Consider the following 72,089-nt stretch of genomic DNA (forward strand, 5'->3'; position numbering starts at 1 on the left):
GCCAACTTGGAGAAAAATTCTGACGAGAGCTCCTCCTTTGTACCATATGTAGGTCCATGATTGCCAGTTGAAATGGTACATGCTCTTCACTACAGAAGGCTATAATCTTTGTCATATCAAAGCCCACCTCCCTAATTGTCCAAGGAATAGACTCTTGTTGAGATACAATACCCATAGATGCTCTATATAGGTGATTGAGTAAAGTTACTACACTTTTTGAAAGTGAAGGATTTTTTTTTGAACGATTGAGAGAGTCCCTAACAAAGGACTGGCTGTAGCTCCTCAATTGATTATACTCATACTCCCCTAGCTTATATGTCTCACACACCTATTCCCAAGTCATCTTTTTCCTTGTCAGATCAAAATAGAAGGCGGTTATTGCATCTTTGAGCACTCGATCTGTTTTTAGCTTCCAAGCCATCTCCTCCATATCCATTCTTTGATGGGTTTGCTTTCCCTTCTTAAGAAATATTCTATTGTCAAGAAGTGTTGTTTGAATGTCCAAAACTTCACTCTTTTGAAGGCCTAAAATGCACCTAAACAATGTTGGGCCTAGCGTGACTGTTCCCTAGTGCCTGCTGAATTTGCCACTCTTCAAAGTTGGAAGTTTGGGATTTTGATCAAGACCTTTAGTTTGAGTTTCGCCCTTTGTCTTTGGTAGCAAGCCTTTTGCATATAGCCTCATGATCTTAACCCAATTCTGCCATACATCATCATCACATAGAAGCAAGTGTAAATTATTTTTGATAAAATTCTTATGTAGTGTGTGCTCTGTGGTCTCCACAAAGGCCTGCAAAGTTGCAAAGTAAGAAGTTAGCCCCCTTACTATAGATATCACAAAATATTAGAAGGAATCATGCATCTATGGGTTTTCAATCATTTGGAGCTTATGCTCAAACTTGAGTTTGAGCCTCACTTGCCAGTGCTAAACTAGTATATATAATGGTGATGCTCGATCTTAGGTTTGAGCGTCACCTCCGTACGCAAATCTAGCACTTGCAAAAGTGAGGCTCCAACTTAAGTTCGAGCCACAATTAGATATGCAAGTGCTACACCATCACAGAGAGGTGAGGCTTGAAGTTCAATTTCAAACCAAACTATTAAGTTTATGCAGTTTGAGAAGAAGCCTCACATGCATCTTTCTTATGCTACTGCTACACTTGAAACTATAGATCCGTAAAAGATATTATGAAAAGTAAAGAAGAAGTAATGTATGTCTATGATTTACCAAGATATAGCAAAGAATCAAAAGAGTACCTTCCATCTTGGATTGATTGACACCAGGCAAAGGTTTACTAGGACGACCGTTTGCATGCCATTGTGCTTGAGTAGAAGTTGATCAAGGAATGGCTCCTTTTGCATTGACTTTGCAACAGATAAATTTGCATCCTTGGAAATGTCACGAGAAATCTCAGGCAGGCAATTTACAATTATCTTTGATCTCCTGAACCTAAATTGCTGATGCAGTTGAGGGGTCACTTTAGCCATATTAAGAGCCTGCAAGCTTTTTGCAGCACTAATGGAGTGTTGACCAGAGATAATCCAATATTCAAGTTTATGAATATCTTCTTTTGCGAGTTTATCAAGGGGTTGTTTCGTAGCACGATTTACAGGGCATCAAAATTGCAAGTATCTCCTCTTGCTTTGGGTCCTCAATAAAGTCTTGGGTCAAAATACGAACCCAATCCTTATTTAACCTTCTATACACATAGTTTGAAGGAGCAGGATAACATTTCATCACATCAATGCTGAAGACCTCATTTAGACCAAAGGGATAATATCCCTTCTTTATTTCTAATGAGATCATTGCTTTGTTGCCCTTGTTTGGAGTCTCAACCTCCATTAGCTCATCATCGGACGCATCTATCTCCTTTGAACCACTTGTTTTGCTGGTTTTGTCCTTTGCCTCTTTGAAGAGATTTCTTGAACCTTTGTAGAGTGCTTTGCCTTTCTCTTCTTTGCAAGTGCTTGCTTCTCTTCTTGCACCTGAGAGCCTGCCATGTCTTCAGCTGCTATTGTGCTTACATCAAGGACTTTTGTTTTGTCGCCCTCCTTTTTATGTTTTGAATAAGTTGCACCAGCATTTCTAGATGCTTCAAGTGCACTCTTCACTATGGCCCTGCCTTTTTTTTCCACAATTTTCCTAACTTGAGTGATTGTTGTCTCCTTTTCAAGTATGGACTTTTTTCGTGAATCCAAAGCCTTCTTTGCATGCCTCGCCGCTTTCACCAGATCCTCCACATTATCCACCCCTGAGTCTTCTTGATTGGAAAAGTCAATGATCTTCGATCCTAGCTTTACAATAGAATTGTCCTTTCCTAGTTTACTGCCAGTCATGTCTGCTGGATGAAAAGTGTCCAATGAAAAGTGTCCAATGATAAGCAAAACTTATTTGCTTTTGTAGTTTCTCCTTCTGGCAATACATTGCATGTGAAGCATGGGTTTGCTCTTGCATCCACATCATCCTTAGCACCTACCACAATCCCCATATCTCCATATGATGTATCACCTTAAGACAATGGGACGAGGTACAAACCTAATTGTGGATGAGATCCAAGCATTGGAGGCTGATGGATTTGTGTTGTAAAAGGGACTAAGTCACGAAGCAAATGATGTAGGCCATCGATCAACAAGGTACAAAGGTGTCATATCGGATATGGCAGCCAAGAGGATAGATTTGGCAAAGTTCATGTGGTTTTGTAACAACAACGTGGATCATACTTGGAGAGTATGTAACACAATGGGAGGAGGTACAAACCTAATTGTGGATGAGATCCGAGCATTGGAGGCTGATGGATTTGTGTTGTAAAAGGGACTATGTCACGAAGCAAATGATGTAGGCCATCTATCAACAAGGTACAAAGGTGTCATATCAGATATGGTAGCCAAGAGGATAGATTTGTGTTGTAAAAGGGACTATGTCACGAAGAAAATGATGTAGGCCATCGATCAACAAGGTACAAAGGTGTCATATCGGATATGGCAGCCAAGAGGATAGATTTGGCAATTTCAAGCACAGCTACGATCTTTGAGCATTTGGTAATTAAGGTCGGGCATACGGAAGTGTTTGTAATTGAGACTGAGGAATCACAAGTACGCAATGAAAAGCATTGAGTGACTATGGGAAAGAATCCATCATGCACATATCTAGATTTTCAAATCAAGGTAGGTGTTGGACAACCATACTGTGCATGCAAGCACCTTTATTTTGTATATTTGTGTATCTTTGGGTTAGGTGTGCGAACCATAATATGTTTATACATCAACCTACTCTAAAAAAGGAGTACCTAATGAGAATGTTCAGCAGAGCAGGAGAACAATGTGTGGATGGGAAGCTAGGGCCGCCACACTCCTCCGACCGCTCCGACAACCATCACCGCCGGTGTGCTCCCACCACTGTCGGTGCCCTCCGATGGCTTTGACCGCCTTCACCACCAGTGCCCTCCGATGGCTTCGACCACCTTCACCGCCTGTTCCTCCGAGCTTCACCTCCACCATCTTCTCCACCACTCCCCGGATTGGGCTCTTTCCTAGTCTCCCTCAAACGCCAAATTTTGTCTTTGCTGTGGATGACTCCGCCGGTCCTCGCTAGGAAACTCAAAGACTACCGACACAAACACTAGGGTTGGGGGCAGAAGGGAGCGTGGATCCTCTCAAGGAAGTATATCCGCCAAGGATGATTCGACCTCATTGGCTAGACATGCAAGACCTATGCTTTACACTATCTACCGTGCTCTCCGACCACCACCTAGCACCACGGTACCCCTACAGGCCTCTCACTCACACCACACACATCACTGACCCCTCACTCATCTTGCTCACACAAAGAGATAGACAAAACACCGACAGAGCGCAACACTGTATACCAAATGTAGGCCCGAATGCTACTAGAGAGACTCTGCTCCCATATAGAATGTGCTACAATAAATGGGATACCAGAGAGAGTGTGCTCATCTAAGAGAGTGTGTCTGCGACTGTCTGTGTGTCTTCTTTCGAGAGAGTGCTCCCCTTATCTCCTCCTTGGGTGGTGCTCAAAGAGGATCTCGAAGAGGATCCCTCCCTGCCTTGGGAAAGGGAGAGGGGAAAGGAAGATGGTGCTCATGAGAATCTTGAAGAGGATCTCTCCCTGCCTTGGGAAAGGGAGAGGGGTGTTGCCTCCATGAGTGCCATCCAAGTTGGCCATGCACGTCTGAGATGTCGGAGAGAACTGGCGATCGGGGGGGTCAGAGAGCACCAAGGGTCAAAGGGCACTGGCAGTGATGGCGGTCGGAGCGATCGAAGGGCACCGGTGGCGATGGCGGTCGGAGTGGTCGAAGGGCACCGGTGGTGACGACGGTTGGAGCGGTCGAAGGGCATCGGCAGTGAGACGGCGGTTGGATCCATTAGAGGGCACCAACGGCCGGAGCGATCAGAGGGGGCACCGGCAGTCGGAGTAGTCGAAGGGCACCGGCGATGAAGGCGGTCAAAGCCATCGAAGGGCACCGGTGGTGAAGGTGGTCGAAGCCATCGGAGGGCACCGACGGTGATGACAGGGCGGTCGGGGCAATCGGGGGCACTGGTAGTCGGAGGGGTGTGGCAGACCTGGCTTCCCGTCCACACAATGTGCAAAAGAACTCATTTTGTAATGATGACATTGTACTATAGTTTTGAAAATATCCTTCATGTTGCAATAATAAAATGTCCTTTGTCTCAATTCTCTAGCAAGGACTATTTACTTTTCATTTTTCTAATGTTCTAGCAGGACAATCAATATGGTTGTATGTCAATGGCTTGAATATGTTCATTACTTTCATCTACTTTTCTAAATTAAGTGGATAGCCATGCATCTATTTTTCTAAATTTAGGAAAAAGCTATGTATCTATTTTTCTAAATTTAGTGGATAGCCATGCAAAGTACCTTTTTGCTTTTAGCTTTGTGTATCTATAAATATGACCCCTACCTCTTACTCTAATTTTCACTTCCAAATCTTATTGCCTCCCTCTCTGTCTCATTGTATTTCTCTCCCTCACCATCGTTCTCTTCCTTATACAACCCTCACCATCATGATGTGGCATGAGGTCAGAAGGTGATCCTTGGAGCTGAATCGGGCGATCACACCAGTCCGGTTTGCCGATTTGAGAAGTAAGAGATTCAAGAAGTTAGGTCTTGTGGCAATTTGAAGGGTAGGATTGTCGATCTATGTGATGACAAATCTAGACTTCGGGTGATCTTAGAAGCAAGAAGGATAAAAGCTAGTGATCCCATGAAGTAGGATCACTTCAGAGTTACCATCCAAGAATTTACCTTTGGGATTTTCTAAGTGTTGGTGCCTGGGTCTCAACAAGTTTTTGTGCCTAATGCTACACCATGTACTGTTAGTGCCCTAGTCATGCTCTATGTAGTTTTGTCATGCTGTGTAAGACACTCAGTGAGGGTCAATCGGCTTTTGATGTTGAGGTTTTGTAGCATGTTTAGTGTGTGTATGATGTAGCATCTTTCAAGTGCTTGGGAGATCAAAGGGTAGAAAAGTGCCTTGCCTTTGGTTTTAAGGGATGTGTTTAGGGTTGATTGGATAAGGCCTTGAGTTTATGGATGTTACACTTACCAACTCGATGGGACCTGCTTGTAGTAATGTTAATAATTTTTGGATCTCGGTAGAGATCTGTCCTAGCTCTCCTTCCATGAAGAACACTCATCGTCCATTGTGATAGCTTGATTGTGGCTATCCTCATGGTCTAATCTATGCTATAGTCATCCCCTTCTATTGTGATAGCTTGATTGTGGCTATTCTCATGGTCTAATCTATGCTATAGTCATCCCCTTCCAAGGATGATCTCTTTTGGCATGGTACCTATAGTCATACCATAAAAACTACCTTTCACGAGGTAAGAATTGATGTGGAACTTAAGCTTTAACATCCCTTTGCATTCATTATAAAGGCTTGAGAATATTTGTGCCAGATCTTGGGTCGAATCAAGGGTAGGTTTTCCTAATGAGACCCAAGTCTCATATAACATTAAGTTTCTTCTTGCTCCTATATCCAATAAAGCAAGTTTGTCTATTTATACCAAAGCTTGGGTTGAATCAAGGGTAGGTTTTCCTAATAAGACCCAAGTCTCATATAACGTTAAGTTTATTCCTAGTCCTATATCCAATAAAGCAAGTTTGGCTATTTGTACCAAAGCTTGGGTCGGATCAAGGATAGGTTTTCCTAATGAGACCCAAGTCTCATATAACAAGTTTGGTTATCGTTTGTGTTTTCATAGGAAAAGCCTTGTGGGTTTGACCTCTTCCTCCTCATGATGATTGTTATGCATTTCAGCCATGTTGATAGGTATAATACCTCTTGTTTGCTTTTCTTTTTTTGCCCAAGCTTTAGCTTCCCAGTGGGCTCATCTCTTCATCTCGGTCTCCTATTTTCTCCTTTCTTTAGCCTTGTGAATGGCTTGAAGTTGTTCATAGGATAGTGGCCCATATTTCTAAGTTTACCTTCATTGAGGAATCCTTCTATCTTGACTCCATCAAGGGTTTGTAAGCACGCTGCCCCTCTAGTCTCATGAGTTCATAGATCTTGAAAAAGGACCCATCCCTCTCAACTTCAATTTCTTTTTATTTTTCTTGAGGTTATAAAGTAGGACTAGGTCCCCTTTCTTGAACCTCTTGGTTTTAATATTGGCATCGAACCATCTTTTTCTCAGCATATACAATGATTCTAACCTTGCTTCATCAAGTTTCTTAAGCTCTATGAGTTATTCAGATAACTTGTTTCCCATCCATTCCATTTGCCTTTCTACCCTCATGAATTCAATTGGGAGTATAGCGTCAAGTATGGAGACTAGGTTATAAAACTGGGAGCATAGCGTCAAGCTTGGAGACTAGGTTATACAACATAGTCCCCATTGAGGTTTTGTAGGTGGTTCTATAAGCCCATAAAGTGGATGACAACTTCTACTCCCACTGCCGTCCTCTTTGATGCTTTGAATGTATTTGTAAACATAGTGTATAGGACCTTGTTCGTGCTTTTAGCCTAGTCATTCATTTGTGGATAGTATGGGAAAAACTTTTAGTGTACTACCATCAGTTCTTCTAAGAGAAACTCCACCACATCACTTAAGAAATTGGTCCCTTGTCACTTAATAGCTCCAAAGGACATTCAAATCTAGTGATGATGATGTTCTCATAAATGAATTTGGTGATGGCTCCCACATCCGCTTCTATTGTGGCCTTAGCCTCCCTTAGCCACGACGATGTTTCATGCCTGTGTGATTTTAGCAGGCTGGGCTAGTGGGTCCTATGAAGGTTATACCCCATTGGCAAAAGGTCCTACAGACATGATTAGCTGTAATGGCATCCTATCCTGTTGTTGTGGAATGGTAAAGCACTGGCACTCAATCGCAAACAACCTTTGACATATTACATTGTATCACTAAAGAGTGTCAGCCACCATAGTCCTACATATAGGACTTTTCTTGCTGTGATCTCTCCTTGAAAGTTCCCTATGACTCCTACATGATCTTGTTCTAGCATATCAACGTACTCGTCTTTGCATATATAGAGTCTTAAGTCATCATCTTTCCCTCTCCTATAGAGTTGTGTCTTGAAATAAGGGTGTATGGGGTTGCCTTCACTAACTAGTGTTTTTTTCCTAGGGATATGGTCTTATCTAAGGGAAGTCCATTGCTTAAGTAATTAGCAATCTTGTAACTCCACCTTGGCACTAAGCTTATTTTAAATAGAGACACATCTGAAAGATCATCCTCAACCCCGTTGGTCCCTCCCCATTGGCACTAATCTTATTTAAAATAGAGATGCATCTGGAAGATTATCCCCGACCCCGTTGTTTCCTCCCCATTGGAAATTCTCAATAGGTGTGATCAGCTATTATGACATGAGATGTTTCTTTACGAATTGACACCACGTGAAATCAAATTCCAAAAGAAGTAATAACCAGCACGTAGTTTGCCGTGTGCCTCATGGTTTGTTAAAACAAGATAAAGCAAAGCTTGTTGATGGTGTTCACGTCAACTGCATAGGCCCACCACTAGCACGGTGGCACAATAGATCCTGGGAAATGAATGGGGTTTAGACTGTGCCTATAGATTTGGTCAAAGTAGGAAAGGACATACCACTCGAAAGGGGGTGGTAGGGAAGCGGGTGCTTTCCAAATAAAACCAAAATTTGTTTGAAAACTAAGGAAAAAATGAATAAACTGAGAATTTTGACTCATATGCAATTGAGGTGTAGGGATTTTATGGAAGATGCGAGATGCATGATGTTAGTTAGCTAGACACTCGTATGACGCTCCCAGGACATCTAATTCTTTTGGACATCTGATTTTGGTTCATTAGCCTTTTTAGGGGCTATTGCAACCTTTGGGGCTTGCACCTTTGGCTCTTTGGTTGCTTGATTTGAAGTTGAAGCATGGGCTATCTTTTTATTGGCAGCCTTGGATGTTCCTTTGGCCACCACCCTCATCTTAGCTTGGAGCCTTGTTTGTGATGGCTTGAATGTGGAATGTATGAAAAAGTCATCCTTCTCACTTAACAAGTTATGGCTTGTTGTTGAAGTGGTCGCATATGCCTTTGCCAAGGGGAAAATTGTCACTTTGTTGGCATGGTAATTCCACACTTATAGCATGTGCCTTCATAAGGAATTGCATTGGGGTTTAGCATGGGATTCAGAGTGTTCAGAGCACTCGAGGGATTTGGTGCATGGTCTTTGTTAGGGTTTTGTGCAATACTGTGTGGGCCTTTGCGTCAAAAGCATTGTATCAATGACCTCCATATCATATTGTTGAGGTCTCTCACTATTGTTACACCATGGCTTCGAATAGAGAGGTGTAGTATGAGTGAAGCCTATTCAAGATACCCATAAGGATTATAATATTGCTTCTCATATGGGTTTTGTTGGTTATAAAACTCACAGCTCTCTTTTCCCTAGTTTTCTATCTTTGCCGACTAAGTATTGTTGTACAAACGAGGTTCTTGGATGAATTGGTTGAGGTGGTAGTACTAGAGGTGGATATGGAAATTGGGGCAGTTTATATATACCTCGCAGGAAAGGGTTTTGATAGGTAGGCACTGGAGCTGGGGCCTATTGAGAAGTGACTGGTGTGGGGTTGGCAAGGCCAATGGTCTCATTCGTGCATTGTGCCAGAGTCCACCCTAGTGGGTTTCCTTGGTACTAACAATGAGTTGTGTCATGGTTCTTGTGGTGCTAGCAATGAGGACAAAATTGTTGCTATCTAGGCCTCAACGTTGGACACTCTGTACTTGTATGATTTTGATGGTAAATTGCACACCAAACTCTCTCTCTTCATGGGAATAGATTTGGGTGTCCGTCTTGAGGTGCTGGCTGGGGCTAGCCTTGAGGTTGCCCTTGGGGTTGACCCTCCCACCATTACTGGCCTTGAGGCTGCCCTGGGGCTAGCCTTGAGATTTTCCTTGAAGTTGGCCCTACCATTGCTGGCCTAAACAGTGTAGCAGACTCTTTGCCAACTCGTCCATGCTCATGTCCTTGGCTAGGACTCTAGTTGGTGATGTTTGGGTACCCTTGGCCGATGAGGCTTTGGATGATGCATCCCTTATCTCTTGTTTAGGTGGATGACTTTTACACTCTTATCTTGCAAATTATCCACTAGGTCTATATCTTCACAACACAGCACTCATCGAAGGTGTAGTGCCTAGACCTATACGAGAGATGGTCGTGAGCCTGTTGCTCTTCAGAATGACCAACGATAAATCATCCAATCTTTCGTAGGTGTTGCATTTTATGTGAATATACTTGGTTTTAGCAATGTAATCATGCATTGTTTCTCCCTCCTCATGCTTGAGGTTATAAATATGCGTAATGGAGCTCCATCTAGCTCCACTGGGTGAGAATCCCACAATGAAGGTGTGTCTCAAGACCTCGTAGCTTGCTTTTTCCAATTAGTTTAGTGACCTAAACCACTGGCCTACTTTACCTTCAAGGCAAAGTTCGAATGAGCACATCTTGGTGGGTCCATCAATCCTTCCCATGGCCTCACAAATTTGATCAAACTTCTCTAGGCTAAATGGGATCTCCAGTTCCACAAAATTTGGTCATCATCCTTAAAATGTGGATTGGCTTGGTTTGTCCAACTCTCAGCCTCTAGGTGCTATACTAGTTGCAAACCCCCTTCCCATTTTAAACGTCATCCTAAGCATATCTTCTACGTATTTACGTGGTGAGGAAATGTAACAGGTAAGGAGGTGGTTGCACAAAACCTAATTGTTTCAGGGTGCAAGATCTCTTGCCCTATGGGACTGGGTATAGTTTTCAATGGCACTTGTTCTCTGCTAGCATGGCCTTGAGTCTACAAGCATGATGCAGATGAGGACACATTTTGTGAATTCTCATGTGGATCCCTTTGTGATAAGGTAGACCCAATTAGTTCTTTATCCTTCCCTGTATACCTTGTTCCTCGTCTAAACGAAGAAGAACTAGAACTTGGTTTCGTGGTAAAGAACTTCTATAGTGGGCTCTTGTGGAGAACAAGACTCCCACTTGCGTTGTGTGCGCTTGTTGTTGGATGCATTGTGGAATACTTGTCCTTGATGGTACAACAAAAGAGACATGTCTTGTTTGTCGTAAACCGTGGCAATTGGACTACCTGCTTCTGCTGTCGGTCATGGTCAACTTGGGATAAACCCAGCTCATGATCGATACCAAATGTTTGAAACATTGTGGCGTTGACCATGGTTTGACCTCTTTTTTATGAAAGTTAACTTTGAGGTTCCTAGTCCTACTCCCATTCCCGCTCCTTCACTGGTTTGAAAAATTGTGGCGTTGACCATGGTTTGACCTCTTTCCTATGAAAGTGAACTTTCAAGTTCCTAGTCCTACTCCTGCTCCTTCACTAGCGGGAGATATGTCCGAAAATAGAGCGATTGAATACCCTCTTCATAAATTTTAAGGCAATGTTAATACAGCTAATTGGTAAGCTCGGAGCTTAGAGGACCGATGACTTCTCTTTCTAGGGGTTTCACCCGCTCACATCTATGTTTCATTGGCCCATTTCTTCCCAAAGCTCCTCACTAGAGGTGGATCCAAAGGAGTCTAACCTTCTTAACAGGGGAGCACTCTATTGAGTGTTAGTTGTTTGCTGGGATCAAAGGCTTGGTGGGTTTGAGGAAGTGCGGTTTGATGTGCTACAGTTGATTGTATTATAGTTTCCAACAATTAATCCTCGAGATTGAGTTCGCATCAAAGGTCCTCAGTGTTTCTTCTGGTGGAGGTTTGAAAATAGTTTCAGACAGTTTTTTTTTTTTGGTTTTGCTAAGCTCACGTCTGCAGATTCACGTGTCCAACCTTACATATGTAAGTTCACATGTCCAAGTTCGCGCCTCTAAATTTATATATCCATGCCCACGTCAACAAGCTCACATATGCAGGTTCACATATACGTATCCAGACTCGCACCTTTACACTCACATGTCCAGGTTCACATCTCTAGACTCACATCTGCAAATAGTGTAATAACAAAGAGCACCTTTTTTTTTTAAAGTACACAACAAAAATCCTTTACTATCGTGCGTTCACTTATTATTTATCATTTTGAGCCATCCTACCATACCACGTAGCCATGCCCTGTAGGTCTTGAACCTTGTTCCCATTTCTCTTTATTACAGTTTCTCTTTCCCAAGTGTGCAACATTCCGCAATTTTGGAAGTCCTAGCGGTTTCCATCCCTAATGATCTACCTAAAATATAATAATACCTAAAAGATAACAAGACTCAATCAAATATTGCAATATAATAATCATTGCATATTGAGTCTCCTCTATGTTGTGCATTTTTTAAATAAACCCCTGTAGCTTGGTAATGAGACTTCTCCATTCCTAGAGTGCTCGATATATATAGAGAACCATAATTCTCTAGGAAATCATATTCATTAATAATTAGTCTCTATCCTTCCAATTTAGTCTCTATCCTTCCAATTTAAAGTGGAGATTGTTAAACTTAATAAAATTCAAATGCACAAAGAAACTTACCACGTAAAACGATTTATGTTTTTCTTACCCCACCCATCAATCACAAGTTGTACCAACTCCTTGGCATCTGATTGGAAAATACTCCTCTTGTAGTTTATATCATGATTGTCACCAACTTATCAAAGTAACTATACTTTTTGCATACTTGCTGTGTGAGGAGTTGGGTATTGCTCCAAATCACGGGCATTTACAATTCTTTCCATAGCTCCCACCTCAATTTGGAGCTCTTGTCCTTTCCCAAGGTTTTAAAATTCCACACCTTAGCCCAATCGGTTGGTAGAGCTGGTTGATCCTTGCGGTCCAATTCTTTCCATAGCTCCGACCTCAATTTGGAGCTCTTGTCCTTTCCCAAGGTTTCAAAATCCCAATCCTAAGCCCAATGTGAACATGAATGGTTGGTTGATCCTTGCAACTAAACATCTCATGGATACCAACCAAGCCATCACCAAGATGAGTCGAAGAACCTTCTGTCTAGCACCCTGGCATCGAAGAATACTCATCTTAACAATGATCTTCAAGCTCTCAAGAAACTCTGGTTCGCCTTGGTTGAATAAATGATAACCACCCACCAAGGTTTCAGCCCCGTATCAGTGAGACCTAGCTTAAGCTTAGTAACCAAAACTCCACCTTCTTCCACGAGGCCTTCAAAAACTGTGAAGGTTCCAAGCCCATGCTTAAGCTAGTCAAACGAACTGGCTCTAAGTTCCATATTCGTATTAACAGCCTCGTCTCTCCTCCCCTTTGTTCTCTACTCCTCCACAAGAGGCCTTATCCCCCATGCTGAGGTCAAGCAGACCATCCTCCAATGTACCCTGCATATACTCTCACATCAGGGTATTACACTTTTAAACTAAGGGCTCTCCCTAGATGACCTCTCCTTTGCTCTGCATGAGATCTATGGGCTTACCAATGATTTCTCCCATCCAACTTGGGTTACTGTGCAAGGACCTTTTTTGCTGCGTCTTGTGAGACATGGTGTAGAGGGTTCTTGACAACTGGACTTAATACCCAGCTCATCTCTATTGTCACCCAAGAAGGGGACATTCAGGATATGAACAAGAGTAACGTTGCTTGCATCATGAAACCCATTGCCCTAATCTCAAAGGAAGTGCCACTGTTAATCTAGACCCAATCACTCAACGAGTTAACACCCTTACACATCTGCACAACAAAGACCATGAGATTTAAGTTCAGCACTCGTGTGACTACTGATCATAAAAAAACACCACCACCTACATATAAGTCAACAAATGAGGCACATGATCTTCCTCCCGATTCTCAGTAAAGGGCAAATAAAATCTTGAAAGTTCTTCCTCATTGAGACACAAGCAGTGAGCATGGCACTCACAATCTATGCAAGCATAGTGTATGTGTAAGGCATTGCACTCCAAGAAGACGAATCCAAGCTCCTCTCTATTCTAGAGTAGAGGCAACCTGCAAGAACTGTCAAATACAGATCACCACAGAGCAATCACTACCCAGCACTGCAATAACTACCAAACAACAACACTTTTCACTATAAAGTGCCCTATACACACATCCCTTCTAGGTTTGAAAAAATATAAGCTCCAATAACATGGAGGGCAGACAAAAAAACCAGACAGACAGTAGACAAAGAAAAAGACATGTAGCTCTCCCTAACTATGCAAATGCATAATTACTCATAATCTGGGAAACATACAAAGAACATTGGACCAAAAAAAAACTCAAGACTTGCACACATGCACGCAAGCAAGATCAGAAAATAGGTAAATAAAACTAAGCATAATTGATTCCCGTCAATGCAGAATTGAAACTCAAGTCTGCAGAAAACTCACTCTAGCACAACCTCATATTTGTAAAGCTGGAAAATCTTAGAAAAGCCAATCAAAGTACAAAACACATTGAGCTTCATAGGTACAAGTAGCCCCGCACACTTTACCATCCCAAACTGGGCTTTAGATAAGGTCTGCAACATTTGAGGGCAGCTCTTCGATGACGACATTGTAAAACCTCTGAATGTCCTGCAGCATCCTTTCATCTTCCTTCGTGATAAAGTTGATAGCCACTCCCTTTCTACCAAATCTTCCACCCCGCCCAATACGATGCAGATAGTTCTCAGGTTGAGTGGGTAGATCATAATTGATAACAAGAGACACTTGCTGCACATCAATTCCACGTGCCAAAAGATCTGTCGTAATAAGGACTCGGGAGGATCCAGATCTGAACTCCCGCATGATGACATCTCGGGTGTTTTGATCCATGTCTCCATGTGTTGCAGAGACCGTGTGATCTCTAGCCCGCATTTTGTCAGTGAGCCAGTCCACTTTCCTTCGCGTGTTCACAAAAATGACACTCTGTGTGATTGCAAGGGTTTCATACAGATCACAAAGAGTATCAAGCTTCCAATCCTCCTTGTTCACATCCACATAAAACTGCTTGATGCCTTCCAATGTCAATTCATCCCGCTTGACAAGAATTCTCACAGGCTTATTCATAAACTTCCTTGTAATCTCGAGAGCCTCAGGGGGCATCGTTGCTGAGAACACTCCCACCTGCAAATTCTGGGGGAGTAGTTGAAATATATCATAGATCTGCATCAAAGTCCCAGTATCAATCAGATCAGGTCAAAGTACATGGGCTTACCAATAGTTAAAACTAGTGTTAGCTTGGAAATCCCTTTCACCTGATCCTTGAAACCACGAGACAGCATCTCGTCAGCTTCATCAAGAACAAACATTTTGATGTAATCTGGACGAAGTGAACCCCGACGTAGCATATCATAGACTCGGCCAGGGGTTCCAACAACCACGTGCACTCCACTCTGAAGGATCCGAATATCCTCTCTCACACTTGTACCACCAACACAGGCGTGCACCTTCACCTGCAAATAGTCACCGAGAGCTCGCATCACCTTTTCTATCTGCTGGGCCAGTTCTCGTGTGGGTGCCAAGACAAGCGCTTGGCAATCAAACAAACTGTAATCTAGCTGCTGCAAGATTCCTGAGCAAAAGGTAGCAGTCTTCCCTGTGCCAGACTGAGCCTGCTGAATGACATCCAGCCCTTTGGCAAAAGGGACTATTCCCCTCTGCTGAATGGCAGATGGCTTCTCAAAACCTAGACAAGCAAGAAATTCATGATCAACTCAATACAGTCTGTCTTGACGCTAAATATGTACATGGTCTTACCGTAAGCATAAATGCCTCTTAGAAGGTTCTCATGAAGACCCATCTCGTCAAAGGTCTCGCAAACCTCATTCCAAGTAGAGCTTATCTCATCACCATCTCCTGTAAGACTGGCGAAGAAGAATAAAGAGAGACACATCTTCAATCCATAATAACTTTCTTGAAAAAATATAAATCAGAACCCCCAAAAAAAACACCAAGGCACTAAAATTTAACTCCATCTCCCCAATCAATGACTGAAGCTGACAAAAAGATAAAAAATTCACTCCTTGCAAATGTCCAACTAACCACTACTGCAATGCCATGTAACTTTACTGCCTTGCTTTCCTGAAAGAAGCTTTCCCTCTTCTTATGAAAGCCTAGCTTCCAACCTCCTAGGCCAATGTTCCAGACAGAAGACCATGGCACACGTCCCCTACATGAACATACCAGCACCAGGGCGTTCCAATAAATCGCCAACACCATCATGCTGGCATTAAAACGCCAGGCTTGCATCGCGATGTGTATGGCTGAGTTGAATCTGTACAGTATGTATAAGCGTGTGCGCGCGCGCACACACACACACACACACCCGTTTTTGCATCTGAGGTAGAGGCAGCTGCCCCCACCATGGGGGGCCAGTGTTCTCAATTGCATTCTTGAGGAGCACTACGAGGGACCACAGCCATCCAAGAAGAAATTGCTCATCGCATAACTACAAAAACAATTCAGCCTTGAAAGGGACTTCTCGGCTCCCTTCACCCCAATCATTGGATGGTAATAAGAGATCAGGTTATATAAACACATATTACACATAGCAAGAGCCATATCAACTGAGTCCCTACCCAACCCTAGTTATCTAAAACGAGCAGGGAAAGATCAGAATACTTCACTTTCAAGATCGGAAGCCAAAACACCATGATTTGCTCTCTCTCTCTCTCTCTCTCTCTCTCTCTCTCACACACACACACACACACACAAAACCAGAAGAGAGAGAAACAAATGAAGGACTGAAGAAACTCACGCTTGTTCCATCTTGGCATCATAGGCGCGCGCATCGTATCCTTCAGAGCCTGCCATTTCTTTGGCCCCGCTAACTAGTAAGAGGAGTGAGAGAGAGAGAATGAACGCAGGGGAAGCAGATCGACTCCTTCACACTCGTTTAGTATGAAATGAAAATGATAAAAAAGAAAAGAAGGGTATCGCTTTAAGAACTGCTTTCGACTGGAGCCACGTGCCCCCATATCGTGTCATCATCCCTAATTATGTGTTTATCCCGTCCAAAAGTAAAAAGGGGGAAAGGATCTTGGGCACTTTCGTGACAATTGTGCCTTTGCCCCTTCACTCTACGCCAAAGTTTTGGAGGATGCACCAAGAGCCCAATTAATAATTGTGAATGTGATGGTATGTGTATGTGTACGTGAATATGGGAGCAAAATATTTTTTTCTATTAATTAGTTGGGAAACCTGGGGAAGCGATCAAAGGTTTGAAAGAAATGTTCAAAGGTTTTAACATAATCAAAACGCTAGCGCCGTTGCAATTTTTTTTTCTCTGGACTGTTCAAGATCTAAAAGGTTCATGGAGGCTATAAAAAGCCGTGGTAATCACAACTTTAAGATTGGGTGGTGGCCTACGAGTGAGAAGGCACGGGCGCTAGCAGAAACATTTTTTTTATGTGGTCGTTCTTGCACGAGATAGATAGCCAGCGTATGACAGACGTTGGGGCTATGCAAAGGGAAATGAGGAGAGAGAGAGAGGGGGGGGATCGACTTGCACGAGAGAAACGAGGAGAGAGAGAGAGAGGGGATCGGCTTGCACGAGAGAAACGATTGGAGAAGGCAAAGCTGGGCCTGCATAGAGAGCGAAAGAGCCTGTGTGTGAGAATACGTATAGATGCGAGGAGTTATGATTTTGACCTTAGTTTCATCCTTAGGACATTCATTTATTAGTGCCCGCTTGAATATGGTATATAGATTAATGTGATGGTATGTGTATGTGTACGTAAATGTGAAAATATTCAACAACCAAACTTCAAAGGTGTAAACATTTCCAACACAAATACTAAAGGCCCTTTTTTGTGATGTGGGTCTTTTTTTTTTGGGAAGTAGATTAACAGTGAAAGATCATTACAAAATAGTTCAAAGAGGCCATGGGACTAAGCCTAGTCTAGATCCTTTACATTGCAATTCAGCAGATTACATAACAGATTCCATCTATCCTCCTCCTAGACAAAAGAGGACTGGCTCCCAGATACATTTATTGTACCCCAACTGCATACAAGCTATCATCATTGCTTCAGTGGTGCAACCTTTTGGGGACAGTTTCTCCCCATAGGGTTTTCTATGAAGGCCACAAAAGTACAAGAGGGGTGTTTTCCCTTAAGGTACCATCTTCTAGGCTTTGGCCCAAATTTGGGGGGCCTTGGGAGCCTTGTTTCACATCATACCCTAGATACCCCTGCATAACACCAGGAATTAGGAAACCCAGTATGTTCAAGGATCTATTGGCCAACAGATCAACTGATCCCAGTTTGCAGAGAACAAATAGCCTGAAAAATGTTAGCATTATTTAACTTGTTAACATAATATACAGACTAACACAAATGGATACATTTATACATCACCTCAATCACATCTATCCCAGTCTTCCCCCCCTTCTAAAACACAATTCTATTCCTGGATACCCAAATTTCCCACAAACAACCAAATCTAATAATATTAAATAGCAAATTAACAGCATCTTCAGAATCAACCCCCCTTCCAAGAACCCAATCCCCCCATAATCCCAGAGCTTGGCTACCCATTTGGGGCAGCTTGAAGTGAAATTTCTTTGAAGAAGTTTGAATCCAAGGGGAAGAGCCAGCAGGCAGCAGACTCTCCATAAGAAGACCTCAAATCTCAATGGAATGTTAGCCTCCCATATAAGTTTCCATCTCTTCCTCCAGTTTTCCAGTCGACTTTCCAGACTTTATTACAACATTCAATGTTCACTTCACTTTTCCTTAGTTCCAAGTAAAGAGCCTTAGCTGTTCCTTTATCTAGCTTCATGCCATTGAACCACATCCAATCTTTCCTCTAGCAAGAGTCATCAAAATTAGTAGACGCCCAGACTTTCTAAATTTCAACCCATTATCTGTCCAACCAGCTGCTTTTCCCTTAGGAGAAGATCAAAGTCTATTGCCAGTTGATCCAGTTCTTTCTATCCAGCTAGAGAGACCGGTCCTAGTAGCCTGCTAATTTCCTCAAGCCTTTGTTTTCAGTCTTTTTGTAAGGGCAATATCACGAAGAGCTAAAGGAGGGTTAAAATTAAGGGACCACCAGATCCCCAGGCTGAAGAAGGAGTTTCCTAAACTCTGGGGCACCCATCCCAGTAGATCAGTTCCAACACATCCTTCCATTTCCCACATAAGAAGTTGCATAAGGGGGAGTTGGCAATCTTGAAAGGGGCAAAAGAGAGAAGCTTATTTCTCCAATTCAAGCCCAACCATATGCCTCTCTAAAGAACATATGAGTCTTACACCACCTCCTTAAGCATTATAGACTAGATTTCTCCTTGAAGAAGACACTTGGGTAGAAGGAGGGTAGTTCTAGCTAGATTATGGGTAGGAAGATGAAGTATACCCCGGCCTCCTTCCAGCTTAGGCATACTTACCTTATCCCAGGCTAACCAAGCTGCCACTCTTCTGTTGCTGCTTCTATTCGTCCATAAAAAGTCCCTTGCAATATCTATAATTCTATTCCACTGAGCTTTACTAAAATTGATCACAGGGCAAAGAAACATGATATAAGCATTCAACACAGGAGTGTGAGCACAAAGCGGGTTTCTCTGAGCAGGCTTTGGAGTGGATTTTTTTTCACAAGCAATCTCTCTCTATACCCTTGTCTTCTCTCTCTTCTCCCCTCCTCCACTCCCACCTCAGCCCTTGTCTCTCTCTCTTCTCCCCCCCTCCTCCCACTACAACCAACTCGATCTCCTTCTCTCTCTTTCCATGTGTGTCTCAATCCCTCTCTCTCTCTCTCATTGCCACCATATGATCTCCCTCCCTGCCCTCCCTCTCTCTCTCTCTCTCTCTCTCGCTCTCTCGCTCCATGCCCTCCCTCCCTCTTCCCTCTCTCTCTTTCTCCCTCTCTCCACCTGTCTTATGCTCAAGCAATCTCTCTCTATACCCTTGTCTTCTCTCTCTTCTCCCCTCCTCCACTCCCACCTCAGCCCTTGTCTCTCTCTCTTCTCCCCCCCTCCTCCCACTACAACCAACTCGATCTCCTTCTCTCTCTTTCCATGTGTGTCTCAATCCCTCTCTCTCTCTCTCATTGCCACCATATGATCTCCCTCCCTGCCCTCCCTCTCTCTCTCTCTCTCTCTCTCTCGCTCCATGCCCTCCCTCCCTCTTCCCTCTCTCTCTTTCTCCCTCTCTCCACCTGTCTTATGCTCATTTCCCGCTTTCTCACCACCTCCTCCCCCCACTGCAACCAACTCCTTCTACCTCTCCCTCTCCCTCTCTATCTATACCCCTCTCTCTCCCTTACCCTCTCCCTCTCCCTTTACACTCTCTCTATCTCCCCCTCCCTCTACACACACACACTCTCTCTCTCTACCTCTTTCAATCCACACCCTCATGCATGCTCTCTCCACCTGTGTTTATCCTTCTCCCTCTCGCTTTCTCCACCTCTCTCCACCTGTCTTATGCTCATTTCTCTGTTATCCTACTCTCATGTCTCTTCTCCTCTACAACGCCTCTCTCACCTACTCTCATGTCTCTATCTTCCCTCTCTCTCTCTCTCTCTCTCTCTCTCTCTCTCTCTATATATATATATATATATATATATATACTCTCTCTCTCTCTACCTCCTTGTACATGCACTCTCGTGCATGCTCTCTCCACCTCTCTCTATCCTTATCCCTCTCTTTCCCAAGGTGCGTAGGTCGCTCTTTCTTATAGGCAGTGGACCTAAAACCACCCATAAAGTGCGTAGACCCTCTGTTACTCCTTGACTCATCTAAAGCCCAAAACAATGTTGCAGAGTGAAGAGGAAGTGTGTTTGGAGCGGCTTGATAATCAGGCTAAATCTCTTCAGTAATTTACATACCTTTTGGTAGCATAGTTTCATTAACTGTAGCTCAGTTTGAAGCGTTGGCATTAGGGGTAGAAGCCACTAAGCAGCCCTTCTTATGGGTGGGACGTGCAGATGTTGAAAATACAAGTGTGCTTCCCCAGGCCTTTCCTTAAAGAATAAGAGAGCAAGGCATCAGCAATGGCCACGCCCACGGCAGCGGCAAGGAGTCGTGTTATGGTCACACCGTGAGGAGGAAGGTCGAGAGGTGGAGGTGTGAGATGACGAGCAGATGGAAGCTGTCAAGGCCATTACTGCCATGAGCCGAGAGGAGAGGTGCAGGCTGCGAAGGCTATGAGCCTTGGTTATTTCATGGGCGCCTTAGTTGCAAGCATTGGGCCATCCTGCAATCTCTTGATTTTTGACACACTGCAGGTGGAATTCTGTAGTAGAGAGCCTCTTCATGGGATGCTCGTGCTCTGTTTTCCGATATTTGCAGACCAGCCCATGAATGAGAAGCTGGTTGTCAAAGTGTGGCAGGTGGGTTCTGGTTTTGAGAGCAAGAAAGAGGTCGATGGTGGTCATGTTGTGAGCAGAGAGGAGGCGCAGACAGTAGTGATGAAGACGCATTCCGACGAGGGTGGCAGAGTGAGAACGCGTGCTGCATATTGGAAGGTTGTGGCTAGTAGGGAAGGCGAGAAAAAAGGGGCAGGGGCATATGGGCACCGGCGCCCAAATCCCCTGCCCCAGCCACCCACCCACCTCACAAAGGCAAAAAATGGAATGGGGGGACGCATATGGGCGCCGGCGCCCAAATCCCCTGCCCCAGCCACCCACCCACCTCACAAAGGCAAAAAATGGAATGGGGGGACGCATATGGGCGCCGGCGCCCAAACGCCCCTCTCCATGGCCTACTTACAAGTACACACGTGCTTTGCTGTGGCTTATATTTATATGGATCGAGTTGTTCATCAAATAGCGGGATCAGCCCATCACATCCATGAATGTCCACCACCTATTGGTTACTTCCATCATGATAGCTACCAAAGTTGTGGATGGTGTGCATGCTCATCTCCATCCTCTTCTTCTTCTTTTTTTGTCATGCTCAATTTGTGCTTATTTAGTTGATAAATCAAGTTATCATCTAAGCCACATGAATGACACCACACACATTTTTGAAACATACACATCATCTTAGGGTATTTCACATCACCATTTGATGAGCGAGCAATATTACACATCCATGACTAGCAGCCCCTCGCCCATCATCGATGAATGCTCTAAGAAGTGCTATGGGGGGTGAGCTTGATGTGTAAAGCTGTTTAAGTATAAAGTTTGCTCCTATTCTTTGGCCTACGAGCATCACTAGAGGCAATAACTTGTCTTGGGGCCTTGTCTTGTAGGCCCTTCAATAATGCCCTCTATGCCAAAGTAGGGGGCATAAGTAACGCTAAATTAAACAAGTTGGAGCTTCGCCTACTCTTTTCTCTTGACTTTAAAGTGTAAGCTACCTCACATGTTTTCGAGATCTATTGCTTGCATTTAGAGAGGGAATTGTTTGCTAAATCTATCAACTACTGTCCAAATCATGTCATTCTGATTAGCAGTAAGCGGAAAACCAGTAATAAAATCCATTGAAATCTGCTCCCATGGTTCATTGGGAATTGGGAGTGGCATAAGTAATCCTTGAGTTTTTCCCTTATAGCTTTTAATCTTCTGGCAAGTAATGCATTCGGCCACAAACTTGGCTATATCTTTCTTCATAAATGGCCAATAAAAGTCTCGGGCAATGGTATGTAAAGTAGAGGATACTCCTCTATGTCCTGCATATGGGGGTTGGTGCAACTCCTCCATAACAGACTATCTAAAAGGTCTCGTGATGCATAATCTCCTTTGAAAAAAGAGATACCCATCATGGTAAGAGTAATTTGAGTGGGGAGTCCACCCCCCATTATCTATCATTTGGTCCAAGTGTTTGAAAAGTCTGGGTCTTGGTCTCATAAGAGTCTTTCATAGCATCGAAAGTCGAGCTATCTACAGCTCTGATGTGATGAACACTAGGCCGTCGACTAAGGGCATCAGCGACTACATTCTCTTTTCCAGGCTAGTAGAGAAACAACGTCTGTACCTCCTAGAACACGGGCTTTGAAACCCCCAAATCCATTGAAATTGACATGGGGGAAATGGGAAAGATCGATTTAGCCCTAAAATTTGGTCCCTTAGCCAGATTCTGTGAGAATGGGCCGCAAGTAAAAGACAATACGGAGGAGAAAGAGGTAGTGGATTAAGGGGGGACATGAAAATAGTTAAAGTTGAGGTGGAGGAGAACCAAAGGAGAGGAGACAAAGGTGCAGGGGAGCAAACAAGCTGAATGGGGATGGACCAAGGTTATTGAGAAGACAAGGAATAGGTCCAACTTTAGATCAACCAAGGAGGAAGCCAGGAGGACTCATAATAAATCTATATCTAAGGAAAAGGGAACCACCAAATCTCCTAGTGACATTAGCCCCCTGATATACTATAATACTTTTAGTCCTCTTGGAGTAGCTGAAAGATTTAGTGAGACCTCATCTATGGAAAGATTTAACTGGCAAGTTAAAGCAGCCTGGAAAGATATTCAAAAACCAGCCCCTGACAAGGGAGGTAGTGAGGAAGTTTAGATGGTCCCAGAAACTACTTTGCTCTTCGCTATTGCCTCCCACCCTCTTATTGTGGCCCTTGAAGATGCCAATGAAAAAGGAAGGGTTGTTGGGCTTAAGTTGAGGAGTGGGGAGAAATTAACAATTCAATGTTTTGCTGATGACTCCTTGTTGTTGGGCTTAAGTTGAGGAGTGGGGAGAAATTAACAATTCAATGTTTTGCTGATGACTCCTTGTTGTTGGGCTTAAGTTGAGGAGTGGGGAGAAATTAACAATTCAATGTTTTGTTGATGACTCCTTGTTGTTTCCTAGGGAAGACAATGATAATGTGAGACAGGCATTGACCATAATCCATGAGTTTGCTGATGCCTCTGGCTCTAAATGCAATATTCAAAAATCCAAAATTATTAGTTTAACTGAGGACAATGATTTTGACTTGGATAGATGGGGCTGTGAGGTGGTCACAAGAGGTCAAATCATAAGGCACAAGAGGTCAAATCATAAGGCACTTGGGAGTTCCCTTTGGAGTGGCGATCACCAACAACCAAATATCTGACTGGGCCTTGAAATATTTTTCTAGAGTTTGAAAAAATGGGAAGGGGTTAGGGTTCCATTCCATGATAGAGTGACCATTTGTAACACTGTGTTGAGGGGATGGGCATGAAGCGGGTTTCTCCAAGCGGGTTTTGGAGCGAGTTTTTTTTACAACCACTCTCTCTATATACCCATGTCTTCTCTTTCTTCTCCCCTCCTCCCTACTCCCAGTCCAGCCCAGCCCACCTCCTCCCCCCACCTCCCTAGCCCAGATTTGCCCCTCCCCCTTCCCCTTCCCCTTCCCCCTCCCCCCCCCCCCCCTTCATGCTCCCTTTACCCAGTGCAACCAACATGCTCTCCCTCTACACACTCTATCTCTATCTCTCTCCCTCTCTTTCTCCTCCTCCTTCAATGTGAACCCTCATGCTCTCTCCACCTCTCTCTCTCTCTCTCTCTCTCTCTCTCTCTCTCTCATTGCCACCATACTCTCTCTCCCCCTATCTAGCCCTCCCCCCTCTCTCTCCATGACCTCCCTCTCTCTTTCCCTCTCTCTCTTTCCCTCTACACACTCTATCTCTCTCCCTCTCTTTCTCGTCCTCCTCCAACATGCACCCTCATGCTTTCTCCACCTCTGTTTATTCCTCTCTCTCTCTCTCTCTCTCTCTCTCTCTCTCTCTCTCTCTCTCTCCACACTCTCTCTCTCTCACTATCTTTCTCTCTCTCTCCACACACACTCTCTCTCTCACTATCTTTCTCTTCCTCCTTCAACATGCACCCTCATGCTCTCTCTGCCTCTCTATCTATCCCTCTCCCTCTCTCTCTCATTGCCACCGTATGCTCTCTCCCCCTATCTAGCCCTCTCTCTCTCTCTCTCTCTCTCTCTCTCTCTCCCCCCCTCTCTCTCTCCATGCCCTCCCTCTCCCTCTCTCTCTCTCTCTCTCTCTCTCTCTCTCCATGCCCTCTCTCTCTCTCTCTCTCTCTCTCTCTTCCTCTCTCTCTCCATGCCATCCCTCCCTCTCTCCCTCTCTCTCTTTCACCCTCTCTCACTCTCCCTCTACACACTATCTCTCCCTCTCCCTCTACACACACACACACACACACTCTCTACCTCTCTCTCTATTTCTCGTCATCCTTCAACAAACACCCTCATGTTGTCTCCATCTCCCTCTCCCTCTCTCTCTTTTCTCTCCCTCTCCCTCTCTATATTTGTGTACGGAGAGAGAGCAAGAGATGGAGAGAGGGGGAGAGGGAAAAAGGATGGATCATGCCAATGTCTCTTGCACTTTCTTGTAACTAGCCCCCTCTTCTTGCTTTCTTATCCCCCCCCTCTTTTGATCTCTCCCTCTTCCTTATTCTTAGTCTCTCTCTTCCTCTTCCTTATGCTTAGTCTTCCATCCCTCACTTTCTCTCTACATCTCATTCTATCTCTTTCGACCTCTCTATATGCAAATTCCCTAATTCATTACTTTAAGGAGAGGAGAGATATTGAAGGAAAAAAAACGATACCATACTTGCTCAAATAAATTCATGTACACAATGAATAATATTTTCCAATGAAAATACATTCCGTAGTTAAGAAAAACTCCATACAAATGGGAAACACTACATGGTCTTCTTCTAGCACTACTAAACTAGGTGTCCTTCATTACCTTCCCAAGCTCCTCTAATTATCTATCTCCCTCTCTATATGCATATTCAAATTCACAACTTAAAGAAGAGGAGATATATTGAAGGAAACAAAGGAACGATACCATACTTGCTCAAAAAATTCTAGTACACAATGAATTTTTCCTTGGTAAAGAAAAACTCCATACAAACAAGAGTTCTCCTACCAGAAAGAGCAAATTTCTAACTTTAAGGAGAGGACTGAAATTAAATTTAAAAAAAACAAACGATAGCATACTTGCTCAAAGAAATTCATGTACACAATGAAGTTCACCAAGGAAAATACGATCCATTCATAAGAAAAAGTCCATACACACGAGAGTTCTCTAACTAACCAAAAAGAGCAAATCCACACATATAGATATTCTAGTTGCCTTGATTCTTCTTCTTTATTCAATCATTGGGCAACACTACATGGTCTTCTTGCACCACTACTAAACTAAGTGTCCGTCTTTTTCACTAACTTCCCAAGCTCCTCTCAAAGAATGGGTTCTTCGTTGTCAGTGATGTATCCAAATGCCCACCAAATCCCTTTTGCATTACTCAATTTCAAATTCCATTGATAAACATCTCCATCTTTAAGGAACCATCTTCATTGAGTTTGTTCCATAGCTTTTGTGCTTCTAGACCCTATTGCATGAGCTTAAATATTTTATCATCAAACTCTTCTCTCTCTCTCTCTCTCTCTCTCTCTCTCTCTCTCTCTCTCTCTCTCAGCTTAGATAGGACCTTGGTGAAGGATTCTTTTATGTTCGTCACAGTGCTGCTGGAGGTAGACTTGTTGGAGTGATGACAGGGAGAGAGATAAAGAGTTTAGGATTTAGGATTAAGAGACGTCCACCACCTACTCATCTAAAAATCTAGACATGTACAGCACGATAGATTTGTAAATCATCACATCATACCTCTCACCTTGCATCCTTGAAGAGTTAGTCTCTACTACAAACACCTCATGTTCCATTTTCTTCACAACCCTTTTAGCAATTACTAGAGCTGACAAAGTGAGAGCATTATCTATCCTCTTTGTTGCTGCTATTTGGGACACTCATGTCCTATATTTCGGGGTTTGGGTTTCTGTTATGTTCTCTTCTTGAAAACTCTCCTTCTATAGAACAAATTTTGCTCCCTCCTTCTTGCACCTCATTACTCATAAGGTTTGTGCCCTTTTGAACTGGCGAGACGTTGAGAGGCCGCACGGGGTTGTGGAGCATATGGACCATGTGTGGTTCACGCTTATACTGTAGAACCACATGAATTGTCTGCATTGCCAACCTATCCACTCATGCATCCCATAAAAGCTTGGCATTGGGTCCCCTCTTCTTAATTGCTTGATTTGTTTTCTAGATTTCCCTACTTGGCCACCTAGCCATGCTTGACAAGTGACTTTGCTGTTAATTTCCGTACGACGAATTGCCCATGTTGCATCATGAATATCTGATTCCCATACTCTTTGCACTCCCTCCGCTTCTTCTATTTGCACACCTCCTTTTGTTTTGCTATTGTGTTCTTGATCTTTCAACCTAAAAATGCATACATTATTAGCATCCATTAGAAAAATATACAAATAAGGTTTCACTAGATATTAGATTTTCTCTTATGAATTTCTTGTGTGTAAAATACATGGGCAATCTCATCAAGCACATGGAAGGATGAGGCTAAGACATATGAGGCAATATCATATACAATTACTTTCAAGATGGTTTGCAATTGAAGACTTCTTTTTTTTATAGTCCTTAGGTTGCATAGAAACAAGTTTCTATAAGGAGCATTAAGTGACACTTGCTTAACCTTTGTTGCAATTCCCATTTGACTAATCCTTATAGGTTAACTTGTATAACAAAAAAGTAATGAAGGAGAGTGACACCTTTTGCTGTCAATTTAAGAGACTCCATAGAAATTCATCATTGTTTCAATCCTTCCTTTAGAGCATTTTGGGTGTCAACCAATTCTAGTAATTCCCCAAAAACTAGAAAGCTTCTTTAAACTGGCCAATGTGCTCATTTCATTGCATGTAAAAAGAAACTGACTGCTCATCATCAAGCTACTCATTTATTTTTAAAGCATATATTTATGCATCATGGTTTGCCTAAAGTCATTGTGTCAAATAGAGATTCTAAATTTTGTAGCAATTTTTGGAGAACATTATTTGATAATTTAGGGACAAAATTAGATTTCTCTATTGCTTTTCATCCTGAATCCAATGGACAGACTGAAGTGACCAATAGTACTATCCTAGACCTTCTTAGAACCTATGTTTCATCGTAGCCTAGGCAATGGGATAAATATTTATATATTCTCCAATTTTCCTACAATAACACTCCTCACTCTGCCACTAAAAAGGCACCATTTGAGATAGTGTATGGAAAGACCCTTCCCACTTCGATGACTCATCTTTCCTGCACTATAGAAGTTGTTGATGAATTTACCAGAGACTTTAGCTCTATTCATGACCAAGTTAAAGAGGCTATTAGGAAGGCTCATGATGAAAAGTATGTAAAGCAAGCCAATAAGAAAAGGAAACCCATGACTTTTGAAAAAGGAGACCATGTACTTTTGAGGTTAGAAAAGAGGAGGCTTAAGAAAGTAGAAAAGAATCCTATTGTCAAACTAGCACCTAGATTCTACGGTTCTTTCAAGATAGTAGACAAAATCAATGACCTGGCTTATAAACTAGATCTTCCGTCCCATTGGAGGATTCATAACACCTTTCATATTAGTCTATTGAGACCCTTTAAAGGACCAATCCCTACTCATCCTGTTTATGAAGAACTCCTAGTTGATGATGAAGAGCAATTAGTACTTGATGCAATTATTGACCACTATGAGCAGATTACTACAAGAACTGGAAATGTTTATAACAGATATATTTGACCTTCAAGAACCATCCTAGAGAAGATGATCGTTGGATGCCTGAGCGGTTTTTCCGTACATGTCCTCACTTAATCCACTCCTATCAAACATGCAACCGAGGTCAGTTGAGCAAGAGGGATGTTACATTATTGGCCCTCTATGGTCTATTGGGGACGCCCGTCTGACCATTGTGCCATGCTTGCAATTAGTATCATGAGTGATGTCATATTAAATACTACATATTGTAAGTGCGATTGATATATGCTTTGCGGGTCTATGCTATGTATGCTGTGAATGGGTGATGCCATGTGTACGCATACTAGTGTTGTTGATATTGGTGTTTAATTGCCTCACCTAACATGTTGACTTGTTGAGTATAGGTGATGAGTATGAGGATGCCGAATGCGGCGTCGTACTTGTGTGAGGGTCATCGAATGAGGTGTCGCATAGGCATGAGTGTGCAAGGGTCATCGAACGAGGTGTCGCGCCGGTTTTGTCATGTGCATGCGCGTTTACATTGCCTCGACATTTATGAGTTATACTTCATTATTTTTGGTTGGCTACGTGCCATTTATTTGTACTTGAATATTTATGTACACCGATGTGCACGGGTGTATTGCGTGTGAGCTAGAGCTTCACTATTATTTTTTGTGAACATCCTCTAGAAGGATTGATCATTTTTGTAAAAAGTAAAGAGCCCTATTTTTGGAAAAAGTTTCACGTTAGATCAAGGGCTATTTTGGTAATACATGATTAAAATACTCATGTCGTGGAAGAAGCCAGCACGCATGAGGGGGAGATTCATCCCAATCCTTCTTTGATGGTGATGTTTATTTGCACACGATTTTCAAGTCTATGGTTTATCTTCCATGTTTAATTCCATGTCTAATTTAAATACGTTTGAATCTCTTATTTGTTTGGAGTTGAATATTTATTCTTGATTATTGTGTGCAATTTTGGTACTTTGATTCTCTTTTGTGTGGCAAGATCCTGACACAAACAGTCACCTTGAACACTCCTGCAGGCATTGTGAAATTGCTCTTATGGGAGGAAGAGACCTTGGAGGAGCTGGAACTTCTAACATACCTTACTTAGAATATCCCAATAATTATGGTTAGATTGGAAATCTCCAATAAAATCACCACAATCCAAGCACAACTTTATCCACACGAGAACAGAATCTTATGACCCTTGAGTTATGGGATTTGTTAGGTCAACCAACACTCACAGCTCATCCTAAAAGAATTCCATTCACATAAGACTTCGACATGCCATGTTTGGGGTACTTTGAACAAACAATGTATATAGAATCTAGACCCATTACTTGCAAGTTTTTTATGGTTGAGTATATGTTGGAAGAAGATGTGATCTTGGGGCATAAATGGACTGTTGTTGCCCAAGCACCATTGTGCTTGCTAGCGATAGGATCATCATAATGCTTAACAACACAAAATGGACAATACCATACTGCACAAAAGCGGATCCAACCCTAATGGATTTCTATGATGATGAACATAAAAAGCTACAAGTCTCTTCCTCGAAAGCCCCTCTACACAAAGACCTACTATCTGCGTCAATGACCAACGCGGACAAAACGTCTAAGCCTTCAATTCTATCCTCACCAACAAAGTCCAACACCAAAACCTCACAATCAACATCTATTCCTGAAGAAGTTCCCTAAGAATAACCATCTATCTCTAAAAAGGAACTCAAAGAAAAAGCCTCGACCTCGGTAACTCCTCATCGACCAACCTCACCAAAGGAGAAGGCTGCATGCTCAAGAGCCTCATCATCGAAAGCCACTCCGTAAGAGACTCAAGCCTCATCATCAACAACAATGCCCATGAGTCTCAAACCCATAACCTTAGCACCAACTAATGTGAAGGAGGGCCCCAAATCTTCCACTTCAACCAAAAAGAAAACTCCACCACGACAGCCAAAATCAAGGTATCTTAATGGTATCAAAGTGTGGGTGGAAAAGCAGCTACTTGTAGCTCATGGTGGCTACTACAAAGGTGCCAATCCAATTTGGGGGCCTCGATAATGAAAGCCTCTTCCTCAACTCAAAACTCAAAGACCAAAGAAGAATAACAATACTCCATAACGTCGTCCACAAAAGCCTATGCGAATTCCTCAAAGAACTCTAGCCACTCAACAAGTGTGGGTATCAAAAAGGTTACTGCAAACTGGGCAATTTATACGTTGACTAGGGCAAATTATACGTTGACTACCGACATTCAGATGGAAAGTGCCCCAAGGTTGCTCAAAGAAACAAGCCTCAAAGGCATCAACTATTAACTCTTAATGTTCATCAAAGATGGATGCGTGTGAGCGTGCTTCAACAACAAGGGTATTATAATGGTAATCCCATCATATGGTTGCCAAGATCGAACTACGAGAGGAACGCTTCACCAACACCTTCAACCCCAACAGCTTCACCTAAAGTTCGACAAGAATGGAGGCCCAAGAAAAACCAAGAAAACCACTCAACCCATCTCATGCACACAACACATACACAAGAACTTGTGTGTTCAGTTAACACCAATGGCAACCAACCAGAAGCTATCCCTATCGCCTCGACTACAATTGCGACACAAATTCAAGAATCAATTCCCACGTCTACAACAGAGACTTATGAGCGCATCAAGGACAAACTCACAATGCTCTTTTCACCCCTTTGGATAAAAAGTAGTGCAGAGGCAACACGATAAACATAAGAACCTATTCTCTCAACAGGAGAGTTGCCATAAGAACCCATTGCTCGCAAGGTGGTAACAAAAAAAACGAAACAAATACACAAGGGAGTCACACAAATGGCCTACCTACCAATGATAGAATATCACAAGAAACTCCCTACGATTTGAACAATAGCCAATACATTTTTGTTAAGCTTCTTATAGCTTACTATTCTTTTGGCTAAGTTAATATAGCAACTGCTCCATGAGTACATATCCATACTCATGTAATGGAGGACATTTTCATCATCGACAACTTTCCGGGTACATCTTTGGATGGGGGGGCCATTGTGGGTGAAAGCCTGGTCAATGGTATAACCCATCGCTTGGAATTTTCCTTCAAATTGCAACCTCTCCAAAAACAAAGTTATCTTTACAACACATTGGTCTCTAATCTGAATATGTCTATATTAGCCTCGCAAGTCGACATAATTCTTTTATGCCTCACCAACCAGTGGCTACTTCAATAAGCAGTAGCTCAATAAGAGTCCATTTAACTCATTTAATGTACTTCATAGTTATTTGCTTCATAGAGCACTTAAATATAAATAAAAGCATAAAAAGCACATGGGAAGAAGCATGCAGGAACATGTCCTACTCATCAACAACATTTGATAAGAATCCTGCCATAAAAAAGAGACATCATCAAAGGCCAAATTCTTCAAGTGATGAATGTCATTTCAATGAATTAGATGAGGAACTGAGAAGCACAATATCATTCTTATGATTTTGTCTACGTTCCTCTAGACCCTTCCTTCTCTTCTCCCCAATCACTGCTCTTAGTTTCCTAGCTAACACAAATCACATGTAACTCTCCTTATGATTGTAAAAACAAAATGAGCAAAACATAAAATCCACATAAAAAATACTCACAAAAAAATAAAAAATGCAATCACTCATAAAAAAACCCCACCACCCCCATCCCGTTAGGAATTTTTGCTAATGTCTGGCCCTTTCATTTACTAACTAGCCTTTCTTATTACTTCTCGTCGTCGAGGAACAAGGACCATTCAACGTCACTCAACATCAAAAGCCATCAACAAAACTTATCAATGCTCCCCACATAAAGGTCTTTAACGTGATCACGCGAGGATGCGATCGACTTCAGGAAGGGGAGAATGTTAACCTATTCCTAGGGTTAACAAGAGTTACCTCCATTATCTTACATCAAGGAGTCAAGGTAGATACACCAAAAGGTTATACATTCAAGATATGAAGCAATGGTGTCTAAATCTACAATTTGGACGAACTTCTGTAATGGTCTGACGGAATTCTTATGGTGATTTCCGCTTCAAGGACGTGTGGTAGCAAGTTAGGATGAAGTCCCAAGTGATGTATGTCATGGATATATTATGAGAGTGGTCATTGTAATAGCATCAGACCTCTTATGAGCCTAAAGTGCTTGGCCGGTCATAGTTTAAGTGAGTGTGAACACTTATAGCCACGTATATAAGTGAATATCTCTCATAATACAAATGACTCTCCCATGTGCAATAGAGTCTTGCTCTTGTTAATCCTCTTGCTAATCTCTCTCTAATCCATGCTAGTGAGTGTGTGTGAGTGAAGTGAGGTGAGAGGAGGGACGAGTATACATAGTGCAACGCAGTGGTGTGATAATGCTCGTGGCGGCTGGTGGAATCACTTCTTAAGGAGTTGTAGAGCTTGGAGACCTCAAGGGTTATGAGCTCGGCCAATGGAAAGATCCTCATCATGACAGTTACGGTTCACCAGGTAATCTTCTTGTTGTATGTGTTTCAAGGGGGGTTTGGGTGAGCCATAACAACATCATTGGAAAAGAAGCAATAGTTGATTTCATAGAACCACCTATTCTTCCACATGAACTTGAAAATATTCTCGAATATCAAGAAAAGAAAATAAGGCTTTCTGTGTTTAAAGAATGTTTAGTAAAGTGGAAAGATAGACCAGAAGAAGGATCAACTTGGGAAAGAGTGGCTACATTGAAGAAAAGGTTTCCTGAGTTTGTTTTCTAGGACGAAAACTTTTATTTCAAGGGGGAGGAAATGTTATGAGACTGATAGGAAACACTATAAGGTAAGACTAGAAAAGATTATTTATATATAAAAGATTTGCATATAAATAAGGTTCAGGGGATTTCAAATTGGAAATACCTAAAGCAATGGTTAATAGGCATTATGGTTAACGTAAAAGGGATGTAGATGGTGCACAAGGGAAGCCCAAAGGCCACAGAAGTAGGCACCCCCTTCTAGGGGGAGTTAAGGAGGCATTGGAGAGTGAAAAGGCCATGCCTAGCCAATGAAAGGTCAAGAGGTTGAAGTTGGAAGCTCATGCATCACTTAGGTCTATATAATCATGTGTTTAGGGTCCATTTGGGATATGGTTGGTTGGTTGGAGAATCAAATTTCTAGTCTTACAAGTCCTTAAGCTTATAATGCAAGGAGCATTAAAGTGGACACTCGTGCGTCATAACATCCAGCTAAATATTACCCCCCTTAGCATAGCATAGGCCAAGGGGTTGAGTGCCCTATAAGTATTTGAATACTTGCTTGACAACATGCCAATGCTTACTTTTGGGACTGGACATAAACCTGCTCAACTAGGAGACCCCAAATTGAATGTCTAGCCTCATATTACACAGATAGATAAGACACCCAACAACCTATTGATAAAGTGATGCACCAAATGGTTCATCTGTATCTTGGAGACTAAGCTTAGCACCTATCTCTACTAGTGTAGCAACATGCTTACAGTCTTCAGGAGAGCAAACCGTGTAAGTAGCCTCTGTATGTTCTTTGACTGCAATATCACAATATAGTTGTCATATAGTTCATAAAATGTGTGCCCAAATAATAATGTAATGAGCCCAAATTTGTCATGTCAAATGATAGATGTAATTCAGCCCGTGAAGGTTAAAATATACTTCTCATTAGGGTATGTGAGCATCATGTCATCAACCTATATAAAATGATGAGTAAAAAACAATCTTTACTCCTCTTTACATAGAGGGTACTCTTAGTTGGACTATTGTAAAAACTATTTGCAACCAAGTATGCATTTATCTTCTCATACCATGATCTAGGATCCTGCTTAAGGCCATATAAAGCTTTTCTTAACCTGTATACTTTAGACTCATGTCCTTTCTCAATGAAACCATGAGGTTGAGATACATAAACCTCCCCATACAAATCACCATTCAAGAAGGCAATCTTGATATCCAAGTGATGTAAATTCTGACCATGATGCACGCTGCCCATGCAATAATATACATGATCATAGCCATAAGAGATGTGGGTGCAAAGGCCTCATTATAATCTATGCCCTTCTCCTGAGCATAACTCTTTGCAACAAGCCTTGCCTTGTAGAGAGTGGTCACAACACTACCATCAACTTTACGTTTAAGTTTATAAACCTACTTTGTACTAATGGCCTTTTTACCACCATAAGGTAAATCTGCTAAATACTAAGTGTCATTTTTTAATATTGAGTCGTACTAATCCTGTATGGCATACATCCACCAATGATCATTTTCATGTGCTTTCTCAAAGGAAATGGGTTCCTCTTTATTGTATGTATTGGCAATGAGAGCAAGAATAAAATCCATGATGAGAATTTGCACGTGTCGTCCTGCTAGGTAAAGGAGTAGCTAATTTTTTACCCCGTAATGTCTGCACCAACCATTTTTGGTTGGCATACTCTTGGATGCCTATATAGCTTCCCTTTTCTCATCCACTGCATCATCCACAATTACCTCATCAATAGGCTAATCCGTAGGCTAAAATTCAAGCTGAAGCCGACTGATTTGTAGAATCTTATTCATTTGGTCCACATATGGCTACTCGGCATTGTACAAATGTAGGAGTGTATCAAAGATATCTCGTAAGCATACATCTTGTTGTTTTTTTTGCATAAGAGCACATGTTGAACTAAATCCTCAACAAAGACAACATCTCTACTTACCAAAATCTGTTTTGTGGCGGCCGGATGGATACCCTTTGCTTTTGTGAGCTATATCTCACAAAAATACATTTTACCACACAAATGAGCCACAAAGGGCTTTCTACCATTCCAAGCTTTATAAGGGGTAATTGTCTGTATGGCCTTGCTGGGGCATCTATCTAGCACATAAGTGGCACACATAATGGCTTCTAACCAAAAAATATGAGACAAATCCTGGCCTTTAATCATGTAATGTGTCATCTCCATGAGAGATATGTTCTTCCTCTCAACCACACCATTTTGCTGAGGTGTATAAGGTACTATGCATTCATGTTTTATGCCTCTTTCAGCCATATATACATGGCTTCTTTAACATATACTCCCTTGTATGAAGGGTGTCAACTTTACATGTAGACACATTTTCAACCATGGAACCAAAGTGTTTGAGGCATGTAAAAATTTCATACTTTGTCTTCAATGGATACACCCAGGTGTGTGTGGAGTAGTCATCAGTAAAAGTCACAAAGTAGAGGTACCTTGAGATCGATGGTGTCCTCATGGGACCAATATATCACTATGTGAGCTATAATTTTTGGAGACCTAACTGATCCATCTTTTTTTTTGGGAATGATGCCCATTACATCTTGCCCAAAATGCACCCCTCACATACATTCTTGAGATAGGGGGCCTCAAGCTTTAGCAACTCTGACATTATCTCTTACCTTTTAAGGTGTAAAAAACTACCAAAATTCAGAGCATGCCATAGCTCCGTGTCACTCATAGAACATGAACATGCATTATGTGCCAATCGCTCATAATTGTCCAACCTTTAAAGCCCATAGCCTAGAGTATCGGATACCACAATGATGTCTCCATAACTCCAATCATGAACTGTACACCTTTCATTAACAAAATGTGACCACTAGGCCTGCCCTAACAATGGCAAACTAACAACAAGTTCTTCTAAGAGAGTGATTGTCCCACTATTTTATAGCAGTGAGAACAACCTTAGTGACTTCTTTTACTAGATTCAAGAAGTTGTTTGCACATGTGACTGCTCCTCCTTGAGGAGTAACTCAAGTGAGGAAACTAAATCATGCTGAGAAGTAATGTGCTTGCTAGCTAGCGCTATTATCAAAGTACCAGACATGTTGATCTATCACTAACATGTATACATCATGGACAGAAGGATCATAATTGTAATGCATAATGAATTCCCAATCATCCTATGGGGATAGTTTGCCAACTCCTTCTTTTTAGCACTTTGGTACTAATGCATCAACCACAGCCATGCTGCTTGACTCTTTCTTCTTCTTCCTCTATAGACTTTTTATACATTCATTGATATAATGGCCTGGCTTCCTGGCTTCCCCAACCTGTCACCCCCTTCTCGGCACCCTTCATCACATGAGCCAAAGTGTAGATGTAAAACCCTAGTATGAATCTAGTAGAGCTATAAGAACAATAGACACATTAAAGAACTATCCAGATAGGCCTCATCAATACATGCCAACTCCCTAAGATCTTTAATCCTTGTGAGAGGAACTCATCTATTAAATCTCCCTCATTCATAAGCTTAGACTCTAACTGCTTGCGCAAGTAGGCCACTCGCGCCTCGTTATGCACCTGGTAAAGCGCAACAAGCATATCCCAAACATGCTTTGCAATTTTACATGAGAAAATATGAGAAATAACTTCTTCTCACTATAAGTGCCACTAATGCATGTGCCTGTGCATCCTTGCCATACCACGTGGCTTGTTCCACTAAGGGAGGTGTAGAGGTGGATATTCACTATCTAAAGTACTTGTACTATGTTGTTATAATGTTGTTATATGCTAGCGAGACACGTCATGCCTCAATGCCAAACAATATTTCAAAGTACTTTGGTAAAACCAATACATGGTGCATCATATGGGACCGCAACGAGTAGTTGGTCCCACCAAGCTTATCCTTAACAACGACAGAAAGTATCCCAAATATATCACTACCTGCCATTTGGTCCCTGTAAATGACTAATCTCTCACACAGAATGTAAATATCCCATCTACCTATAGGTACTATCAAAGCACAGTGAATGCAACCGATATGGCTGCCATTAGATCACTGATGAAGGAAACCTACAAAGTGTATGAAAAATTGCAAAGCATAGTGTGGAAATGATACTTAGAAGGAATGTAGAAAACGATGATAATGTTGATGATGCTGTTGAAGATGATCTTGAAGATATGATGCCATTTCGAAGATGCCATTTTTGCACACTAAATGTTGCTACTATTGTGTAGAAAATCCAAAATTGAATGAAAAAAGTTTGAACTGACACTCCCTTGGGAAGCCTATGGTAACCTTATAGCGTGCAAACGAGCCCTGAAATGTGCCAAAATCCTTCAAAATGCGTAGACAATACATTATAGGGTATACCTTCTCCACCCAAGAGGATAGCTCCATCTAAGACAATCGAAAGAGTAATTCTAGAAGAATATGACAAGGGGGTGAGAGCCAAGAGAACCTGCTATGATACTAATTGTTGGAGTGGAGTAGCAGCACATACATAGATGCAAAAATGTGCCCAAAATGCTCTAGAATACATGATAACAACACATTATAGGGTATACCTTCTCCAAAATACATGATAACAACACATTATAGGGTATACCTTCTCCAAAATGCTCCAAAATACATGATAACAACACATTATAGGGTATACCTTCTCCACCCAAGAGGATAGCTCAATCTAAGATAATTGAAAGAGAAATAATAGAAAAAGATGATAAGGGGTTGAGAGCCAAGAGGACCTGCTCTAACACCAATTGTTAGAGTGGAGTAGCAACACACACATAGATGCAACAATGTGCCCAAATTGCTCCAAAATGCATAATAACATCACATTTTAGGGTATATCTTCTCCACCCAAGAGGATAGCTCAATCTAAGACAATCAAAAGAGCAATTCTAGGAGATGACAAGGGGGTGAGAGCCAAGAGAACTTGCTCTGATGCCAATTGTTGGAGTGGAGTATCAACACACACATAGATGTAGCAAGGAGAGAGAGATGGAAGCACAAAAACAAAAATCAAAGTAGATTGATGAGAATAAGTGAAATAGAAGTGAAATGACATGCTAATGTCACTTACACACACTCATAAGAGTGCGTACATACACTTGGGGGAAAAAACCTTCTAAAGAGGGAAAAAGTGCTTATTAGCCTATGTCCACACATCACTACCATATAAATAGCTACACATTTAGACTTTCATGGGAGTTGGCTCATGATCCTTCATGTATGGAGTATCACATGGCTTCCTTGGGTATGGCTTAGACTCATTCACTTGTTGTTATCATCTCCATGTTTTCTTGATGTTTGCTAATGTTATGGCCATGGAATTCACATATTGTCTATCATGAGTATTTTCTATATTTTATTTTACTTTCATGACTACCTTGCTTACATTAGTATTATAGCCTTGATTTTACTTTCATGACTACCTTGCTTACATTAGTATTATAGCCTTGATTTTGATCAAGGGCAAGAAGAAATTACACCAAAAATCCATGGAAACTTTTGGGTTTCTTTGTTCTTGAAATTTTGGCAAGATTTAGGGTTTTTATATGCCAAAAAATCTGATGGGTTATCGATGACATCAAATTAGGGTAAATCGCTTCCATAAGTGGTTCAAGCATGCTTCTAGTAACCTTTATCCACTCTTATGTGTTGAAAACTCCATCATCTTCTTGAGAAAATTAGGGTTTATAAAAAACTAGTGTTTCAAGACGGTTTCATTTGTGATCTTTTCACTTAAGCTTCTCTCATGGAATAATCCAAAGGCTACTAATTGATCCTTATGTGAGAGTTTAGCATGATTGAGGGGTTTCTATTTAAATTAGGTTTTTGAAATTTTTATTTGGGTTTGTATTGCTCAAGTCTATCCATTATGCTGCTCTGTTCATAAGTGAAAGAGACTTGTGTTTCACTTTGTGATTGGTGAGAGAAGATATAATTGCTTCTTGAGCCTCTATCAAGTCCCATACACTTGATTGATGGCCAACAAGGCCAAGGAACTTATTTCCTAATCCTAGATGATATGGAGGCTGAGGGAATGCATGAACAAGAGCAAGCCACTATGGAAGACACTATGGATGGAGGAGCATGGTGATGCTTTAGGAAAAACATCAAGAGATCTTAAAGGAGGAACTTATGGGGGAAGTTCTTAAAAATCTACTTGTCACAAAAGGAAACCATTTCCAATGAGATGCTTATTCACATGCTTGTGGATAAGTTTGATTCCTTGAACCAAAGCATTCAAGTGTTAATATTTCCACTAAGTTTGATGTTATGGAAAGTAAGATGAATGCACATGATGGGGCACAATCAACTCATAGGGATGGCAAACAACCAACAAAAGAGTATTCTCATGAGGTTACCATATGAAGGCTACTCCACATGTGGGGCTTTTATGGCAGATGCAAGAAAGTCTCATGGGGGGTTTTTAAAGGGTGTTGTAATTCAGCTTGGTCTTTCATATTTGTATGGGAGGCAATGTAATGATTCAATGGGAATTGGTTTGGGTGAAGCCAATAGGGTTGCAATGCATATCAACTCAAATCCATCATACACGTGGAAGAAAATGCTTGTCATGAAATTAATGAGCATATTCACATGCAGAGTGTAGCTTATGGCCATTGGATGCAGCTTTCTCCCTACATTAAGAGGGAATACAAGGATTTTGCTTAGTTCCTATCCTCTTACAATCAATGACAAAATCATAAGTCACCAAACAATAAGGATGATACCTCTTCCAACACTCTGAAAGGCATGAAGGACAAGGCCACACACTCTCTAAATTTAACCTTTTCCTCTTCACTCTTTGTGTACAACTAAAAAATCCAACTCCATAGTCTACTCCTCCAACTCAAGAGTTGAAAAGCAAAGGGTTATGCTTCTCATGTGGGGAAAAGTGGATTAAGGAGAATGTATGTAAGTGCAAGAAGGTTAATGTGAGCATGATTGTTGTGGATGAGGATGATGGATGAGGAACATGGCTGAAAATGATGATGTGGTGGAGGATGCTTATGCGGATTTCCATGAGAGCTAGTGGAAGAGTCTTCTTCTTTGGATCTGGGTGGAAATCAGCCCATGTATGTGCTATATCATTTTATTTGCTTGCGGGATGTAAGGAAGCCACTACCTTGAGGCTTCAAGGTCCTATCAATGGAAGGGTAGCTCATATTTTGGTGGATTCTCAAGGGAGCACACATAGCTTTGTTAACTCCAAATCTATCTAGAATTTAAGAGATATTTTTGCATGTTTATGAGCAATAGATGTTGGCTATCATACATGCAATTAAGAAGTGACATCATTACATTTATGGGAGTCATTTCATAAAGTGAGAAGTGACTATAGGGTTCTCAAATACTCTAAGTCTCAGCCCAATCTATCTCCCAACCAAAGAAGGTGGTTGACCACCCTCCAAAGCTATGACTTTAAGATCTTATACATGGTTGGAAAAGATAATGTGGTGTAGCCAATGCTCTTTCCTTACGTGGCCATGTACTCTCCCTTCTATTTTGTAGGTCTACAAAGATTGAATTATGGATATACAAGAGAGGAATGCTTACTTGATCGTGTGGTTGGTCCAATGTTTCAAAAATTATAGCAAGATTTTTGTGATGAGTTTCCTCATATAAGGTGCACAATGGGATTCTATGATATCATGGGAAAGTGTGCTTAGTTTCCAACTCCTTATACAAGGAGAAAGTGTTGCTTAGTTTCCAACTCCTTATACAAGGAGAAAGTGTTGCAAGATATGCATTCTTCTCCACTTTACTTTAGAGGCATTTGGGTCTCTACATAATGTATTTCATGTATCTAATCTCACAAGATGTGTGAGAGGATAATATCTTCAAGTGTGGGGGGATAAGATCTTCAAGTCTGGAAGATTTTCCTCTTATGGATGTAGAGGGAGGGAGAGCAAGCCAATACTACCAAAAAATTTAGTGGGGAGAAGACATAAGGTTTTGAGGAACTACACCATTGATGATAGAAAATCCTCATTAAGTGGAAAGGGTTGCCCAAATATGAGTCTATATGGATTACAAGTTGGTGAATTTTTGAGATTCCACTTTTGGGATGCTTATCCTGGTGGGATGGTTGGGTATAATGGATAGTGGTACACATACAGTTTTCAATCTCTACACACTCATATGGATTGTTTATATGAGGATTTCTATCCATGTTCATATGGATATCATGAGTATGTTATATGGGCGATTGTGTGTAATAAATTTTGAAGAGTTTATGGATGGATACATATGAAACTTGGAAAGAGATCATGCTCATGGATTTTAAAGTAAAGTGGTTAACTACTACATATGTGGTTTTCATGGCAATTGGAATAATATGGTTATGGTACTTCATTGATGGCATACATGGTGATTTTGGGGACAAAACCTTTGTGGGAAGTGATGGATTGTAATGAAGGTTCATTTTAATACCCAAAGTCGTAAAAACTAGAATAGTTGCTTTTGTCATGACATACTTCAATGGTCTCATCTAGATTAGTGGTGACATACTTGAATGGTCTCATGTAGATTGGTGATATGTTGAGATTGCTTTTATCATGACCTAGTTTATGTAGCATAAAAGCATTAATGGTCTCATCTAGATTGTTGACTGCATAAGTATATCTCTTATTAATCATTGAATTTGTGCATGCTCTTGGAGTAAATTGGTACCTTAACCAAAAACTTCATAAGTTTTATCATGAAAATATTTATTCAAGTTGGTGTATGAGACATTGTTTTGATCCATCTTTAGTATGCATGAACTCCATTTGGTGTGAAAACATTTATTCAAGTTGGTGTATGAGCTATTGTTTTGATCCATCTTTAGTATGCATGAATTCCATTTGGTGTGAATTATCAACATTGAATATTTGATTGCTACCTTGACATCCCCTTTTTTTAAATCTCAACAATCTAGTCATAGAATCAATAATCTGAAACATGGTCGACGATTTGAAAATTCCAAAGAGCAAAAAACATAAATTTTTTGGAGATTTAGATTTTATAGGGTTTTTCTTAATGTTTTTTATTTTTTAAACATGATAGGGGTGCTTAGCAAAATTACAATGTCATGATTTTGTACTCAATATTTAGGGTAAAAGGCAAAAATATTGCTTTTAACACTAAAGAAATATTTTTCCCTTTAAGGTTAAAGGGTGGAGGTGAGGATAAGTCTAGGTGAGGTTAGCATGCTATCTTTTTCATTAGAGGAGCCACCTAGGAAATATTGGGAGTATTTTTGAGTTGAGGAGGTAGGGTGGGCTTTCCCAACCAAGGACATTTACTAAAGAGACACTAGGCACAATATATGAGACAACCTTCATAGTCAAAAGGTAATTCTAGTTAATTGTCCTACTTGAATAGAAAAGACATGTCTTGCAAGCTGGATAATTCCATTGATTAAGCATATCTTAAAGACTTATATGACATTGCCTATATTTTTGAGCATATCTTAAAGACTCATATGATATTGATTAATCATATCTTAAAGACTTATATGGCATTGCCTATATTTTTGAGTTAAGGAGGTAGGGTGGGCTTTCCCAACCAAGGACATTTACTAAAGATGACACTAGGCACAATATATGTGACAATATTCATAGTCAAGAAATAACTCGAGTTAATTGTCCTACTTGAATGATGGCAAAGATATAGGTCTTGCAAGTGTGATAATTCATTTGATTAAGCATATCTTAAAGACTTAGATGACATTGCCTATATATTTCAAGGATGGCTTTGTTCCAATATTACTTTGAAAGGTAGGAAATATGCTCCATGAGAGGTTAAAAAAGGGGATAGATTGGATGTGCCAAAATTCAGGACCAAGGGATGATGATACCCCCATCAAACTTTTTAAGTAAGGTCCTCCAAGGAGGCCATGGGAGGCATCCTCCTTGTTCTTGAATTATGCCATTTGGAAGACACATCCAAATGATGGAAAATAGGGGGGATAACAAGTAGTTTCACTGAAAAACAACAGCCCAATCCACCTAATCTTTGGGCAAAGATCAATGGTCCTCCACCCTAAGAATGAGGTCTTAATGCATCATATGGTCATTGACATAAAGATGTAGCACCTTAAAGCCAAGAGAATTAATTTTTTTTGTGAAACAAAATGGGGTGGGCTAGGGAATAGAGATGAAAGTAGCTCTTAATAAGAAGAGGCTCTAGGGGATATGCCCAGAGTGACCATACTGATGGAAAATAAAGGGATGCATTGCCTATAATCCAAGAGAATGTTAGATGATGTAGAGAAAACGCTAAACAAAAGAATAAAGTATCGCAAGAAAATAGAGAAAGACAACACAAGAATAAAAGGGAGGAGAAATACTCATGTATTTGAGTTTTTTTTTTGGGTTGGGGGGGGGGGGGAATGTGTGAAGATTTACCAAAGAAGTGGTACAAACCACATGTAAATTTGCATGATGGAGGGGGCAGGACAATGTATGTACCTACATGAGGCATATGACTAGTGTTGATCTCATCATCTTATGAGCCAGAGGATCAGTGTTGATCTCATCATCTTCATGGGGCATAGGACTAGTGCCAATCTTATCATCTTTATCTATGTTATATGGTGATTTTATAACCATCAAATTGATGGCAATTTTTATCACCTCTTATCTTTTTTAGGTAGCTAGTTTTTCATAAACTTCCTCATTGAGCCAGAGGATCAGTGTTGATCTCATCATCTTCATGGGGCATAGGACTAGTGCCAATCTTATCATCTTTATCTATGTTATATGGTGATTTTATAACCATCAAATTGATGGCAATTTTTATCACCTCTTATCTTTTTTAGGTAGCTAGTTTTTTAGGTAGCTAGTTTTTCATAAACTTCCTCATTGAACAAGATTCCATGTAATTTTTACTTTTTTTTTTCATTTTAAATAAATATTTCTAGTAAATAAAGTTATTTTCACTCTAAATAAAGGTACAAGTTAATTGTTTTTTCCAATAAAAAAGTCATTTTTTGAATCCTATGGGCTTTAAGTCTAGCATGTTGGTCAAAGAAAGGAGATGGGCCCACATCTCCCATTTTTTCCACCTTCCAAAAGAATAAATAAGGGACCTTTTTTAACGCGATCAAAATATTGTGAGCATTTTGACTAGTGGAATTATGATCCACTCACACTTTTGCGATTTGGTACACCATGCTTTGAGCCCTTTAAGCTAGACTAGATCTAGACCCATACACCGTTGGCTAAAGAAACATGTAGCTACGTGCATATCCACCCATTTATGGTCTATTCCCTATTCATACCCCTAATTTTAGGCAATCAACTCACTAATTTTAGGTAATTAAATCAATCCCCAGTAACCAATTGACCATTGCATTAACACTTTAAGTGACACATAGATTAATGACCCTTTTTCATAGCTAATCTATACAAAGGATGTAGCATACTTTCCACCAAATCAACTCTATAAGGGTGTTGCAATCTTGATCAACCACTCTTGGTTACCCTCATTATCCCTTTTTCATAGCTAATCTATACAAAGGATGTAGCATACTTTCCACCAAATCAACTCTATAAGGGTGTTGCAATCTTGATCAACCACTCTTGGTTACCCTCATTATGCCTCTAGCCAATCCCCAACTTATCCAAGCTTCATAGTCATTAATTGACCTCTTGTAAACTATCAAGTTTCCCAAGAAACCATAGAGGCTCTTGAAATGGGTTAATAGACTATTTTGTATGGTAAAACCTTTGAGTCTCGTTAGTGATCCTTATCATGATTAGCACCTAAATCTAAGACAAATCTTGTCTAAATCATTGTAAGGGAGTAGAAATTGCTTAGGTACGACTATAAATCTTAGCAAGACCCTCCTTATTAAGCCATGGCTATACAAATCTTACTGGATACATTTAGTGGTGAAGGGTTCCATACATGGCAAACATTTAGTGGGGGGGTAGTAAATGGAGATGATCTCAAGGAAGGGAGTGAGAATGAGGTTAAAGAATTAATAAATAAGGATAGAAAAGGTGTTGCCCATCATTGGGTTAAGCCTTGGGGATAATATCATTCATCACATCAGCAACAAAGAGCATGCCAAAGAAGCATGGGATGAGCTAGAGAAAATGTTTGGGGCTATGGCTAAACATTCAGAAATAAATATGAAAATTCAGTTCTATGGGCTTGACATGGAGTTCAAGGACTCATTTGAGAATTTTGGTAACATGAAGAGTATTATGATGTAACTTGCACGTATCAAGGCATGATGCAATAACGGTCTTAATCAAAAGCATGTCTCAAGAGTTTTCTTTAGTGGTAACAACTCTTAGTACTCTTCCAAATCTTACTCTTGAAGGTGTTGAATCCTCCTTGTTTGAAGAGGATAAGAAGCTAAAAGGTATACAACAAAGCTTAACAAAGCAGCAGGGATACTACTTTCTTTAACAAGTCCAATTTCAACTGTAACCATTATGGAAGAATGGGGCATGTAATGGCCCAATGTCATCATAGCAACAAGCCCAAGCTTGTATGTGATGCATGTGGCAAGGTAGTTCTATGGGCTTGACATGGAGTTCAAGGACTCATTTGAGCGTGTTGGTAACATGAAGAGTATTAAGATGTAACTTGCATGTATCAAGGCATGATGCAATAGTAGTCTTAATCTAAAGCATGCCTAAAGAGTTTTCTTTGGTGGTAACAACTCTTACTACTCTTCCAAATCTTACTCTTGAAGGTTTTGAATCCTCCTTGTTTGAAGAGGATTAGAAGCTAAAAGGTATACAACAACAAAGCTTAACAAGCAACATGGATACTACTTTCTTTAACAAGTTGAATGTCAAATGTAATGGGGCATGTAATGGACCAATGTCATCATCAAAACAAGCCCAAGCTTGTATGTGATGCATGTGGCAAAGTAGGCCACCTTGAGAAGAATTTTTGGTCAAAGGAGAAGAAACAATCAAATGTAATTGATGATGCTCTAAAAGAACATCTTTTCTAGATATGATGATGTTTATGATTCTGTTCTATGTCTACATTCATGTTATGTTACAATAATTTTGATGTAATCACCTCTAGCCCCACTGATGATGTAGGCTAAGCGATACATATGTGTCTCCATAAAGGGGGGTAAAGAATGTCATCATGTCACATTATCTTCTTGGGATGAGACCCAATTGGGAACCGAGGGGGGGTGTTAAAAATGTGGTGTTGGATATGTTATTATGTATATGTCAATGTATGGGAGTGTGTGAACCTTAGGGAAAAGGTTGTCAAAGGTTAAAATGATGTGCGAAGTGTAAATGTGGTGAAGAAGAATCTAGGTAAAAAAGGAAGAATCTTGACGATGTAAGGAATGATGTAAGAGGGCAAGTGGAGAATAGCTAGCAAGTGGAGAATAGCTAGCAAGTGGCTATAAATGGATGTATGTGTCCTTACTCCTCTTCACATAGAGGGTACTCTCTGTTGGACTGTTGCAAAAATCATACCATGCTCTAGGAGCCTGCTTAAGGCCATAAAGAGCATTTTTCAACCTGCATACTTTAGACTCTTCTCCTTTCATAAGCAAAACTAGGAGGCTGCAATACATACACCTCCTTATGTAAATCAACATTCAAGAATGCAGTCTTAATGTCCAACTAATGTACATTCCACCCATGATGTGCTGCCAAAGCAATGAGACATCTAATAGTAGTCATACGAGATATGGGTGCAAAGGTCTCATCATAATCATTGCTAGGCATACCCCTTTGAAACAAATCTAGCCTTGTAGTGATCAATGCTACCATCTTCTTTACAATTTAACTTGTAAACTCACTTGGTACTCATGGCCGTCTTGGTACTCATGGCCGTCTTGCCATGAGGTAGATTTGTCAAATACCATGTGTTATTCTTGAGTATAGAGTTATACTCATCCTGCATAGCATGCATCCAATGAGAATCATCATGTGCTTCCTCAAAGGAAACATGTTCCTTCTCATTACATAAAGTAGAAATGAGAACATGATTCACATAAGAATAATCTACATGATGATAACCTACACGAGTTCTGCTAGGTAAAGGAGCTGCCAACTTGCAATTCCTCAATGTCTGCACAAGTCATTTTGGCATACGCCTAGATTCTTCTATGGCTGCTCTCTCCTCATCTACTACATCCTCAATAATTGCCTCATCAAAAGGTTGATTTGCACGCTAATTTTGCACCTGCAAAGGCTAAATTTCAGCAGTTGGTTGAGCATTCAATTGCTCTACATATGTCTAGTGAGCATACATTCTATAATTTTTTTTGCATGGAAGCATGGGTTGAACTGAGTTTTTGACAAAAACAACATCTCTACTTACCAAAATCTTCTTTGAGGCAGGATGGTAGAGTCTATATCCCTTGCGTTCTGAACTCTACATATGGCTACCCTCCATTAAACAAAGGTAGGAGCGAATCAAACATGTCTAGTGACCATACATTCTACAATTTTTTTTGCATGGAAGCATGGGTTGAACTGAGTTTTTGACAAAAACAACATCTCTACTTACCAAAATCTTCTTTGAGGGCAGGATGGTAGAGTCTATATCCCTTGCTTTCTGAACTGTATCCCACAAATATGCATTTAAATGCCTTATCTGAATGAAGGGTGCCAACTTTACATTCACATGCATTTTCAGCCATGGATACAAAGTGCCTAAATCACATAAAAACCTCTGACTTTTGCTTTAATGGATACACCCAGCTATATTTGGGGAGTAATCATTAATCAAAGTGACGAAGTAGAGATATCCCCCAATAGATGGTATCCTCGTAGGACCACATACATCACTATGTATAAGCTGTAATTTCTTAACAGCTCTCACAAATTCATCCTTTGAAAATGATGCCCGATGCATTTTACTAAGAATACACCCCTCACATACATGTTTAGTAAGGGTCTCAAGAGTTGGCGACTCAGACATCATATCCTGCCTTTAAAGGTGTAACAAACTGCCATAATTTAGATGGCCAAATTGTGCATGCCATAATTCTACATCAATCATAGCACAAGCCATAGAGACTGAGCAAGCATCATGCTGCAACTTCTCAAATACATCCATCTTGTATAGGCCATGAAACAAGGTACCTGAGGAGGTAATGATAGAATAACCATCACTTCTATCCTAAATTGTACATCTGTCATCCATAAATTTCACCATCAAGCCTGATAAGGCTAAGGCTGAAATTGACAATAGCAAGTTCTTCTTAATGCTTGGCATATATAAAACTTTAGAAAGAGTAAATTCACCCCCATTTGCAGCAGTGAGCACAACTCTACCAACTCCTTTGATGACGACAGGATATGAGGAACCATTTGCATATGTGATGGTTCCTGCACTTGGGATAGATTCTAGAGATGAGAACAAATTTTTTTGTGAAGTAATGTGCTTACTAGCACCACAGTCAAAGTACCAAGCATCCAATTCTTCCACCTGACATGCATACATCATGAACAGAAGGGTCATAATTGTAATGTACAGTCCATGCCCAATCATCTTGAGAAAAACTTACAGATTCCTTCTTCTCTGCACTTGGTGCAGATGCATCAGCATAGCCATGCCCGATTCTTTCTTTTTCTCCTTCTCTAGCCTTTTCTTGCACTCATTTATATAGTGCCCTAGTTTCCTACAATAGTGACATTTGCCCTTCTTTTTAGTCTTATCACCTTCTTTCTCTGCATCCTTACCTGCTGAGGATTTTGATTTCGGCTTATAGCCACCATGCGAAGAAGCTTTACCTTTACCTTTCTGATTAGCAACAAAAGCTTGCTCACCAACTCACATAAGAGATCTGTTTTGCCTAGACTGCTCTTCTTGCAAGAGTACTGAAACCATCTCATCGAATGTAAGGGCATTTGGATTTCCCTTCATCATGAGTCTAAGGGTAGAGGCAAAACTCATAAGAATCTGACAATGCATTGAGAACTATGGGCACCAATGTACTATCAGGACATATCTCATCAACACTAGTGAGCTGCTCCTTAAAATCTTTGATCTTGGTCAAGAAGCTGCCCATTGAGTCTCCCTCATTCATGTGTTTAGACTCCAACTGTTTGCGCACATATGCAACACGTGCTTCATTGTTCACCTGATATAATGCAGCAAGTGCATCCCATGCCTATTTTGAAGTCTTACATGACCGAATGTGAGGAATAATGCTTCGCTTCACAAAAAGTACAAGCAATGCATGTGCATGTGCATCTCTTCCATCCTATCTCGTTTGAGCAAGCAATGGGCGGGAGGTACTGGTGGTGCATGTGGAGGAGCCACATCTATATCAGATTCTACTTTAAATGTACCTGCAGCACTACCTAGTTGCACTGGTAGTTATGAAATAGGATGAGTTTCACTACCACTGACCACATTCCAAAGGCCTTTAGTAACCAGTACATGCCTTATCATATAGGACCACAATGGGTAGTTAGTCCCATCAAGTTTGTCCTCAGAAGACAACATGTTGAATACATCACTACTGCCAGCCATGACTGTCTACCAAATGCAAAATCTTTCAACACACTGCAAGTACACTACTGCAAGTACACTGAATGTAACCCCGGTTGCCAACTAATACCTTGCAAAGTGTATGAAAAATAACACAGAGTAGGGAATGGAGTGTTACTGGCAAAAGTATGATCGTCGATGTTGTTGAAGACATTGTAGATGCTACAGCACACTAAATATTTACCGCTGCTGCACAACCCAAACACCTAAAAATCGAGCAAAACCAATCCAAAATCACGTCTCCAAAACGTCTACAGAAACCTTGCGGTGTCCAAAATGTGCTCAAATCGCATTGCAGACCCTGAAAACTTTGTATACTTCGTATACATCACACTACAATATATACCTTCTTCTCCTAAGAGGGTATCTCAATCAGAGACAGAAAAACATGGTCGTGTGAGGAGGGAGCAAGGAAGCTAGCTCTGATACCAATTATTAGAATTAGGGTTAGGGTTGCAACAATGCACACACACAAGATAGAGAAACTTGAGAGTACACAAACTCACTAGATTAGAATGAACAAATGTGTGCAAGATACAAAAGATAAGTACACACCCCAAACTGAGTAGATAAGAGGGTGTACATATGCACGAGGGAAAAAACCTCCTAGTGAGGGAAAAATTGCCCCGGCCATCCTAAGTGTGTTCACACACATTACTACCATATAATGTGTGTTCACACACATTACTACCATATAATGCTACAAACCATGTTAAGCAATCGAATGATTAACATACTCCCCTTACTAATGGTGATGAAGTTGGTGGTGGTGAGACCGGGGTAGAAGGTGTGGATGGTCCAGGATAGGCCATAAAGTTGGTGGTCGAGGTTCAATGAAATAGTTTAGAACTAATCTGCAACCGATGTAGTAGGGCAAAGTGGTGGGAAGCTTTGGGTACCTTGCTAGTAGGCACCTTATTGAGGTAGCATGAAAAGTGATAGGCTATGTAGAGGTTCTTTATACTAGGACTCCGTTGATTATGGATGTAGTATGGAACCTATGAGATGGTTGGTAGAAGCAGTATGTACCCTATGATTGGTGGAATGAACACTAGAATCACCATGGAATAATTTGCATGGGTAGATGTCTGTCCGGATCTTCATAGCATGACATGAGAGTATGTTCTGATCTCATAGTGTGATGCTTAGAGATGAGGCTTCTTCGTGGTGGCAAAAGACATAAACAAGGGTGAGTCCTGCTGGTGATATAATGGAGTTGAAATAGAGGCTACATGCATTGAAGCTTTTTAGAGATACCTAAAAGGTCGAGGGTTCTCCAGGCGATGTGTCATACCATGGGCCAGGCTTGTGCCCACCATGGTCTCCCCATCCACATATGTACTTAGAGGGTTATCATTGACGACATTGCAAGTGCATGTGCATGTGCATGTGCTTGTATGAGCTGTGAGATGCAAGAAGTGAAAAAAATGTGATACTCATAGGGAAATTTACAAGTGATGTGCATGGACAATGGTTGGAAGTTGTGCCCATGTGTGCACTTCTCCAACATGAAGGCTTCTGCTTTCTTCGACTCTTATTGTTTCTTTCCTTGACATTTAGTTGAGATCCCTTTCCCTAATAAGGAGTCAAGATCGTTACATTGTTTGCGATATGGTAAACAGACTTTATGCATGTTTGTGCCCACAGCTATAATGAAGATGGGCGACCTTTGTGACTCGAGGGATTGGCTTTATTTAGCACTTGGGATAGAGGTAGTGTGCCAAATGGGTGGTGTGTTTGAAGATGAGTCAACGCAATGCTCCTATTGATGATGGTTTATACCATGGGCCAAGTTTACGTCCACACCACCCCCATCTAAAAATATACATGGAGTGATAAGGCTCAATGTCTATGTGTCTATTACATGTCGATGATTATGAAAGAATAGTGCCTATGTGTCTATTACATGTAGAGCTTGTGGATATATTACAGGTAGCGTGCATGAACACTAGGAAAAGGGTGGACCTATGTCAAAGCTTTTTTTGATGAAAACTCCAATAGTCTACTTTCAACACTTCTCATTTTGCTTTCTTTGACTCTTAAACATGGTTTGAGATAGGTAATTGGTTATTGATGTTTAATGAGATTGGGCGATAAGATGGGTGTGTATGAGGTTGGGTTATCTATGAGAATAGAAAAATTTAGGATAACTAGTCTGGTAGGTACATTAGTAAATCGCGAGCTATGGGTGGCTTGCTGAACATGGCCAAATGGATCTGGGTGCTTCTTGAGCCTCTTTTTGAAACGTTGGTGTGGCTATTTGGCATGTTTACTTGAACCATGGCAACGCCAAGAGAAAGAAGGGAAACATTACAATGCTCCCATAGCTTGCCGGTTAAATTTTGGATTATTGGACAATGTCAACCTTAGGCATATAGTGTTGTTTTGACCTTTTGGACATCCCTACCTCACTTGATTAGCACAGATGTAGGCAAGTTTGTGCCTTAGAGGGAGATGTAGAGAGTAGTTGATTAGATCACTGATGTGTGTGAAGATCTCCTTTTAGGTGCATGCATCTATCGATTCTATGGACCGCAATTGGAATGCCCATTTGATTGGGCAAGATGGAGGATTCTTCAGGGAACCACTTCACGAAGTCTAAGAGTATCGTGCATGAATGGAAAGCTAGTAGCCCTTGTGAGTGTGCAAACACCAAAATTATGATTCATGGATGGAAAGAAGGATGGACTAAGTAAGAATAAGACTTAATAAAAAGACAAGATAAGATAAGACAACTAGATCGAAAACAAGCATGCGAAGTGTTGACATGGAGCATGGATGCTGCGTGCAAAAATGGGATCCGATGTCGAAGTGTCACCTTAATCAGGTACAGTTAAAACCATTGGTTTGTGGAAGGGTGCCAGATAGACCACAAGGTAGGAAGGATTGTTAGAGTCTATGTGCCTAAATGCTAGTGGCCAAAGGATGTGAGTGAAGAGGATTAAATGCACACCAAAGATGTGCAAAGTTCTTGTTGTAAGTGAAAGTTAATTTGGATGTGGGATTTTCTTTTGGACTTCTCGGTTGTTTAGCAATTAGACTGTTCGGGCAATGTACTTGCAAACAAACCTAGATGTACAATATCTACCCACAGTTGGGGAGCTCTCTACCCACAATTGGGGAGCTCTCCATCCACTCAATGGAGGAAGCCAAAATAAGTAGTAAAAAGAGTTCACTTATCAGAGAAGAACATCGAGCCATCCTCGGCTTCTTCAACAACCACCCGACGTCCAAACCAAAACCCCCCTTGTCTCTAAATCACACGGTGCATTTAAGAGGGGGTTCAAGTGGGATCAAGAAGGCTGAGGGGGCCCGATTTTGGGCCGGGCGATCCGGGCCGTCGGATCCCCGAAAGTAAACTAGGGCCGAAAAAAACTCGGCCTGCGAAGTAAACTAGGGATCCTAGTTTATTTCGCAGGCCGAGTTTTTTTTTTGTACTAGGGATCCTAGTTTACTTCGCAGGCCGAGTTTTTTTTTTGTACAAAAAAAAAACTCGGCCTGCGAAGTAAACTAGGAAAAACTAAACTCGGCCTGCGAAGTAAACTAGGATCCCTAGTTTACTTGGCAGGCCGAGTTTTTCTTGTCGGGGGCTTGCCAAATTGCCTAGTTTACTCCAGTTCCCGAGTTTGGACTTATAATTTTTTTGCCTAAGTCTCAAATTGCAAAAGAATGGATTTGAACCCACGACGTGCCGCTAGAGAGGCCATAGTCTTACCATTAGGCTATAATATCTGCTAGCTAGTGTGTTCGGCCTTTATTAATATATGTGCACAGCAGCCCTAGTTTACTTTCGGGGATCCGACGGCCCGGATCGACCCCGCCCAAAATCGGGCCCCTTCAGTCACATCGATCCCACTTGAACCCCCTCTTAAATGCACCGTGCCTTTTAGACACGAGGCAAAACCCCGGAAAGAGCATGCCACCGTGAAAGTCCAACCAAAGCACTATACATGCCAGAAACTTTAAGCCCTGTACTCACATCCGCTATCGGCATTCTGAGACAAGGAGCGATCACACAACACTGATGTTGGTGTGACTTCTAGCAGTGTTGCCAATTCGTGGTGTTGTGATGCCAGTAGTGGAGGTTTCGAAGAGGCTGGTTGCTAGGATTTGGGATGCCGGTGATGATGTCGTTGAAGAGGCCAGCCGGTTGGTTCGGTGGTGTTTGATATTGTAGCGGGCCGGGGTGGCCAGTGATGAAGTTGGAAAGGCTTATAGTTAGTTTCGCTTCTCTCTAGCTCTCGGCGAAAAAGAAGAGAATCAATCTCGCTCTCTCTCAAACTGGCTTCTTCACAAGCTTGCTTGCTTGCTTCTCCCCACCGCTTCACAAGCTCTCACACTCTCTCTCTCTCTCTCTCTCTCTCTCTCTTTCACACACACACACACACACTTTTCCCTTTTTCTCTCCATAGTAGGAAGCACCAATAATAAGAAGGCTCAGTAGTCCAAAAACCATACAAGCTCGTTGCTGGCTAATAATGCTTGTTGAAACTGGCTATGATGAGGAGGTTGTGAAGAAGAAGTCTCTGGCAAACTGGCTATGATGAGGAGGTTGTGAAGAAGAAGTCTCTGGCAAACCCTCTTGGTGCATGGCTTAGTAAGTGAATATTGAAGATGTGGCCGTACAAAGCCTACAACTTTCGCAAACAAGTGATGGTGGTGGTTGGCACTCGCTCTCATCCCTCTTCTCACACCTAACTCTTTCACAACACAACCGCATTGATGGCATCTAGGAGATCCTGCTTTCTAGCAACCACAAGAAGAACAACATCCCGCAGCTAAAAAGAAATTACCAGAATATCACTGAGTAATCCAGCTCTCTCAAATTATAAATGAATACTGGTAGAGATCCTTCTATTCAGGCGAGGGCCCTTAATGCCGCTGCATAAAAGTATGTTGAAGTTCATCAACTTGCTAGGGAGGCACATTCTGTCTCATACACTTAATATGTCAAGACGCCCACATTGCAGCGCAGCACTCACTCAAAATGTGACCACTACCTTTGCAGCCTTGCCTACGCCACTATGCCTTAGTCGTGGGCATCACCAAGATTTCCCACCCTGACTGATGCGTGTATCGTTGAGCTCTTTCCAAGCTGAGTTAACCATCTTCATGTCGTCCCCAAATGTGAGCATTTTCATAAAATATGTTGAACGAACATCAAAATGAAATTAGCCGTTGCCTGATTCTCATCCAGGAACCTGGGAATTAGGCATGTTTATCCTGATCGAAGCCAGAAGTGTATAGCTAGTTCCCATCCAAAGGCACTATCTCCTGAGCTCTGACGAATCCAAACAAGGCAAATATAGTAAAATGCCAAAGGCACCGTCGGCATCACCCTAAGCTAATGTCCAGTGTGTATACAGCCCGTAAGGGCCAACAATATAAGCTGCGAATAAGCCACCGATTCGTTTCCTGCTGGGAACAACGTTCTCAGCCTCCTCGATGTGCATCTGGAGCTGTCCTCAAGAAGCGCAAGATGAAGAAGTGCAGGCTATTTTACATATGTACACTAGGCTTAGGGTTCGGGCTTATTGTGCGAGCGCTTACCAAGCCAGGGTGGAGAATCATTTGCCCACCCACGATTGGTATGTTTTGTTATAAAGATATCACAATCTTGGAGTTATTGACTTGGGTAAAAGGTGGTGTCTATAGATTGTGCACATGCTCTAGATAAAAACAATTTCATAAGGGTTTAATGAGCTTATCATTGATGGAAACCAAGAGAAGAGTTGAACCTTTGGCAACATGGGCTTCCACAGCAACAACAATGGGCTTCACCAAGAGCTGCACGACACCAACACGGGTCACCAATGACAACATCATCATCAACAAATTATTTTCATGTAACCCTTGAAAACTACTCTCTAGTTACTAACATACATGCTTGACTAGGCTTGGGTAGGTGCGTTCACAAGTCCGAATGCATGTTCACAAGTCTAACAGGGAAGATTTAGATAGTATTCTTATTAAGGTAGGGTCAAAAAATATTATTCACACAAATGCTCACAATGATAAAAACAGTTGAAAACTAACCATCACGTGGCCCTGATTTCCACCACTACAAGTGGGAGACCTGTCAAAATTTTGGAGCTACATGCCAAAGTGGGAACACATGTTCTCGTGTATGAACGTAGGATCATAAGTCCTAGCCATGCATGTTCCTAACTTTCCTAGCCACGTACGTTCCTATTTTAGAATGCACGTTCACAAATCCACTAACTTCATCTGGCCACACATGTTCTCATTTTCCCACGTACGTTCTAAATGTTGTGAGCATACGTTTGTAACTCTGACTTCACCTAGCCATGCACATTCTCAACTCACTTAGCCATGCACGACCAACTTGGAATTCATGTACAACTTGTGAATGCATGTTCAGAAGTCCAACAAAAACAAAAACTTAAAAAATTCACTTGAATCCAGAATATCCAGGACCACTACCAAACTTCTATATGGAGTGCTCTAAACTAATCACCCTTACATGAACATAAGGTCAGGTAGGATTTTTGGACTCAATCCCACACTAGAGGAGAGTGCCTCAAATGATGCCGGATCAAGAGCTCCTTCTCAAGAGGAATCTCTACACGCTTCACAATCCCTAGGACCTCATAAGAGCTAAGCAACCCAAGAAACTGAGCATTCGAGCGATAGCGAGGATGCTAGCTTAAGTGAGGCCTATTCCTAGGAACCTATTTCTTTAGAGATATGTATGGACCAAGAAGTTAGAGTGCCTGACCAAGAAGTTAGAGTGCCTGACTTAAAGGAGTTTTGTGGACATTATTAGAAATATCATCACAGGCAGTCTAATTGAGGAGTGGGAATCAAAGATACATCAAATTGTCCACAACAATGAAGATATCATTTGCTAGAAAGACCAAGCATAGAGGCATCTGCTCAGAATATGGAACCTAACTAGTCTAACTCGGGAACTAGAAGCATTAACCCTATAGAGGAAGGAGTAATCCTTCCTAGAACTACCATTGGAATGGTTGCTGAGATAGCGATTACATCTGTAGCTTTTAGCTCGGCTAGTTCATAGAACATGCATCTTGGAGTGTTTAGAATAGCTTAGAGATCCATTGTTCCTTCTATCATTGTTACATCAAACCTTGGTACGAGTAGTGTAGAGGGATTTATGTTTAACATGACTATAGAAGCATCCTTTGGCACAGTACCTTCAAAGGTTCACATCAAAGAGAAAGAATCATAGGCCACAACAGCCATAGAAGACGACTTAGTAACAGCACTCATGCAGCAAATGACTAAGCAGTGGAAGATTGGGGTAAGAAAAGATAACGTAAGGTAACCACATATGTACCCTAGATGTGAGTTGGTCTTGTGTTCAATATGTTGTGGCAATCACACAAGCATGGAATGTCCCCACCTACTAAGATCGAGGTAAGGAGGAATCTAGTGTGTACACAGCATGAGGATGGGATACCATAACACTATCCATTACTACAAGAGTTATCCTCTCAAAGATAACATCTTGCTAGTCACACCAACTCCGCCCAATACCTAGCTTTGTTGGCTCCATTGGCAAGACCCATGCTTGTCCCAATGCACCCCACCCAGAGTAGTATATGCCCCAATAGGGAGTCCTAAGAGTTCAAGAACTACCCCTACAACCATTCGTTCCCAGAGTGATCCCCATGAACCAATTAACCCTTACAAAAATCCTTGAGGGGGAGGAAGAAGAAATAGAAAGACATACTAACTACCTAAAACCACTAGAGGCTCAGAGACCCCCAAGTCAACCACTACATTTAAGATGGTGATAGTGTTTACCCTGTATATATAGCCATAGTGCGATTGAATAGGGGAAGGGACATCAATGCCTTAGGATCCGACATGCCACTACAGTGCTTTCAGTGCCTCACTGGGTGGCGAAGTGTCCCATCAAGAAGACTATGGTAGTTGCACAACTAACCCACAACCTTTAGTACCACTATTCGATGAATTTATCAATCCATTCTAGAGTACTTTGGATTCATTTTTTAGGCCTTATGCCTTGATGGTCATGCTCCTTCCACAATGGGAGTCGTGTGCTTGACCATTTTAGGGGGTGTGCACCCTTCATGTAAATATATTTCCAAGTAAAGCAGTCTTAGAATTCTATGAGAAGTTCATCACCACAAAAGAGTGGTGGAAACTTAAGCTGTGCCCCTTCCACAATAGGAATCGTGTGCTTGACCACCTCCTCTGTGTGCTTGACCACCTCCTCCATGTTCTTGACCACCTCCGGGGGTATGCCTCTTCATGTCAATATATTTCTAATTCTCTATGAGAAGTTTATCACTAGAAAAGAGTGGTAAAAACTTAGGCCAAAAGTTTTAATTCTCAAGTTTTGCAATAGTCCCATGGGTTTTGTTGTGGCTCTATCAGCAAGTTTGACTATCAGACTGGTAGTGTCAAGTGATGTTTGCCCCCACTTTTCCCAACACTGTTTGGTAATGATGTTGACCCTATCCCCTCCATCTAAAATGGCAGTGACTTGGCTATCCTTGTATTGAGGATGGAATTCATGTTATCACTTTCAAAGTAGTGTCCTAGCTTGTTTACACCAATATCTTTGGAGAGGCTTGGAGAACTACCTCTTCCTTATAGGGTTAAGAAAAATGGAAAGATATGGGTCTATGTTAACCTCAAAAAGATTAATGTAGCCATGGTGAAGGACCATTACCCGTTACCATTCACCCAACATATTCACCTAGAATGAGTAGCAACAAGCAAGGAGGCCTACATCCTCTTTGATGGTTCTTGGGCTATAACCAAGTGGAAATAGACCGGAATGATCAACATAAGACTGTATTTGCCACAAAGGGGCAATTACGTGTATAGAGTTATGCCATTCGGCCTATCCAATTCCCCAAGCACTTTCCAAAGGTTTATGTGCCTGGCATACAAGGAATACCTTAGGGAGTCCCTTGAGGTTTTCATGGATAACCTTTGCGTCAATTCCAAATGGAAAGAACATCTTTGGTGCCTTAGAAAGATATTGGAAAAATGCAAATTATACTAAATATCTCTTAACCCACTCAAATGCCAATTTCGGGTGAGGCACGGAGTAATACTAGGCCACATTGTTTTTGAACTTGGCATCTCCACCACTGAGACGATAGCAAGGTGAAGCTAATTCTTGAGCTTCCACTACCCCCACTAACTTCAAGGGTGTCTAGCATTTCATGGGACATGTCAGATACTATAGAAGAATTATAATCTTGTATGCCAATATAGCAAGACCCTTGTATAGGCTTCTTGTCATTTTTGAATGGATAGATGAGTGTCAAAAGGCCTATGACACTGTGCGCTTTTGCCGCACAGGTCGTTAGCTGGGGACTTGCCGGACACCGTATGCGAGCCACGAATGGCTGCAAGCATACAACCAGGAAGGCAAGCTCAAAACAGAATGCAAAAGGTGTGTCACTCACCGCTTAACTGCCGCCTTGAAGGATTCCCGCGTCGCAGCCGTGAAGGAGGAGCCGCCGTCGCCGCTCTACCGCCTCTCCGCCGCCTCGCCGTGCCGCTACACAGTGCGCTCGATCGCTCTCACTCTCTCTCTCTCTCTCTCACACACGCAGGAGAAGGAAAACAAGGAGATAAGGCAAGAGCACTCTTCTATTCACAACACATGAGAATGAGGATTTTAGGGTTACATTTGACTCATATAGGTGACTTGGCCGTTCACACTTGGGCGCCCATACATGGCCGGCCGACCCTAACCCTTATCCTACTGATATCCAAGGTGCGCCTCTCATCGGCGATCACCCAATCCCTTCATCCTTAACATATGGTACCGACAAGCCCAGCCCATGACTCAGAATATTTAAATTAATGATGTAAAACATAGTATGTGTCCGTCATGGGTTAACATGCCCCCCTTCCTGATGTAGATTCCGTCCTCGGAAGCTATGGTATGGTAAGCTCGAGAGGGTTGTTGTTGTTGACCGTCTGCAAAACAGGGAAAAGAGTGAAAGTATGCTGGAATTCAAAAGATATAAAGTGTATAAATTCAAGCATGTTAGACCACAATGGATATTGCTTATGAGAACTTAGTTTAAGGGTCACATGAATGAGCTAGTGTAGCAAATTAATAGGAGTTTAAAATTATTGAAAGGAATTCAAGAGTTAGCATGGTGTCAAAGGTTAATCAAGGTTTATATAACTGGCCTAAGTCAAGGAAAATAACCAAGCTTAATAAATAAACAGATGACCACACTGTGTCGACTCTAAGAACAAGTTAATACCACGCGTCTAGGGACACAAGAAACATCAGAGTTACAGGAGCCTTTTGCCTTTATTTTTTTTTTTAATGCACGTGACAATTTCTACACAATGGCGACCTTCCTAAGGCAAAACTAACATCGATCCTGGTACCATGTTTAACACAAGGCATTATCCAGGAATCTATTAGCTCACTTTAGGCAAGGCTACCCCCTACCAACCAAGGCATCGGTTTGGAGTAGAATACTCCTCGCCTACCAAGTGTCAATAAGGCGATAGGCCAACATTGAAGCACATCATAGACTTGTATTGCCATTTATTGTAGGCTTGTTTTTTTTTTAAAAAAATCTATTTCTTTTGATCTTCGCTCCTGAACTAAAATGTGTTCTTACATCCTTTCGACAAGGGGTAAAAGCTATGTCCTAGAGGTCAACACACACACAGCCAGGTGTTCAAACATTAAGATGGTTTGACCCTAGACCTAAGACAATCGTATTCCAAGGTTAACTAAAGACGTCATGCTGCCTAGGAATATTTCCAATAAAGTTAAGCTCATTAATGATTTACACTAGCATGCAAGTAACTTCAAAAACTAAGTAGTACATTGACAATTTCCATGTGGTCATGCATTATAGTTTATGCAATTGATTGAACAGTAAAAACGAAAGAGAGTGGGTATGGAAGAATTACACCTGTAATTGGAGATCTCCTTGATTTGACGAGACAGCTTGCAATTTGATGTAGATATATTTTGATGAACGTTGCGGCAGTCTCTGGACTTGGAAGCGAACCCACAAAGTTTTTAACCTGTACAATCAACTAACAAGCACTATACCTCGAGAGGCACATCAGTGTGAAAATTTCAAGACTTGTTTAAGGAATCTGAACTAGAAAAAACTTGAAAACACTAACCTACCTACCAGTCACCACACTACTACTGAGGATACGGTAAGAGGATGTTGTAGAGTCCTGGCTCTAGCCCTAAGGCTAAGCCTCTATCCGCATCATCCAAATAAATAAAATCAACCTCAGTAGTGCCATGAGTTTCATCCGTCCATTCATCATTGTCAGATATTTCCTTTTCATCTTCCCATCCACATAAACTCATCAAGAATGTAACCATGCGAGGATAGTCCTCTTGTGGAAAAGGAAAGCGTTGGGCTATCGGGGATATTTCCTCTATGGAGTAGGGGTCAGTCATGGTCAATAGGCGAATCAGCCATTCTAATTCTTCAACATTTTCCTCTTTGGCCAGTACATCTATATGATCCCATTCAGTTTCAATAACAGGATAGCACATGTGAAATATCTGAGAAAGGTATAGATGATACCTCTCACCAAGGGTGGGAGTGGATGAAGTGTATGATGATCGTGCATCTGCCATATCTGCAAACACAGATATAGCATCAGTAGGTTTATGACAAGTCCATCTAGTTTGGATATTTCTCCTCTTTTTGTGCTCTTGCTCTTTTTACTATTTTTTGCTTTTCTTTTCTTTGTTTTTGTTTTTTGTTTTTTTTAAAAGTATGAAGCTATATATATACATCCCCTTGAATTTGGCAATTGCATGGTCAGGGGAGAAGGCTAAGGAGGAAGCATTAGAATGTCGAGCGTGAGTACATGCTCCCCTTTTCCTTAGGTAGATCATATTATTTGCAATGATGTTGCAGCCTCTTGGAACCAATTTGTCCAGCGGGTCATAGGTTGTGATGTGGGCAGATAGCTTTTTATGACCCTTGTGGCTACATCCAATTGCAGAGATGGTAGTGTACGCTCCCATTGACGAATGGAGGAAATGGTTTCCGACGATACTATTACAAGGGGAGACGTAGAGTCGGTTGTTTGTTGGGTGTTGACAAGAGTAGGTGTAGAGCATGTAGAAACTTCTATATGAGTGTGTGCCTGGCATGAGGAGCTAGAAGCTTCATGTGGCTCCCCCCTTCCTGAGCTAGGTGGTAATGATCGATATTGTTTGGGAATCCAAACTAACTCTGGAAGAAGTGGTGCAGAGCACTCTATTACCTTTCCCTTACCACGGTCTTGAATTGTCATTGAGGTGGAAACAATTGGTTTGCAAGGATTTACAGGTGATGTAGAGGGTTTCAACTTATGTTTAGGGACCCAAATCTGGTCATTTCCCTCGTAGTACCCTTGGGCAACTAATAATTTTTTAGGGATCCATCGTGATGTTACATTGCCCTTTCTCGGGTGGGTAGCTGCTTTCCTTTTATGAGGCTTCTTGGTGGCTGAACGAGATTGAGCAGGGAAAGTAGCTGTTAACGAAGCTTTGGGGACCCATTTGTATGTACTCTTTGGCATAGTAAGCGAAGCTTTAGGGACCACCTTGCCTGTTTCCACTCTTGGCGTTGAAGCGTTAGAGGGGTGGCCAACAATCGAAGATGGTTTTGCCACTAGACTTTGTGATTTTTCGTTATCTAATATTTGAGTGGGTGACTTAGGTGCGGGATTTTGAGCGGTCAGACCTAGTGTTGGTTCTTGCGTTGTGACTTGTCTGGTTGCCCAATCGATATTGCACTTGGTGGCCATCATCCATTTGCGCCCTAAGATTACAGTCCCTTCCAAGGTGCCAGCTGGCATAACCAAAAAGCTTTGAATTATGGTTCCCTTGTCATAGGCAACCGGAGTGTGCAGAATTCCTGAGACGGGGGTTTTCTTCTTGTTGATTCCTTGAACTTGGATAGAACTCTTGGATAGAGGTGGTTTTCCCAGTTGACACCACACGCCATATGATAGCAAATTGTGTTGAGCTCCTGTATCCAATAATGCATTGTACAACACCTCCCCGTAAGGACTCCGTAACTCAATTGGGTATCTTAGAGGTGGGTCAGATTCCAGTGCATCCTCCTCTGCTTCCTCGAAAAATACTTGCGTAATTCCCAAGTTGGCTTCTCGTTGTCTCCTAGCACGCTGTTGACGTTCTTTAGCTTCGACTCTCGCTTGTATCTTTTTAAGCTCAGCTTGTTCTTTAGCTGCCTTCTTTTGATGGATTGCGTGTAACTCCTCCTGGCTCAGGGGGTCATAGTATCTTTTGAATTTACTCCCATTAAGGAATCCAATGGTTTCAACTCCGTCGAGAGTCTCCACTCTAATGGTACCTTGCGGTGTAATTTCACATACTCTATACGGTCCCTTACCAGCATATTTGAGCTTCTTCTTTTCATTTCGCACTCCATACATCAGGACTTTATCCCCAACCTTGATGTCCTTGTCCTTTAGATGGCGATCAAACCATTTTTTCCTTCTATCCTTCTCCACAAGGGCATTGTATACAGCCAATTGTCTTTCTTCGTTTAGCCGCTCAAGGATATATAGACGCTCTACTAAGGGATTACCATCCCAACCCTCTTGAGTAGCAACACGAAGACTAGGAATGACAAATTCCCATGGCATGACTGCTTCTTGGCCATATACCATTTTGAATGGTGTGCAATTAATAGCCACTTTGTACGCAGTACGATAGGCCCATAAAGCTGTTGTGAGCTTTAGATCCCAATCCGTGCGATGAGCTTCAACTGTCTTTGTCAAAACAGAGATTAATGTCTTGTTTGTACTCTCGGCTTGGCCATTCGCTTGCGGATAATAAGGAGTAGATTTATGATGGGATATCATGAAATTTGTTGTGAGCTCCCTAATCACTTCATTTATAAAATGCGTACCATTGTCGCTCACAAGTTCAAAAGGACAACCGAAGCGTGTGATTATATTTTCAAAGAGGAACTTGGCTGTTGTCCTCGCATCTGCCTTACGTGTCGCTTTCGCTTCAGCCCATTTGGTCATATAGTCAGTGGCCACAATAATATAGCGAGATTGTGTGTTTCGGGCCGCTGGGCTAATTGGACCTACAAAGTCTAAACCCCACTTTTCAAATGGTTGGTTTACTTTGATCGGATGTAGGGGCATCTGATCTTTCCTCTGCGGTTTCTTGTATCGTTGGCATTCATCGCAACCCTTCACAAAGAGTGATGCATCTTGGAACATAGTGGGCCACCAATACCCTGATTGTAAGATCTTTCGCGCAGTTAAGTCTCCTGAGAAGTGACCACCGGCTACGCCCATATGTGCCTCTTGTAAAATGTATAGATACTCATCCTCTCGGGCACAACGCCTAAGAACGTCATCCTTTCCTCTTTTATAAAGAGTCCCGGCTATCAGGCAATAGGGTTCGCATTCTTTGATCAGCTTTCGAGCTAGATCTTTACGAAGCTCCTTGGGTGGAAAGCCATTAACCAAAAAGTTAACAATCTTCTCACTCCATTCAGGCATTGTCTCCACCATGAACAGGGAAGTGTCAGGTAAGTCATCATCAACCCCTGTAGGGGCCTCACCATTGGGTATGCGAGACAAATGATCAGCCATAACATGTTTCTTGCCAGGTCTCACAACAACAGTGAAATCAAACTCAAGAAGAATCAATAGCCATCGTGTGATTCTTCCTGTGGAGCATGGTTTGTTTACCAGATACAACAATGCTTGATGATCTACATAGAAAACAAACTTGGTGGCAAGGAGGTAATAACGAAATTTCCTTACTGCATATATCATTGCCAACCCTTCTCGCTCCGTAGTGGTGTAGTTCATCTCAGCATCGTTCAACTGGCGACTGGCAAAGCTAATGGGGTAGTCTAGCTTGTGTTCTCCAGGTTGCGTTAAAACACACCCAATAGCAAAGTTTGATGCATCAATATGCACATGGAAGAGTAAATCCCAGTTAGGCATTCTCAAGATTGGAGCACTCGCCAAGGCCTTCTTTAATAGCTCATAGGCGCGGTCACATTCTTCGGTCCAAATAAACTCAATGAGAAGCTTATACAATGGTCGAGCTATCTCGGCGAAGAATAGAATAAACCTTCGATAATAACCAACGTGGCCCATAAAGCGTTGGACTCCCTTGTAGTTGGTGGGTGGTGGCAATTCCAGAATGACCTTGATTTTACTCTCGTCAGTGGAAATCCCATTTTTGGACACTATATGCCCTAAGATAACTCCGTGTTTAACCCAGAATTGGCATTTGAAAGGATTCAAGGAGATGCGATATAATCTACACCTTTCAAATATTTTTCGTAAACACATCAAGTGCTCGTCCCAAGAGGAATGAACACAAAGATCATCTAAGAAGGCTTCACAGAAGTCCCTTAGATATTCCTTAAAGGCCGTGTTTATCAATCGTTGGAATGTTGCAGGTGCATTGGTCAAGCCAAAAGCCATGACGCGAAAGGCAAACACTCCAAACTCCGTGATAAATGCTGTTTTAGCTTGGTCCTCGACTGCAATTGTGATCTGATTGTAACCCGAGTACCCATCTAAAAAGCTATATGCCTCCTTGCCAGCCACTCTTTCAAGCACATGTTCAGAATATGGCAAGGGGTAATGATCCCTTCTAGTGGCTGCATTAACCTTTTTGAGATCAACGCACACTCTGAGTTTCCCATTCTTCTTTGGCACGATGACTATCGGAGAAACCCATTCTGAGTGCTCAATTGGGTATATGAATCCACATTTTACCAGCTTTTCAATTTCCTCTTGTACAATCTTTGCGTACTTAGGATTCATTGGGTAGGGACGTTGCTGGACTGGTTTAGCAGTGCTAATCATTGGAATCGTGTGTTGCACCACCGAGGGTGGAACACCCTTCATGTCATGATATGTCCATGCAAATATGTCCTTGAATTCTTTAAGAAGCTTTGTAAGTGCAGCTTCTTCCGCCTTGGTGAGGTCTTGAGCAATAAAAACTGGTTTAGACTCCTCACCCGGATCTGCTAAGTCTATCTCCTTAACTACCGCAGGGCCATCGTAGACACCGCTACTCCCATTGGTAGGCGTTCGTTGGGCTTTTGTGTAGACTACTTTACGTTCCCCTGTGGTGAATGATTTGAAATGCTCGGGTGCGGGGTGTAAGTCTACTGGTTCTTGTTGTGCCCGGTTTTTTTCTTTTAATTCCGCCTCCTTTTGTTGTTGAGCCAACTCTTGGTTTTGCCGCCTTCTTGCAGTACGACTTAGTTTTGGCTTCTCTTCGATTTCTAATTGGGCGACGTCATGAGGTTGCGGAATACACCACATGACACTTTGGAGGTATTGTCCCCAATCATCCGCTATCTTCCGATGAGCGTCAATGGCTCCTACATAACTAAGCCATTCTGCAGTGGATCTTTCCTTGTTTATTGCAGTGCGTACATTAGCTCGATAGCGTTGGCGCTTATGTCTCGTTTTCTTCTTACCAAGTTTTTGATTTTTGTTTCTATCAGATTCGGACTCACTTGGTCGATCTTCACTTTCGGATGAACTGCAGGAGGTCACTATCCTAGGCCTTGAGCACCTTGCTTCCACATTTGGGTGAATATTTGATTCATCCCTTCCATCAGGCTCAGGGTCAGTTTCTTCTTGAGATTCATACTCAGAGTCGCGTTGGTCAGAGTCTTCGCTACTTTCAGTGTCAGTAGAGTTTGCCACTTTCTCACCATTAGGTGTCAAGTGCATAACACCTATCATGTTTATTGGCACTAACAGTGGCATATCTTGCCCCTCAGGTGTTACCCAACTTGTACCTCTATTTCCCCATGTGTCTATGGTTGCCGCTAGGTGTACCCAATCCACGTTATCCGACTCAGTCATACCCGGTAGGACATCCATATAAGGAGAATCCTTCCCATCATCAGTCTCTTTTTTGCATGTATAGCAATACCTTAATGGGGCGGAGTGAATAGTGGTATCCGATCGATTATCGATGATAACCTTGCTTCCTAAAGGATGCGCGCGACCATTCTCAAGATCAACTCGAATGACAGAGTCCTGGAATTGTAGGTAGACATGGTTTTTCGACCAGTCATGCACCATTTGTGCTTCCCTCATAAAAGGACGTCCTAAGATCATTTGATATGACATAGGATGCTTGGAGAAATCCATTACAATGAAGGTATGTTTTACCTTGTATCCCAGAACCTTGATCTTAAGGTCCCTTAACATTCCAATAGGTTTAGCTATGGTTCCGTTTGCCATCTTAACCACTATGTTTGTGACTTCAAGGTGAGGCCTTCCCATAGATTCCCAACAGTTTTTAGTCACAATGCTCACTCCAGCACCACCATCAAGGATTCCCTTTAGAGTTAATCCCTTGGTAGTAATGGGGAGGGTGGCATTAGATTCGTCCCCTTCAAAGTACTGTCCCAACTTGTTAACAGGTATTTCCACGACCGAGTTTTCATCTAGGTTGGGTTGTAGATCCCAATGTTCTCCTTCATCTTGAAGCGTGTCGGGTCTATCCATATTTGCAAATTGTGGTAGCCCCGCCTTTAGTTCTCCATTGAGAAATGCTCGAAGAGCTAAGAATAGCTCAGGATCTCCATATAATTTGGATATGATCGTGGTTCTGATCTCAGAGGACATGAAATCCATTAGCTTAGACACATTCAACGGTACTTTTTGAGACATCGCCCCTTGACTAGGGACTGGTGAAGATGGAATCACTTCCTCTTCGATGGGGTCAGGCATTCCCTCACTAAACATTCTTTCCAGCAAGAAGGGTGTTTGCCCACTTCCGGATGTCCTATCCTCGCTTTCTTCCCGAATGATACTAGGTATAGCTAACGGTTTATGGGTCCGGTGAGGCTGAACTTGCGTAGGAAACACTGTGTCTGGAATTTTGATTTTTCTTGGCTCCAGTTCTCTTTGTGTTTCTTCCACCAAACCCCTTAAGTGTTGCACTTGTTCAATCTCCTCAACTGGGTTTGGGTAAGTTCCAATCTTTTTCTTGAGGGTTTTTGGCCCATGTGGCTTGTCTTGGGGAGTCTCAGTCAGTTTGGGTGGTCGAGAGGGCATTAACTGACTTGGTTGTGGGGCCGAGGAAGTTTCCTTCTGTTTCCCCTTATTTATGTATTCGCTTGATTCGTTGAGCCCCCGAGTAGGTTCCTCTCTTAAGGTAGTGGCTTTGGTCCCCATGGTTTCTATTGAATCAGAATCATCTTCAGGATCATTCATATACACGGGGTCGTCTCCTGTCCCTATGTTAGTCTTTGAACTGGGTTTGGAGCTCGTGGCATTAAGCGATCTCTTTCGTCGTGTTTTCTTTTTCTTTGCCTGAGCGATTGATGCAGTATCCCTCTCTTCAAGAATGTAGTTTTGATTTTGAAGCATTGACCGTGTAACTACATTCGCGGGTACAACGGGTGTGGTTCCTCGTGCTTGGTTGGTGACCTCAACCAAATTCAATGGCGTAATCTTGGGCGCATTAGGATTATGTGGACATTGAGCGATCAAATGATCTATGCCACAACGATTACATGTAAGTACCGGCATTCCCGATGTGCTCGCTTGATTTGGTTGCATCTGAGTAGAGATCTTCTGTAGCCTATTAGGGCACTCTGCTACACGATGTGGTCCACCACACTCGTAGCATTGAAGAGGTGGTCTCCTTGCCAAGGTGTTAAGGTTTTGCCCTCTTGTGGCGAGAGCAGCCGCTTGATATACAGGCTTGACTTGCCCAAAATGATCCTCCATGTAGTACTGGGGAATCATTTCAAACGTATCAATCCCGTATGGAGCAGTGGGGTCTATCTCCTCTTCATAATCCCCACACGCACTATGTGACTCACAACCCATCTGGTTTATTGGGGTAATCCTTGGATGTGGAGGTTGTGGTCCTAGCACTGGCGGTGGTAACGGCACAGACTGGACTACATTCGAATTCCTTGGAACTATGTGCTGTGACGGTTGCTCGATAGGTTGTGCAGGCATTAGCGCGGGTACTTGAGGTGTGTTTGACCAAGCTAGTGGTGCCTGGTTTACCAACATTCGCTTAAGTGTTAGGCAATCTTTAGATTGATGGCCATACTTACCACATGCATTGCAATTCCCATTGAATTTGACTCTAAATGTGGGACATTCACTCGTGCTATGTGGTCCTAAGCACACCGAACACCATTGTTGCTCTCTCCTTGGGTACATATGGCTATTCTGAGGAGCTCGATTACCCCTAAAGTATTCTTGGAGAGCCTTGGTAAGGTCGGTCACAGACATTTCAGATATCTTGGGCTCCTTTGCAATAGGTTTTACCGTCATTGGCTCGTGCCCAGATACTTGCGAACTAACGGATTTTGTCTCCGAAGACACCTTTTTACCTGCAATCATCAAGTTGTCTTCTAACTGGATTGCATTGGCAGTGACTGCTTCCCACGTTGTAAGACCTCTAATGACTAGGCCATTGTAAATGTCCTCGTGGCGCAATCCTCGGATGAATCTATCGAGGAGTTGGTTGTTATTGAAGCGTTCATCAGGAGTGCAGCGAGAATTTAGATGCTTCAATCGGCTTATAAAGTCTCTCACTGACTCCCCTTCCTCGCGTTCGGCTTTTTGAAGTTGAGATGCTACCCCCCAAAGCACACCCTCGCGTATGTATTCTTTCAAGAACAATCTCTTGAGAGTGGGGTAGTGAGTGCGCTCTTCAACCCTTAAGGTTCGATACCAATCTCCGGCCTTCCCACTCAAGGTTAAGCCTAAGGCTTTACACTTGTGCAGCTCATTGTGCTCTTCCAAGGAATCACACACGTGTTCAAAGACTTCAATGTGCTTCCTAACATCCTCGTTACCACTGAAGTTTTGAGTGAGCTTAGCCACTTGTACTGCCTTGCTTCTAGGTTCTCTCTCAGGCATACCCCGCATGTTTTCTGCAATGGATCGTCCGATCGTCTGAGCAAATGCTGCGAGATCACCTAAGTGAGCAGGCATAGTTGGTGGAGGTACTTCTGGGATAGCCTGGCTGATAGGAGTTGGCGTTGGTCTGAGTAAGTTGGCAAATGACGTAGGATATGATATGTGGCTAGGCCTAGCTCCCCTTGGATAATGGTTATGATAAGGCAGTCTTGGAGCATACGCCATTGGCATACTAGGAGGCGTAGGAGCTACATGAGCATGAGTAGCAATAGGTACATAAGGCCGATAGGCACTGCCACGCACTGTTGTAGGTACTGTTCCACTAGGTAGTGGTGTCGTACTAACTACAGTGGTAACAGGTGCGCTTTCTGTCATGCTCATCATTGGGGTAGGCATTACGGATTCCTTAATGGAAAGTTGAGCCAAGGTTGGAAAACTAAAGTTACTACTCGTGGGCTCAACCTGCATTGAGACTCCAGGCGAAACAACATATGAAGGGTCTATGGGACTCACCGAGGGAGTCTCCAATTGTGATAGGGTTGGTTGTTTGGCCTTGCCCGTATCCAAAAACCTCATAGGGCCAGTGGAAACTAGGTCCACTCCCCTATTTTGCCTCTCAATTTGGATAATTCTATGAATCACCTCACATATCATGTATTGTTGCTCCTCTAGATTAGTGGCGCTAGATGTAGATCGTAGGACTTCTAACCAACCTACATGGTATGTGTAACCCGTGTATAGGTCCGTTAGAGTCTCTGTGTGTAGATCATATTCCCAATTTTCATTGAGAAATATCCCATCTAGACTTGGTGTGCCAAACGGCTCTCTTGAAGTGGACGCAATGTCACTTCTTATGGGTTGGCTTCTAGGGACCTCTACTTTAGGAAGAGCATCGGAAGTTGGTAGCTCAGTAGGGCCCTCATTAAACGAAGTAGGTAGAATATCCACATGGACACTCTTTGGGAGGGTAGGGTCCACATAAGATGTGAATGGCGAATCTACTACCCCTCCTTCTTCATTTACTTCGCTTGCCGCATGTTCAGAGCGTGTAGCTCTACTAAAGGTCTCTATTAGACGACTAAACATGCTAGATCCGGGTTGTGGGGCCCACATTGGCATGTTTTGGCTTGTCTCCTCAGGGTTCTTGGTAGGGTGCCCTTCCATGGCTTCTGAGTCAGAGGACGAGTCACTATCCACTATTCGTGGATCTTGGGTTGCACTCCCTTGGGTTCCAGCCGAAGGCCAAGATGCCAACGTGGAGGGATGGTGTGAGCCTGCGTAAACTGAAACGCTTTCTAGTGGCTCAGGCTCTAGTACCCGACCAGAACGTAGATGCATGTGACGTGGGTACCCTACGTGCGTTGGTAACTACCCTTGAAACTCACACAAGTGGTTTCTTAGGTGTTTCGCACCGCGTTTTTACTTGTTTTTGTGTTGTTTTTAACCCGTTTTTGACCCCCTTACTTACGGTCGAACTTGGACTAGGGCGTGTGATAGCTCGAAACGAGCGTATCGTTTAAAGGGTCCTAGTGTGCTTTACAGCACCGTGTTCGCCTATCTAGAGCTCCTGTAGTCCTTAAAACAGTCCGTTTCCTTTGGGGGAAAAGGGCAAAAGCCTATTTGCTTGTGGAGGAAAGGGTGAGGGCTTTATCCCACATGCTCACTTTACTCCTTGGGGAGTGGGCTACATATAGGGCACAACTTCCCATAAGCTCTCACTTGAGAGAAAGCTATGGAGGCTCACTCTCCTATATATATATATCAAAAGACCGAGATCGAGACCGAGGCCGGGGCCGGGGTCGTGGTCGTGGGTCGAGGGTCGAGGGTCGATTGGGGTTCTTTCTTTTCAAAATTTTTTTCTCCAATTAGAAAATCTTTCCTCTCCACATGTTCGGTTCTTTCTTTGAAAATAAAATTTAATTTTTTGTTTTTTATTTCTTTTATTTTTTATTTTCTGTTTTTTTTTTGTGAGATAAGTTTTCTAGGGTTTCCTTAGCCTTGGCCGCGGTGCAGTTCGCACACATAGCACAGATCTGGGGATTCAGAAATCCCTCTCACACGCGGAAACCAGATAACAGAATGCACGCCCACACGCGGAGCGGAAAAATAACAAAAAAGAAACAGAAATGCAGAAGACAACTTGCAGAAACAGAGATTGAAAACCACAGAAACACCACAACAGCAACACAGACGCCTTTCCTACAGTAGTGTAAATTAAACTTCACGCAGCAGCAGCCGAGCTGCAAACTGGAGCTTGGTGCAGGGCAACTCCCCGGCAGCGGCGCCAAAAATGTGCGCTTTTGCCGCACAGGTCGTTAGCTGGGGACTTGCCGGACACCGTATGCGAGCCACGAATGGCTGCAAGCATACAACCAGGAAGGCAAGCTCAAAACAGAATGCAAAAGGTGTGTCACTCACCGCTTAACTGCCGCCTTGAAGGATTCCCGCGTCGCAGCCGTGAAGGAGGAGCCGCCGTCGCCGCTCTACCGCCTCTCCGCCGCCTCGCCGTCGCCGCTCTACCGCCTCTCCGCCGCCTCGCCGTGCCGCTACACAGTGCGCTCGATCGCTCTCACTCTCTCTCTCTCTCTCTCACACACGCAGGAGAAGGAAAACAAGGAGATAAGGCAAGAGCACTCTTCTATTCACAACACATGAGAATGAGGATTTTAGGGTTACATTTGACTCATATAGGTGACTTGGCCGTTCACACTTGGGCGCCCATACATGGCCGGCCGACCCTAACCCTTATCCTACTGATATCCAAGGTGCGCCTCTCATCGGCGATCACCCAATCCCTTCATCCTTAACATATGGTACCGACAAGCCCAGCCCATGACTCAGAATATTTAAATTAATGATGTAAAACATAGTATGTGTCCGTCATGGGTTAACAGACACTCTCAAGAAGACCCTAGCAACAAGTGCACCAATTCTAAGATCTCCTAACTGGGATATTATTTTCCATGTGCACATAGATGCCTTGACTTTTGTAATTGGTTGCATTTTGGCACAACCAAGAGAGCATAACATGGATTTCCTTGTTAGCTTTGCCAGCTGCCAGTTGAACGATGCTAAATAAAACTACACCACCATGGAAAGAGGACTTTCCATGGTCTATGTTGTGAAGAAGTACC

At 42.1% G+C, this 72,089-nt stretch overlaps 1 protein-coding gene across 3 annotated transcripts; it reads right to left on the reverse strand.

Moving 5' to 3' along the window:
* Positions 1–13,208: 13,208 nt before the first annotated feature.
* On the reverse strand, positions 13,209–16,320 carry LOC147611840 (eukaryotic initiation factor 4A-10-like). Of its 3 annotated transcripts, none has more exons than XM_086783702.1 (5): positions 16,161–16,315; positions 15,161–15,267; positions 14,659–15,089; positions 13,915–14,566; positions 13,209–13,427 (listed from the first exon to the last, which is right to left on the reverse strand). In XM_086783702.1, the coding sequence occupies exons 1-4, from the start codon at positions 16,214–16,216 to the stop codon at positions 13,931–13,933; spliced, it is 1,230 nt and encodes a 409-aa protein (XP_086639828.1). In that variant the 5' UTR covers positions 16,217–16,315; the 3' UTR covers positions 13,209–13,427; positions 13,915–13,930. The 3 variants fall into 3 exon arrangements, with proteins under 3 accessions (XP_086639828.1, XP_086639829.1, XP_086639827.1); XM_086783703.1 differs by having other exon boundaries at positions 13,209–13,436; XM_086783701.1 differs by lacking the exon at positions 13,209–13,427 and having other exon boundaries at positions 13,828–14,566; positions 16,161–16,320.
* Between the last annotated feature and the right edge of the window lie 55,769 nt (positions 16,321–72,089).

This window comes from Cibotium barometz, chromosome 46 (assembly GCF_041138505.1).
Source record: "Cibotium barometz isolate CiBa-2024 chromosome 46, ASM4113850v1, whole genome shotgun sequence".
Lineage (NCBI taxonomy): Eukaryota > Viridiplantae > Streptophyta > Polypodiopsida > Cyatheales > Cibotiaceae > Cibotium > Cibotium barometz.

What these genes read in the sequence shown, in the direction of transcription:
- LOC147611840 (XM_086783702.1), bottom strand. Translation starts at nt 16,216, where the DNA reads ATGGCAGGCTCTGAAGGATACGATGCGCGCGCCTATGATGCCAAGATG. An exon ending in GATGCCAAGATGGAACAAGC is followed by an intron (nt 15,268 to 16,160) that starts GTGAGTTTCTTC and finishes CTTCTTCGCCAG; the next exon opens with TCTTACAGGAGATGGTGATG. An exon ending in AAGAGGCATTTATGCTTACG is followed by an intron (nt 15,090 to 15,160) that starts GTAAGACCATGT and finishes TTGCTTGTCTAG; the next exon opens with GTTTTGAGAAGCCATCTGCC.